This window comes from Mustela erminea, chromosome 1 (assembly GCF_009829155.1).
Source record: "Mustela erminea isolate mMusErm1 chromosome 1, mMusErm1.Pri, whole genome shotgun sequence".
Taxonomy (NCBI): domain Eukaryota; kingdom Metazoa; phylum Chordata; class Mammalia; order Carnivora; family Mustelidae; genus Mustela; species Mustela erminea.
Genome location: NC_045614.1, coordinates 214,670,248 through 214,742,336, shown reverse-complemented (window position 1 = coordinate 214,742,336; position 72,089 = coordinate 214,670,248). Strand labels below are relative to the sequence as shown.

General features: G+C 44.5%; 1 protein-coding gene across 2 annotated transcripts; it reads right to left on the bottom strand.

The window, feature by feature from the left end:
* Positions 1-27,396: 27,396 nt before the first annotated feature.
* On the bottom strand, positions 27,397-62,602 carry B3GALT5 (beta-1,3-galactosyltransferase 5). 2 transcript variants are annotated; one of them, XM_032355286.1, is made up of 5 exons: positions 53,125-53,188; positions 33,530-33,584; positions 33,261-33,420; positions 32,887-33,052; positions 27,397-32,192 (listed from the first exon to the last, which is right to left on the bottom strand). In XM_032355286.1, the coding sequence occupies exon 5, from the start codon at positions 32,190-32,192 to the stop codon at positions 31,257-31,259; it is 936 nt and encodes a 311-aa protein (XP_032211177.1). In that variant the 5' UTR covers positions 32,887-33,052; positions 33,261-33,420; positions 33,530-33,584; positions 53,125-53,188; the 3' UTR covers positions 27,397-31,256. The 2 variants fall into 2 exon arrangements, with proteins under 2 accessions (XP_032211177.1, XP_032211167.1); XM_032355276.1 differs by lacking the exons at positions 33,530-33,584; positions 53,125-53,188 and adding an exon at positions 62,434-62,602.
* Between the last annotated feature and the right edge of the window lie 9,487 nt (positions 62,603-72,089).

The window sequence follows — 72,089 nt, the reverse complement described above, 5'->3', positions numbered from 1 at the left end:
TAAAAAATCTTTATTGAATAAATAATAAAATATCTGAAGACAAAAATAATAAAACAAAAGTCTAGGGGCCCCTGGGTGGTTCAGTCGGTTAAGAGTCTGACTTTGACTTAGGTCATGGTCTCAAGTGTCCTGGGATTGAGTCCTGCATGGGGTTATGTGCTCAGTGGGGAGTCTGCTTGTCCTTCTCTCTTTCTCTCTCTCTGCCCCTTCCCCTCTCTCAAATAAATAAAATCTTTTAAAAAATAAAAATAAATTTCTGAGACGTAAATCAATTATCTATCAGAGATAAACAAGGACCTCACATACTTTCTGTCTCTAGACATTGGCAGCAGCCCTGAAGCAGAGGCTCTCAGGCCTGACTGCATCTGAGAATCACCCAGGGCATTTTAAAACTCCCAATGCCCAGGATGTGGCAGGACCAATTAATTCAGGATCTTTCAGGAGAGATCCAAGCATCAGTATTTCTAAAGTTCCCCAGGGTAATTATAGTGTTCAGGTTAGGCTGAGGACTCCTCTCTGGAAGAAGGTCATCTGGAAGAAAAGGTCATCACCTTTTCTCAGTACCCTTTAGATGTGTGTGTGTGTGTGTGTGTGTGTGTGTAGAGGCTCCTCACTGGTCATTTTCCACAACTCCTGGGGAGAGCAGGAAACATTAACAATTAATATCTGCATAATTAAAAGTGTTCTCATGCCAAAGGTCAAGGCTAAGAGCTTTTTATAAACAAAAATCTATCACAAAAATTTTATATTTAACTATTCCCCCTCACACTCTCACTTAACTTTGAGGTTCCTCTAAAATGCTTTGGGTGTTTAGGAAAGCCTCAAACCAGTATCATCTTTCTGGTTTTATATTGTGCATTGAGAGGCCTAGTTTTCTACATATTTTTATTTTTAGTTGAACTATGAAAATCCAAGAAAAGCCCTGTAAAAGTGCACTGATTAACATGGAGATGATTTTGGGTGGTGTTGGGAATGGGAATGGTGAGAATTTCAGTATATGGGAAGACTCTAAAAACCAATTTACTGGGGCACCTTGGTGTCTCAGCCAAATAAAGGTCCAACTCTTGACTTCTCCTCAGGTCATGATCTCAGGGTCCTGGGATCAAGTCCCACAACAGACTCCCTGATCAGTGGAGTCTGCTTGAGGATTCTCCCTCTCTCTCTCCTTCTGTCCCTCCCCCTGATCTCTCTCTCTCTCTCTCTAAAATAAATAAATAAATCTTTTTTTAAAAAATTATTTACTACAAATTTTGATGGCCAAAATTTGATTTAAACGTACACTTTCCCCCTAAAATTTCCAAATCTTCATTTTAAAAAAAAAGCTCTGTGATAACAAGATTATGAGATTTCATTATATCATGCAATTATGATCATTACAGTTGGAAGTATACAATAACATAATCTATAGTAACCCCTCCTTAACATTAAAATTACTATATTTCACTGAACACATCACTCACTTGATTCCAACAATGTTAAATATAATGTAATACATGGTGCATTCAAGGGAAGTTTAAATTCTCCATATTTGCCATGTTCTGTTTTCTAATGTCTTTTTCTTTAAGTTTTATAAAACAGTGTTTACAAATGGTTTTTAAAAATCATCAAAAGCTTCTGCACAGAAAAGGAAAAAGTCAACAAAACAAAGTGGCAACCCGCAGAATGAGAGAAGATATTTGCAAATGACAGTACAGACAAAAGGTTGATATCCAGGATCTATAAAGAACTCCTCAAACTCAACACACACAAAACAGATAATCATATCAAAAAAATGGGCAGAAGATATGAACAGACACAAATCCAATGAAGACATACAAATGGCTACCAGACACATGAAAAAATGTTCATCATCACTAGCCCTCAGGGAGATTGAAGTTAAAACTACATTGAGATACCACCTTACACCAGTTAGAATGGTCAAAATTAGCAAGACAGGAAACAACATGTGTTGGAGGGAATGTGGAAAAAGGGGAACCCTCTTACATTGTTGGTGGGAATGCAAGTTGGTGCAGCCACTTTGAAGAACAGTGTGGAGATTCCTCAAGAAATTAAAAATAGAACTTCCCTATGACCCTGCCATTGCACTCCTGGGTATTTACCCCAAAGATACAGATGGAGTGAAAAGAAGGGCCATCTGTACCCCAATGTTCATAGCAGCAATGGCCATGGTTGCCAAACTGTGGAAAGAACCAAGATGCCCTTCAATGGATGAGTGGATAAGGAAGATGTGGTCCATATACACTATGGAGTATGATGCCTCCATCAGAAAGGACGAATACCCAACTTTTGTAGCAACATGGACGGGACTGGAAGAGATTATGCTGAGTGAAATAAGTCAAGTAGAGAGAGTCAATTATCATATGGTTTCACTTATTTGTGGAGCATAAGAAATAACACAGAGGACATGGGGAGATGGAGAGGAGAAGGGAGTTGAGGGAAATTGGAAGGGGAGGTGAACCATGAGAGACTATGGACTCTGAAAAACAACCTGAGGGTTTTGAAGGGGCGGGGGTGGGAGGTTGGGGGAACCAGGTGGTGAGTATTAGGGAGGGCACGTATTGCATGGAGCACTGAGTGTGGTACAAAAACAATGAATACTGTTACACTGAAAAGAAATTTAAAAATTTAAAAAATCAAGTAGTACAACATGAAAAAGTGCTCAACATCAGCCACTTTGGAAAACAGTGTGGAGATTCCCCAAGAAATTAAAAATAGAGATTCCCTATGACCCTGCAATTGCACTACTCGGTAATTACCCCAAAGATACAGATGGAGTGAAAAGGAGGGCCATCTGTACCCCAATGTTCATAGCAGCAATGGCCACAGTCACCAAATGGTGGAAAGAACAAAGATGCCCTTCAACAGATGAATGGATAAGGAAGATGTGGTCCATATATACTATAAAGTATTAAGCCTCCATCAGAAAGGATGAATGCCCAACTTTTGTAGCAACATGGATGGGAATGGAAGAGATTATGCTGAGTGAAATAAGTCAAGTAGAGAGAGTCAATTATCATATGGTTTCACTTATTTGTGGAGCATAAGAAATAACACAGAGGACATGGGGAGATGGAGAGGAGAAGGGAGTTGGGGGAAATTGGAGGGGGATATGAACCATGAGAGACTGTGGTCTCTGAAAAACAATCTGAGGGTTTTGAAGGGAGGGGGTGGGAGGTTGGGGGAACAAGGTGGTGGGTATTATGGAGGGCAAGTATTGCATGGAGCACTGGGGGTGGTGCATAAACAATGAATTCTGGAACACTGAAAAGAAATTTAAGAAAATAAATAAAAAAATTTTTTTTTAAAGTGCTCATCATCACTTGGCATCAGGGAAATCCAAACCAAAACCTCAATGAGATACTACCTCACTCCAGTCAGAATGGCTAAAATCAACAAGTCAGGAAATGACAGATGATGGTGAGGATGAGGAGAGAGGGAAACCCTCCTAAACCATTGGTGGGAATGCAAACTGGTGCAGCCACTCTGGAAAACAGTATGGAGGTTCCTCAAAAATAGAGCTACCTTATGACCCAGCAATTGCATTGCTGGGTATTTACCCTAAAGATACACATGTAATGATCAGAAGGGGCACATACACCCCAAAGTTTATAGTGGCAATGTCCACAATAACCCAACTATGGAAAGAGCCCAGATGTCCATAAACAGATGAATGGATAAAGAAGATGTGATATATATATATATAATGGAATATTATGCGGCCATCAAAAATGAGATCTTGCCATTTGCAATGATATGGGTGGAACTAGGGGGTATAATGCTAAGTGAAATAAGTCAATTAGAGAAAGACAATTATTGATCTCACTGATAGGAGGAATTTGAGAAACAAGACAGAGGATCATAGGGGAAGGGAGGGAAAAATGAAATAAGATGAAACCAGAGAGGGAGACAAACCATACAAAACTCTTAATCGCAGGAAACAAACTGAGGGTTTCTGGAGTGGAGGGGAGTGGAAGGGATGGGGTGACTGGGTGAAAGACACTGAGGAGGCTATGTGCTATGGTGAGTGCTGTAAATTGTGCAAGACTGATGAATCACAGACCTGTACCCCTGAGACAAATAATACATTATATGTTAATAAAAAATAAAAATGATCAAGTGGTATAGAAGGTTATATAGTGAAGAAGAAAGTCCTTTCCACCCCTAAACCCCAGTGTTCCTGTGCAAGGGCAACCACTCTTAGCAGCGTTCAGGGCCTGCTTCCAGAGACAGACTAGAAAGGAAATTGTTTTCAACTCTATTTCCAAATCCAATCAAATTATCCACACCCACGTGGGGAAACTGAGTGAGATATCAAAGAAATGATATCACATAGCAAGACAGCAAAAATCATACCTCTCATGCATCCTTTCTCTGAAAGCTACAGAAATGTGTGCTCCATCAACACAAGAGGGCAAACCAAGCAGAAAGAAAACATTGACTCCAGGAAGTAGGATCCAGGATGCCAGCTGTGTAGCAAGACTAGGGAGCAATCAGCCTGACCAGGTCAGAGTTCCAGAAGAGAAGGCTTCAGTACAAATTACAGGAAAATTATCCATTACCTTTGACCATTTGGAAAATAGCATTGACAGACAGTTGAATGAGGAAGGAAGAATTATTGACAGCTATATATTTAAACTAAGCAAATAAAAATACGGATGAATTTTTTTCTTTCCCGTGAGTAGGAGGAATTTCACAGGAAAAAAAAAAAAATGGTGATAGACAAACCAAAGAGACTCTTAACTTTAGAGAAAAACTGAAGGGTTGCCGGAGGGAAGGGAGGTGGGGGGATGGGGTAACTGGGGGATGGGCCTTAAGGAGGGCACATGATGTGAGCACTGGGTGTTCTATGCAACTGATGAAGTCACTAAATTCTACCCCAAAATTAATAATACACTATGTGTTAACTAACTTGAAGTTTTTAAAAAAGCAAAGTAATAATAATAATAGTAGTAATAAGTAGTAGTATTAGTAGTTGTACTAGTAGTAGTAGTGAATAAAGATTTACCAGAAATTGTGATTTAATGAGAGGATGAGGGAGGTGAAGCCATGATAGGACATGCGAGTTGGCTAAATCCTTACCTGTGGCAATAGGAAGATGCCAGAAAATGTCTAGCAACCTAGGACATGCAGTATGAGCGTATCATCTAGAAATGTAGACATAAATGCCCAAGGAAACTGCAGAAGGGATCAGGTCTGGGAAGGGGAGAGCTAAGGCAAAAGTCTGCTGTTTTCATTACATAAAGCCGTAAAGCACCAGTGACCTTTTACTCTGTGAACATGTATCATTTGGATAAACATAATTGATTTTTTAAAGTCTGCCTATAGCAAAATTCATGTAAATTTAAAAGTAGAAATGATACTGCTAGCCTTCCACTGTGACTCAACATTCTAATTTCAGAGCTACTGATTTCTCTGGATTCAGCGCACAGCTTTTTTTTTTCCCCCAAACACACAGCTCTTACTGATACCCTTCGAAGACCTTATTAATCAGGATGGGTTATGATGAATCAACAAAGTAAACTGAAATGTCACCGACTTCATACAGTAAAGCAAGTCATGTTCCTACTGAGTCTCCATCAACTTCTTCAAATGCAAAAGGGAAAAAAAATACACTTGTTCTGCCCAACTCAGAGGCCATTGTGAAATTAAATAAAATTGTGTATGAGAGTGTTTTGTAATAAAAGTACTATTTTTAATTAACTTTTATTTACCAATTAGCTTCTTTCTATATAACTTACTACATTACAGTTTTGCTTTGAAAACAAGACAATAGATTAGATCAAATTGTCCCTGTGGCACCCCGTTGTAATGCTTCCTCTTTCGTGTAATGCTTGCACAGTAATGACACCACAATATCTACATTCTCCTCCTTGGTGCAGTACATGAGGCAAAAAAGAGTCCTCACATAAAGGGACCATGTTCAACTGAAAGTTCTCTTTTTCTCCAAACCTAACTGGTTTTGCTGCTGACTTATAAACGCAGTCTAAAGAAACAACAAAGGATAATTATTCTCAGGTGGTTTTCTTTACTTTTTATCATGGAAAATGCCTAACATATACTGTGTGGGAGGTAGAGTAATGGTCTCCCAAAGATGTCCACATCTTACTCCCTGGTACCCATGACTATGGTAGGTTACATAGTAAAGGGATTTAAGGTGCTGATGGAATTAAGGTTGCTAATCAACTAATCTTGAGAAGGGGAGACTATCCTGGATTAACCCAGTAGGTCCAAAGTCATCACAAGTGTCCTTAAAAGTAGAAAATTTTTCCTGACTGTGAGACCCAGACAGATGGCAGCATGAGAAGGACTCCACCTGCTCCTAATGATCTGAATATGAAGGAAGAGGGTCACAAGCCTAGGGCTATAGGCAGCTTCTAGAAGATGAAAAGGCAAGAAAACAGATTCTCCCCCAGAGCCTCCAGAGAAGAATGCAGCCTACCTTGCCAGTACCATGATCTTAGCCCAGGGAGACTCATGTTGGACTTCTGACATACAGAACCATTAGATAATAAATGCACATTGTTGTAAATCACTACATCTGTGGCTATCACATTGACTGTAACACATGAATTTTGGAAGAAGTGACATCCTACAATATTGGGTTTTTCCAAACATGAATATGCTATGGCTTTCCATTCACTTAATTCTTATTCTGTTCTCCAATTAAGACGTGTAATTTTCTTCACAAAGTCCTTACATATTTTTGATAAATTAGTCTTAAATAGCACAGATTTTGTTGCTGTTGTTAAAGGATGGTCTTAAATCATTATATTTTAAAAACTTTTATTTTGGAATTGGTATACACTCACAGGAAGTTGCAAAAATAACAGAGTTATTATTACCTTTTAAGTGGTCGTTGTTGGTATGTTATTGACTTCTGTGTGCTGATTCTTGTTTTTATTAACATATAGTGTATTATTTGCCCCAGGCGTACAGGTCTGTGGATCATCAGGCTTCCACACTCCACAGTGCTCCCCAGAGCACACACGTGTGTTGATTCTGTATCCAGGAACCCTGATGAGCTATTTGTGGTTTTACTAGGGTTTCTGAAATTAGCTTCAGATATTCAGTGTATCACCAGCAAATAACAAGCATTTACTTTTTCCCATTTCAGTTCCTTATCTCTTTTGCACTTGGGTTTTTTTTTTTATTTTATTTTTTTTATTTATTTTCAGCATAACAGTATTCATTATTTTTGCACCACACCCAGTGCTCCATGCAATCCGTGCCCTCTATAATACCCACCACCTGGTACCCCAACCTCCCACCTCCCACCCCTTCAAACCCCTCAGATTGTTTTTCAGAGTCCATAGTCTCTCATGGTTCACCACCTGTTCCAATTTCCCCCAACTCCCTTCTCCTCTCTAACTCCCCCTGTCCTCCAAGCAACATGGATGGGACTGGAAGAGATTATGCTGAGTGAAATAAGTCAAGTAGAGAGAGTCAATTATCATATGATTTCACTTATCTTTTGCACTTGTTTTATTGTGCTTTCTGGGTCCTTCAGTATAATGCTGAAAGGAAACAGTGAAAGCGAGCCTCCTTGTCCTGTTTCTTACTTTAAAGCAGGGTTTCTCCATCTCAGAACTATTGACACCATCTGGGAGGTTTGGAAGAATCCTTGGCCTCTACTCCCTAAATGATAGATGATGTCACACAGCCTCTGCCCCTGAAGGCTGTGACGATGATAACTACCTCTAGGCATTGCCAGATGTCCCCACAAAAGTGGTATTTCCTTTGGCTCAGAAATATGCCCTAAAAGATAGTGCTTCTAACATTTCATCATTAAGTTTGATTTTTGCTGTAAGCTTTCGGGAGGTTCCAATTAGGGTTTATTGGTTTATTACAACAGAAACTGACTCAGGCTAAATTTATCACAAAAGCAACAACAACAACAAAAAAGAGATATCAGGTTCCTAACATAATGAGAAGGCTGGAAACACAGGCATAGAGAATGGATGTGAACTAAGGGAAGTTATGTGGAAACCCAGGGTGTAGGGAATGTTCCAAGAACAGCCCAGTGAGAGCACTAGCCAGATGCTTCAGCTCCTGCCACCAGAGAGGACACCAAACCAGACTTGCTTCTTTGTGAACCCCATGTCCAACCAGGGTCACTGGCTTGAAAGTACGCACAAATATTGAGTAAAAGATACCAGTATGCACTACAATTGCCTTTATCAGGTTGAGGAAACACCTTTCAAATCTTTTTTTTTTCAATTTATTTATTTTCAGAAAAACAGTATTCATTATTTTTTCACCACACCCAGTGCTCCATGCAATCTGTGCCCTCTATAGTACCCACCACCTGGTACCCCAACCTCCCACACCTCCGCCACTTCAAACCCCTCAGATTGTTTTTCAGAGTCCATAGTCTCTTATGATTCACCTCCCCTTCCAATTTACCACAACTCCCTTCTCCTCTCTAACACCCCTTGTCCTCCATGCTATTTGTTATGCTCCACAAATAAGTGAAACCATATGATAATTGCCTCTCTCTGCTTGACTTATTTCACTCAGCATAATCTCTTCCAGTCCCATCCATGTTGCTACAAAAGTTGGGTATTCGTCCTTTCTGATGGAGGCATAATACTCCATAGTGTATATGGACCACATATTCCTTATCCATTCGTCCGTTGAAGGGCATCTTGGTTCTTTCCATAGTTTGGTGACTGTGGCCATTGCTGCTATAAACATTGGGGTACACACCTTTCAAATCTTAATTTATTTTTTGTTTGTTTGTTTGTTTGTTTGGCATGAGGGTTATAATGATTACTTCGATATGTCAGCCTAACTGGGCCAGAGTCCCCAGTTACCAAATACTAGTTGGGGGCACCTGGGTGGCTCAGTTGGTTAAGCATCTGCCTTGCTCTGGTCATGATCTCGTGGTCCTGGGATTGGGCTGATATGGGCTCCCTGCTCAGCAAGGAGTCTGCTCCTCCCACTCTCTCTGCCCCTTGTCCTGCTCATGTTCTCTCTCTCTTTCTCAAATAAATAAATAAAATCTAAACACACACACTAATCGAGATGTGGCTGTGGAGGTATTTTTCAGATGCAGTTAACACCTACAATCAGTTGACTTTAAGTAAAGTAGATCACTCTCAGTAATGTAGGTTGTTCCCATCCAATCATCTGAAGGCCTCAAGAGCAACACTGAGGCTTCCCAGTGAAGAAGAAATTCTGCCTTGTGACGGTAACACCAGTTCCTGCCTGAGAGTTTCCACCCTGCCAGCCTGATTTGCCAGCCTGCACAATCATGCAAACCAATCACTCGAAATAAATCTGTGCGTGTGTGTGCGTGTTTTCTGTAAGTATACAGATTTGAGTAGAAATATACACTGGTTCTCTTCCTGTTCAGAATGCTGACTAATGCCAAGGTATTTAATTGTGTTAAATACTCTATCTGCATTTAATGAGAGAGTCTTTTTTTTTTTCCTTTGAAGCAGAGGCAGCTAGTTTTCCCCCATTATCTGTTCTTTTCTTCCATAGCAATAACATTACGGGAGACACCTTACCACTCATGATTTTCCCAAAGTCCCTTGCAGCAAAATGTGGCCATGTGACCACGTTCTGGCTAATGAGCTGTGATTTGAAGAAGTGTGTGTGATTTTCAAGTCTTGTCCTTCAAGGTGCAGAGGAGGGAGAATGGGGGACATGCTCTTTGCTTGACCATTCTTCCCTTCTTGCTACTGGAATAGACCAGCTGGAGTAGCCATCTGGATGACAAGATGGAAGCTGTGTGTTGAAAGGGGCAAGGCAACAAGTGACTCTGTGTCACTATTAATCCTGAGCCACCATACCAGCTTTGGACCATCACCCTAGAGTTCCATGTGAGACACAAAATCTATCTTTTTTAAGTTGCTCTTATTTCAGTTCTTTCTGTTCCAAGAGTCAAAGGGACATCCCTTCAATGAAAATAACACCAACATATTTTCTACATTAAACAATACTCTCATATTTTTAATGTACTTCAAATTCATTTCAGTAGTGGGGTTTTTATTATTTTTACATCTATTTCCATAGGTGATTGGTCTATAATGCTCCTTTCTTTTAATGTGCCTGTCAAGCTTTAGTATGAAGGCCATACTAACCTCTTAATGCTCATGGGAAAATGATGTCCCCCTTAATAATACATGCAATAAAAGTTGTTGAATCTTGGAAGATAAACTACTTCCCGTAAGTGCTTGTTAAGGGGGTCCTATGATTGATGAATGACCCAATTTTTGTAATTGAGTCATATGTTTATATATGTACATAATTCTATTTCTTCCTGGGTCAATTTTGGTAATAGTTTTCCTAGAAAATCATCTCAGTTCTTAGATGTTTTCAAATATTTTGGCTCATACTTTCTCTTTCCATATTACATTTTCTACTTAATGTATAGTTGGATTTCTTTTCTTTTTTAATTTCTTTTCAGTGTACCAGAATTCATTGTTTATGTACCACACCTAGTGCTCCATGCAATACGTGCCCTCCATAATACCCACCACCAGGCTCACCCAACTTCCTACCCCCCGCCCCTTCAAAACCCTCAGATTGTTTTTCAGAGTCCATAGTTTCTCATGGTTCATCTCCCCCTCCAATTTCCCTCAACTCCCTTCTCCATATAGTTAGATTTTCTCTTTAAAATTTCTAATATGTGTGCTGCTTCACTCTCCTTTTCTTAATCATTTATACCAAAAATATATACCTCTTTATAAAAGTACTTTCAAAATAGGTGTTTTATTCTCTAAGTGTTTTTTACTTATTTATATAATTTTAATTTTGTTGCTTTCTGCTCTAATCCTCATTATTTTATTATTACTACTTTTTTTGCATTTACTCTATTATTTTTGTGCTGAGTGTTTAGATCATTTTCGGTCCCTCTTTTTAAATACATGCTTCTGGAGTTACAATTTTCCTTCTTAGTCCTGTTTCAGCCTCACCCAGGCCTCTACTAGCCCATAGGGCCCCTTTGGGAGAACTTTCAAATGTTGTTCTCTCTGGGTAGACTCAAGTTTCTAGATGCAGAGTTTGGTTGGTGGTGCTTTCGTTTGGAAGAGGAAAAGCTGCTCTTCATCTGGGCAGATGTCATTTGGCATCATGGGGCATACCTGATGATGATGCTTTAGTGTCCCAAGCCCCTGCCCAAGTCCCCTTGGGCACAGCTGCCCTAGTTACATCCAGAAGTTTTAACAGATTAAGTACTTTTTCATTCAGTTCTGTAAGTTTGTGATATCCATTTTGGCCTCTACAACACACAAATTCTTTAGAGAAATGTTTTTCAGTTTCTAAATACATAATAGGAAGGAAGAGTGGGGTTTTTTGGGGGGGTGAATTTATTTCTTTTTATATTACTCTATGGTCAGAAAATGTGGTCCATATAACAATATTCTTTTGGTATTTGTTAACATTTATTCCATGGCCTAAACAAGGTCAGTATTTATCAATGTTCCTTCTCTATGAGAAAGAAAAAGAGAGAAAGAGACTTATTACTTATTCTTCCCTCTGTCCATGTAGGGCTTCACAAATGTCTATTAGCATGAGTTATTAATTGTATTTACTTTTCTGGGTTTAATTTTCTTTTTGCTGGCGTCCGGTGTGCAGTGATGTTTTCCTCCTTTAGATGTATCATAGTAAAATCCCAATGGGTTTTTTTGTTTGTTTGTTTTTTGTTTTTTGTTTTTACAAAAATGCTTTTATTTCCCCTTACATGTTTAAAAATATCTTTCTTCTGTTTTTACACTTAGTGGATAGTTTGGCCAAGTGAAAAAGGCAAGGTTGGAAACAATAATCCCTGAAAGAAAAAGTCCCTCTGGTACTGATACTGATGCTGAGAGATCCAATACAACTACTGGTTGTATTGGTACTGATGCTGAGAGATCCAATTGTTTTTCCCTCCAAGGCTTTTAGGATCTTCTCTTTGTCACAGGTGTTTCAAATGTCCTATGGTCAGTATGACTCTGTCATCATCCAGTCTGATGAGCACCTTGGTGGCTCCATAAAATTTGGAGATATGTGTCTCTCAATGCTGGGAATTGTTCTTCAATAATCTCTTAACAGGCCTCTCCCCTCCCATTTCCCCCCTTTTACTCTGGTCCTTCTCTCGGGATCTTCTGTTTTAAGGTGTGATCCAACCTCTCATTTTATGGTCTGCTCCTTCATTCTCCACCTTTGTCTTGTTGCCCCATTACTAGATTTCCTCACGCCTATCTTCCACCTCCTCCCAAGCATTCCCCTTCTCTGTTGTCGTATTGTTAAGTTCAGAGAAGTCTTTTTGGTTCCCTAATTGTTGATTTTTTAATAATCTCCTTCTTCTTGTTCTTCTGTCTCTGAGGACAGTCTGGGAAGATTGCCCTTCTCCTGCTCTCTGGGTCCTCCAGAAATTCCTGCTGGAAGTACTTGGACTCTCAAAGGATATAATCTTCTTGTTTCTCAGATAAAGTATAATTGTTTTTAACTTGGCTTGAGCATAAGTTTTCTACTGCTATGTAAACCTAGCACAGACTACTCAGTACCTCATGGCTCTGGCCAGGGCTCTACTAAACCCCTCATCTGGACCAAGGTGCCAGCTGGGATGGACACTTATCTGGCAGCTTGGGGAAATATCCACTTCCAAGGTCATACAAGTTATTGGCAGATGTGATTCCATGTGCTTGGAGGACCAGAGTCCCGCTTCCATGCTGGCTGTCAGCAAAGAATCCCATGTTTCCTGACATACGGCTTCTCCATCGCTAAGCCAGCAACAACACACTGCACCCTTCCTGAACATGGCGTCTCTCCCACTTCTCCATCTGCCACCATCCAGAAAAAACTTATTTTAAAGGGCTATGATTAGAATGGACTCACCCAGATAATGTCCCTTTTCATGAACTCCAAGCCAACTGGTTAGCGACCTTACTTACATCTCCAAAATCCTGTTTGCTGTATAATGTAACATACCATGGCCATGATGCCTCACTATGTTCAGAGACATGGGGATTAGAGTAGGGAACCCTGCAGGACCGCTTCAGGATCCTGGCAATGTCAGAATATTACAAAGTCATGCATCCTCTGGCTCTAAACTATCTGCTCTGTCCTAGTCAACTCATGCTGCCATAATTTAAAAAAAAAAAAAAAAACAGACTGGGCGACTAAAACACAGACATATTTTTCTCACTGTTCTGGAGGCTGGGAGTCCAAGGAAAGCAAGGTGCAGCTGGACAATTCAGTTTCTGTTGAGAACCCTCTTCCTGGTTTTCAGGCAGATGCCTTCTGGGGCTTTTTACCATGCCCTCGTGTGGCAGAAGAAGAGATATCATCTTGTACATGGCACTTCTTGTGGGGCACTAACCCCATTCAAGAGGGCTCCACCTTCATGACCTAATCTCCCAAATCCCACCTCCAAAAACCACCACACTGGAGGTCAGAATTTAACATATGAATTTGGAGTGGACACAGGCATTCAGTCCATGACAAGTCTTATTCTTGGTCCTACCCCTTTAGACTCTGCTTCAGGTGCCAGGCAAGTGCCCAGCTAAACAATGCTCCTCCTCACATCCAGCCTCTCTTGGGTTTTTAATCTGAGCCATCCTGTTCCTCCCATGTAGCTACTCGGGTTAGAATTCACTTTTTTTTCTGGAGAGCTTTCCTGGTCCCCCAAGAGTATACTAAGTGCCCTCTCTGTGCACCCATTTCCCCCATGGAACTGATCAAAGCCTTATCACACTGTTCTGTGAAAACCTGTCTACCAACCATTTTCTCTAATAGAAAGTAAGCTCCATAGGGCAGGAACTCTGGCACACAATAAACATTCAACAAAAATTTGATAAACAAATGTGTAGTAATTGTCACTAAGTAAAGTATTAGAAAACTCCTTTAAAATGCATACCTTTAGCTCTGACTAAATTCCAGACTTTAGGTGGTGGAGTCAGAGAAGTCTGGGTCAGTTTCTAGCTGTATGATTTTGCTATGGATGGAATGTCTATGTCTGTCCCCACCCACCACCCCACCACCTTCTCACCCAGCCTCAAATCCTTATGCTGAAGCCCCAGTCCCCTGACATATGGCCCCTTCAACATAACAGTGATAGTATCAGGAGGTAGGCCCTTTGGGGGGATGGTAATTAAATTTATATGAGGTCATGAAAGAGGAGCCCTCATGAAAGGATCACTGTCCTTATAAGAAGAGACACCAAAGAAATAAGACTTCTCTCTCTACCATATAAAAACATAACCAGAAAGCATGCCTTGCAAGAAACTTATCTGCTGGCACCTGGATCTTGGACTTCCAGCTTGCAGCATGGTGAGAAATGAATTTCTGTTGTTTAAGCCCCCCAGTTTGATATTTTTGTTATGACAGCCCTAGAAGACCAGTACACCTAGAAACAGGTGATTTGACTTAGAGCAGGCGTCAGTGGAGAGGATGGGAAGACGTCTGAGGTCTCAGCCCTGCAGTTCTCCAAACGCTGGGTGGCTAGGTTGAGAAAAAGAAGTTGACCCATGGAAGGAAATAGGAAAGAGGGACCAGGAGGTGACTTGAGAGGGAATGCTGCAGGCTGTAGGGTCCTGGAAGCCAGGGGAGGGAGCCCTAGTGAGAAGGATGGGCCCAGCGCCCGCAGCGGCAGGTGCTAGCCAGGAGAGCAGTGCTGCCTCCACCAGAACTCTTTCAGTGCAGCATAGCGGAGAGGGGAAATGGGAGCTGAGGAAAGGTGGTCAGCAGAAGGTTGCTTTTGGGAGAAATTTTCCTATTAAGGAAAAATAGAGATAGGGAACAGTACTGGAAAAAGAGAGAGGTCTAGAAGTTCGTCCTTGAGTGGGAAGTGATTCCATGTTTATGTGCTACGGGAATATTCTAGGAGGGAGTTGCAACTGGAGTTTCGGATGGGAGGTGGGGTGATGAGTGGGTTCTGTGAGGGAAAGCAGAAAGGATAGACCTCTGAGGGGACCACAATACCCCATGTTGTCACTGGCAAGAGGGCAGGCTGGCTGGAGGACTGGGAAGAGCAAGTCATCTATCCTTTGAAGATATTCCCTTCTCTGCCCACCGCCAGGCATCCCAGGCTCCTTGACCCACAGCCTTGAACCTCCTCCCTGGCCCCCACAAATTCTACTTTGTGTCTGAGAAGGGGTGCGAGGAGCAGGGATGGACAGTAATTTCAGGTGTGCAGTACCACAAGAATTGTGGCAAATCCACATTGAAGTCAAAGAAAAAAGCATCCGTTGCATTTTAATTCCATTAAATGACACTTTGAAAGACCAAGGATCCAACCTATACCTCAGAGATAAGTTACCATGAAGATTCTAAAGATCTTAATTCACCAGGCCTGATTTCTTAAACTTGAATGACAGCTTTCAAAAAATATAAATGTACAGGAGAGGAAGAACATTCAGAAGGATGCCTGCCTCCTCCTGCCCTGGGATTATGGTTCCCTCAGGATACCTCAGCCCTCACCACCCACCCAGACACTGTCCCCCTAAAGACCCTCCAAGAGTCAGAGCCTCTTTTCTTTCCTTCCAAATTCCAGGGAAGCAAGAAATCCCCAAATCTTACAAAGATAAGCATGTCAGCATTGTTCAGCACATTTTTCTAAAATCATAGTCAAATTTTAAAAATATTTTCCCAAACACAAGATATAGGAAACATCAACGCAAAAAAAAATAATAATCACATCTAACTACAACTTAGACCTAACCAAGTTAAATGAATGATGCCATTTTAATAACTTTTTATTAAGATGAATATTAATAAGTTATAAATATCTATGCTCACTCCCAAAAAATGACTTTAAGAATCTAGTACTCCCCCTTAAAATACAGAGAGACATTTTCAAATATCACTCAGTAACATATAAATTAACTTTCATTTCTTGTCTTTGGGAAAAACAAAATTTGACCACAAAATCTCCTTGGTTAACAGTAGAAATTTCTAGTCATTTTGGATTTTCCTTGATGTCTCATATGGCCATGTGTAAAATAAGTAAATTCTCCCCCAACCTGATGGTTTCTATAGCAGAATTTAATGAAGGGCTTCACTATTTCTTTGGTTGATGTCTTTGGGGCCTAAAGCACTGGCCCCTTGAGACAACAGACCTAGCACTGGCCTCCCAGGAGCACGTGTATGACAGGAGCTCTGGACCAGGCTGAGGAGATACCCAACCAGCCATCTCCACTCTACACATATCAGGTACTCATTTCTTAAACCAGAGAATGGAAGTAGTAGAACAGACAATGCAAAACAATGGAATGCCAAAAACCACATTTGGCTCTGTAAGTGACTTGTGTACTTATAGCTAAAGTTGATCGAGTCTGATAAAGAAGGAATTCTTTTAATTAAAATCTGATTTTTTGTTAATAGGTATTCATGATGGCAGATGCTAGGCCACATTCCTCCTTCCTCCTCTTGTGTGCTCACCAGCCCTTCGTGGTTCTTGGCCCCATACAGGGGGTAGTTGGCTTCCCCCTCGGTTTCCAGGCCAATTGGAGAGTGAGGACTATTACTGGTATTACTACGGTATTACCACTTGAAAAGCAGGAAAACCATGAGGAGCTCATGCTTCTGAGTTCCCAAGGGCTACAAGCTACAAATCTTTCCATCTATATTCAAAACTGAGAAGGCAATCACGTTTTATATCCCAGAGACATAACAGAGAGTTTATTTGATACACATCTCAGCTCACGATGAAGTTCTCTAGTGTTCACATACAGATTTTTTAGCCCTGTGGCACCAAAAAGAAATATAAATAAGCGGCAATAACAATCTATAAAAGAGGCTTCAAGAATTGGTGTTGAGGGGCGCCTGGGTGGCTCAGTGGGTTAAAGCCTCTGCCTTCGGCTCAGGTCATGATCCCGGAAGTCCTGGGATCGAGCCCCGCATCGGGCTCTCTGCTCAGCGGGTAGCCTGCTTCCCCCTCTCTCTCTGCCTGCTTCTCTGCCTACTTGTGATCTCTCTCTCTCTCTGTCAAATAAATAAATAAAATCTTTAAAAAAAAAAAAAAAAGAATTGGTGTTGGAAGGGAACTTACGGTTCACCTAATTCCTGTATTCCAGCTCACCATTCTGCCTGAGCATGTCCTTCTGGAAATCACCTTAAAACCCACTAGATAGGGCACTGGGTGGCTCAGTCAGTTGAGGGTCTGCCTTTGGCTCAGTCATGATCCCAGGGTCCTGGGATCGAGCCTCATGTCTAGCTCCCTGCTCAGCAGGGCGTCTGCTTCTCCCCCTCCCTCTGCTGTTTCTCCCATTTATTTTCTCTCTCAAATAAATAAAATAAAATAAAACCACCCAATAATTATTGGTATATCCTCTCTACCATGCATGGTGCCAGAGACTTGACAAAGCAAAGAGTAAGCCTAGGAAAGTTTACAGTCTCCAGGAAATAGCTAAAACATCAGTCCTGTTGTGAGAAGTATAGAAAATTAATTCTTTTAAAAAAATGAGAAAACAAATATTTTCAAAGGGAAGACATGAAGAAAAGATAAACATCTTCTCATCTATTTTTAAACTGAGAAGGCACAGCAGCTGTTATAGTAAAACAGACTTGTTAATTATTTAATCTATCACAGAGCCATAGGATCTTAGTGAGGCAAGCCCACGACCATCACCAAGGCCAGGCTGTCCCTTCAGCCTGTGTCTCAGACCAGAGGACTCTGGATGGCACTGCACCCGGTTCTTGCATGTAAGAAACACATCCATAGTCAATAGGCTGCTCAATCTCTTTCACTGTATTTCACACTTTTTAACTTTCTGCCTGGAATTTGGAGTCCAGGACAACCTCTAAACACTGTGACTGCAGTATCTCACAGCCCATGTTTCCAGCACCCCAGCACCCCACATGGTACATACTGTGTAACAGGTGCGTAACTGATTGTACAATATTGAGAACAAGTGACTTCTCAAGCTCCATAATGGTGTCCCAACACTGAGGAGGACACCAGGGGCACCTGTGGCTGCACATCCCCCATAAGCAAACACCAGATTGCTCTTTTATTGAGCTTCCCTAACTCTTGGGGAGGGCAGATGACCCATGGAAACCAGCTGCTGTGGAGCATGGTGCCTCCACTTAGAGCCCTGGATCACACACACACACACACACACACACACACGGAGAAGCAGCATGTCTGGAGTGTTGACAGATTACTTATTTCACCAGGATTTTAGGTAGTAAGAAAGTGGAACCAGAGGCTTGACTAGTCTGGAGGGTTCATGTTCTGGAACAAGATACTTGTTTGGGGGGAAACCTGAGGGACTGGGACAGGGCAAGTCAGAGGACTCAGCTAAAAAGAGATTCTTGGGAACACCACAAATGACAAAGGCCCAAGTTCCAGACGGTCAAATAGGATGGGAAAGAGCAAATGGAGACATGTGTCAACACTCAGAAAAGAAGTGTGCTGTCGTAGGCAAAGGGACAAGATGGCAGACCCTTTGGGTGGGGCCAGCCCTGGGTTCCTATGGAAGACAGGGAAGACCCTGTCCATCCTTGGCCCTGTGGGAGGACTTGCCAGCCATGCCCTGGTGAAGGGCAAGGCATTGAAGACCATGCTGCCAAGTCTCTGCCATGTCTAAGCCCCACTGAATCACTGAGCTACCACTCAGATTCCTCAGTTCAAATCCAGGGCATTAATTGTGATAACAATGGAAACCCCCACACATTGTTTTGAGGGTTCACTGGAACAGCTTCTGTGGAAAGAGACCACAATGTCTGCCCACAAAGAAGGTACTGAACAAGTGATTTTTCTTTCAGTTGCCAAGAGAATGGATGCCCCAATCACCTTCTTGACATTGTGTACTTACCAAATAACTAAATCTGTTTGCAAAACCCACAGCCAAGAACCCATGGCTTGACTCTCCTTCCTGACATTCTGTAAAAAAAACACTGAGCATATATGACCAAGGGATAAATAAATAAAGAATGAATTACTGACATTAGCTTTCCAATGCTAACGTCTGACCCGGGCAATGCCGCTAACTGAAGGTCTTGGAAAAGCCATCCCATTTTCCTTAAACCTGGTTTTCTCATCAGTAAAAAGGAGGCTATTGTTTAAACCACGGATAATCGCTAAGGCAACTTCCAGCTCCATTTTTTTAACCTATTCAGATTTATATACACTCTGAATTAACTGAGTCTAAAACATTATGCCCTGCAATTTTGAAGAACTCCACAGATACCAGAATTTTTCCAAAAGTGCCAGGGAAGACTCAAGGAGGAAAGAAAAAGTCTTAAAGACCAAACCCAAAGATTTCTTGATTTGTGCACAGATCACTACAAATATACCATCATTGTCTTTGCCAAAACTCACCACCCAAATACTATCATCAAAAACACCCATGTTACTAAATTTACACACATTGTCTCAGCAACAATGTCTTAACATTGTCTTAAAAACAATGCTATGAGCCACTGTTGTCCCATTCTTCAGATGAGAAAACTGATGTGAAGTAAGTATCTTACTTTTGGAAGTGAAGGACAAAGGTAAAATTCAAACTTAGCCACCTAGACCCAGAACGGCCACACTAAGAGATCAAAGAAATTGCTTAGAATTGATTCTCTAATTTCCCTTTCTGTATTTTCATTGTTAGTATATAAGAAAGCAACTGATTTCTGTACATTGATTTTGTATCCTGCCACATTACTGAATTGCTGTATGAGTTCTAGTAGTTTGGGGGTGGAGTCTTTTGGGTTTTCCATATAAAGTATCATATCATCTGTGAAGAGAGTTTGACTTCTTCATTGCCAATTTGAATACATTTTATTTCTCTTTGGTGTCTGATGGCTGTTGCTAGGACTTCTAATACTATGTTGAACAAGAGTGGTGAGAGTGGGCACCCTTGTCCTGTTCCTGATCTCAAAGAGAAGACTGTCAGCTTTTCCCCATTGAGGATGATATTCGCTGTGGGTTTTTCATAGATAGATTTTATGAAGTTGAGGAATGTTCCCTCTATCCCTATACTTTGAAGCATTTTAATCAGGAACGGACTCTGTATCTTGTCAAATGCTTTTTCTGTATCAATCGAGAGGACCATGTGGTTCTTCTCTCTTCTCTTATTGATTTGTTCTATCACATTGATTGATTTGCAAGTGTTGAACCATGCTTGCAACCCAGGGATAAATCCCACCTGGTCATGGTGGATAATCGAGTTAGGATTTTGTTGAGAATCTAAGCATCCATATTCATCAGAGATATTGGTCTGAAATTCTCCTTTTTGGTGAAGTCTTTGCCTGGTTTGGGGATCAGGGTAATGCTGGCTTCATGAGCCATGAGAGACTGTGGACTCTGAGGAACTAACTGAGGGAACTTTTCCTTCTGCTTCAATTTTTTGAAACAGCTCAGGAGAATAGGTATTATTTCTTCTTTGAAAATTTGGTAGAATTCCCCCAGGGAACCCATCAGGTCCTGGGATCTTGTTTTTTGAGGGGCTTTTGATCACTGCTTCAATCTCATTACTAGATATTGGTCTATTCAGGTCGTCAATTTCTTCCTGATTCAGTTTTGGAAGTTTATAGGTTTCCAGGAATGCATCCATTTCATCTAAGTCGCTTAACTTACTGGCATATAACTCTTGATAATAATTTCTGATGATTGTTTCTATTTCCTTAGTGTTAGTCATGATCTCTCCCTTTTCATTCATAATTTTATTAATTTGTATCTTCTTTTTTTTTTCTTTTGGATTAGTTTGGCCAGTGCTCTATTGATCTTATTGATTCTTTCAAAACCACCTTCTAGTTTCATTGATGGGTTCTACTATATCTATAGTTTCTATCTCATTGATCTCTGCTCTAATCTTTATTATTTCCCTTCTTGTGTGTGGGGTTGGCTTAATTTGTTGTTGATTCTCTAGTTCTTTAAGGTGTAAAGACAGCTGGTGTATTATAGCACCAAGAACCGTAAGGTACCTGGTAATAAACCTAACCAAAGAGGCAAAGGATCTGTACTCAAGGAACTATAGAACACTCATGAAAGAAACTGAAGAAGACACAAAAAGATGGAAGACCATTCCAAGCTCATGGATCAGAAGAATAAACATTGTTAAAATGTCTGTACTGTCTAGAGCAATCTATACTTCCAATGTCATTTCAAACAATCTAAAAATTGTATGGAACCAGAAGAGACCCCAAATTGCTAAGGAAATGTAGAAAAAGAAAAACAAAACTGAGGGCTTCACATTGCCTGATTTCAAGATTTACTACAAAGCTGTGATAGCATAGTACTGGCACAAAAACAGGCACATAGACCAGTGGAACAGAGTAGAGAGCCCAGATATGGACCCTCAAATTTATGGTCAAATAATCTTCAACAGGGCGCCTGGGTGGCTCAGTGGGTTAAGCCGCTGCCTTTGGCTCAGGTCATGTTCTCAGGGTCCTGGGATCAAGCCCCGCATCAGGCTCTCTGCTCAGCAGGGAGCCTGCTTCCTTCTCTCTCTCTGCCTGCCTCTCTGCCTGCTTGTCATCTCTCTCTCTCTGTCAAATAAATAAATAAAATCTTTAAAAAATATAATAATAATAATAATAATCTTCAACAAAGCAGGAAAAAATATACAATGGAAAAAAGACCGTCTCTTTAATAAGTGGTGCTGGAGGTGTGCCTGGGTGGCTCAGTGGGTTAAAGCCTTTGCCTTTGGCTCAGGTCATGATCTCAGGGTCCTGGGATCGAGCCCCACATTGAGCCCCACAGGCTCTCTGCTCTGCGAGGAGCCTGCTTCCCCTCCTCTCTATCTGCCTGCCTCTCTGCCTACTTGCGATCTCTGTCAAATAAATAAAGAAAAATATTTAAATAAATAAATGGTGCTGGGAAAATTGGACATCAATGTGTTGAAGAATGAAACTTGACCACTCTCTTACACCACCCACAAAGATAAACTCGAAATGAATAAAAGACCTCAACGTGAGGCAGGAATCCATCAGAATCCTAGAGGAGAATATGGGCAGTAACCTCTTCAACATCAGTCACAGCAACTTCTTTTAAGATATGTCTCCAAAGGCAAAGGAAACAAAGCGAAAATGAACTTTTGGGACTTCATCAAAATCAAAAGCTTCTGCACAGCAAAGGAAACAGTCAACAAAACAAAGAGGGAACCCACAGAATGAGAGAAGATATTTGCCAATGTCATTACAGACAAAAGAATGATATCCAGGATCTATAAAGAACTCCTCAAACTCAACACACACAAAACAGATAATCATATCAAAGAATGGGCAGAAGACATGAACAGACACTTCTTCAATGAAGACATACAAATGGCTAACAGACACATGAAAAAAATCTTCATCACTAGCCATCAGGAGATCCAAATCAAAACCACACTTATATACCACCTTACACCAGTTAGAATGGCCAAAACTAACAAAACAGTAAACAACATGTGTTGGAGAGGATGTGGAGAAAGGAGAACCCTCTTACACTTTTGGAGGGAATGCAAGTTGTTGCAGCGACTTTAGAGAACAGTGTGGAGATTCCTTAAGAAATTAAAAGTAGAGATTCCCTATGACCCTGCAATTGCACTACTGGGTATTTACTCCAAAGATACAGATGGAGTGAAAAGAAGGGCTATCTGTACCCCAATGTTCATAGCAGCAATGGCCACAGTCACCAAACAATGGAAAGAACCAAGATGCATTTCAATGGATGAATGGATAAGGAAGATGTGGTCCATATATACTACGGAGTATTATGCCTCCATCAGAAAGAATGAATACCCGACCTTTGTATCAACATGGACGGGACTGAAAGAGATTATGCTGAGTGAAATAAGTGAAATAAGTCAAGCAGAGACAGTCGATTATCATATGGTTTCACTTATTTGTGGAGCATAAAAAATAACATGGAGGACATGGAGAGATGGAGAGGAGAAGGGAGTTGGGGGAAATTGGAGGGGAGATGAGCCATGAGAGACTGTGGACTCTGAGGAACTAACTGAGGGTTTTGAAGGGGTGGAGGGTGGGAGTTTGGGTTAGCCTTTTGGTGGGTATTATGGAGGGCACATATTGCATGGAGCACTGGGTGTAGTGCATAAACAATGAATTCTGGAACACTGAAATTTAAAAAATAAATATTTTTTTTTCTAAAAGACGTTGCTTGAAAAGTGATTCCTTTTGTTCTAAAACTCAGTTTCAGGACTCTATGCCAGACTTTAAGAATAAGTGCAGCTGTACCAGGATGTCCAGCTGGGGCAGGGGGCCACTGCTCTGGCCTCTGCAATGGCCTGCAGCTCATGAACAGGAAGGCAGGTGTCCAGCAACAATTGCTCAGCTTCCCTGGGTCTCTGAGTTTCCCAATGAGATCTGCTTTTTAAGAAATTACTCCAGATGTAAAGTGGAGGATGGGTTGGCAGGCAGCATGACTGGATCCATGAGACCAACCAGGAGAATGCAACACGCGTTCATTAGAGCCAAGATGGTGGCCCAGACTGGGATTTGAATGGTGGACATGGAAAGAGGCCAGATCCACAGGGAGCAGCAACCACAAGACATGCATGGTGAAATGAGTGAGAGGAAAGTCGCAAGGGTGAGCCCTGACTTGAACTGAATGGACAGATGGGTAGTGGCCCATTTCCTGAGAACAGGAAGTTCTGACTTTGGAGACCAGGTGCAGGGGAGGGAGCCATGGAGTCTGGTTGTAGCTAGGCTGCATTGCATGCATCTTGGGGGTACCCAGGAGATGTTTATCAGACTACTGAATGGCACTCGGGGAGAGGGGGCCTGACAAGTTCTGTTAGAGTTTTCTTTCCTTTTTACACAGAGCACTATGGGGTTGCAATGGTGTGTTTTAAGACAAGTAGGAATTAAGTACCTTTAGAATGAAAAAATAAAAAAGCAACATGTCACAGTAGGTATGGTGTCAGACTGAGGGTCAGGAGGTCCCTCTGAGTGCAGAGCTGAAGCACCAGCTGCAAATCTTGGTTTTCACGCACAAACTGAGGGATGGAAATGAGTTCCAAATTCTCCTCATGTCTAGAAGCCAGAGATTCTACTTGCATTGGAAACTGTTTTCACATCTTTTATTCTAGGTATCATCGCCTGGAGAACAAGGAACATAGGAACAAGGACTGTCACTCCTGGCCATGCAAGCCCTGACAGCAGGAAAGAAAAGCCAGAGAATCTTAGGGCTCCCAGAACGAGAGCTGCAGCATAGGTGATCTTGTCTGAGAAGGTGGTCACCCCAGAGTGCACCAGCAAGTGAGAGCAGCGTTCCGAGTCTGAGTTCTGTGCAAGGACATGCTTTTGAGAGACAGGATGTGTGGACAACATTGAAGGCAGATAAAGGTGTCAAAGAGTTCAATAGTTTGCAGGAAAGAGGAGCTGAAGGATCAGGATAATTCAGTTAGACATGAGGACAAAAGTGCCATCTACGCAAAGCAGAAGCAGTATCAGGATCTCCACCCAAATGACTGATGTGATTCATCTTAGATTCTCTGAGACTGGAGATCAAGGGAACAATATCAGTAATTCAATAAATGGCAGGCACTGCAGCTTGTAAAGTTAGGATGCCCTACAATTTCTGTTGCTGTCATGTGAGAATGATTTATTCGACATCACAACATCTATGTAGCTCCTTAATTCAATCAGCATGTACATGATTAAACTCCAGTCTTCTGCTATCAAACATGGTCCTTGAAATCTGTGCAACAGGTTTGTTGACCAGGGAAACTGCCTCCTGAGCCAGGACCAGCTTTCAGCAACTAAATCCCTTTCAAGGGGTCAAAGCAACCCCATGAGATACAGGAATCCAGTGACACCCTTCCCGAGTAAACTATGGGCCATCCACATTCCTTATATCTGGACTGACCATGGAATAACCCCATGTCCCGAATGCACCCGCACAGCATAACAGAGTGGACATTGTTTTATAGTCATGGTTTTGGAAAATTGACCTCAAATCCAGAGTGTAGTTTTTAGCATCCCGAAGATGCTATGTATGTAGTTATTCACATACAGAAAACAGTAGGACTAAAAAGTCATATTAGTGATCCTGTGTGAGTTTCCTGACAATTTGGTTTACTGTTTTCATTCTTCTGGGACTAAAAATGGGATATAGTTGAGGCACCTGGGTGTCTCAGCTGATTAAGCATCCAACTCTGGGTTTCAGCTCATGTCATGATCTCCGGGTCATGAGGTCGAGCCCTGCATCAGGCTCCACATTCCGGGGGAGTCTGCTGGAGATTCTCTCTCTCTCCCTCTGCCTCTGCCCCTCTCTTATACATTCTTTCTCTCTCCCTCAAACAAATAAGTAAAATCTTTTAAAAAATTAAAATAAATAAAAGTTCGATACAGTTGAAAAGATTTCTATAATCATCAAAAGAAATGGAAGGGAGGTGTCAAGGGGGTGTCAGGTGAGAAAAGGCTGGTGTGTGAAGGCTGAAGGGCAGGCACACAGAGTGCATTACAGAGTCCCACCGGCTTCCCAGTGTCTGAGGCTTTCCACTACCAAGAGAGGGGGGCATGAGGTCAGGAAACACTGCTGTAAAGCCCTTCTAAGCTTTCAGGTCATAGTTTCCAGTAAAAGTGTAATCCTCATTTTATAATGCCTTGGGAGCCATAGTGTTGGATGTATTTTAGAATCCTCCCCCTTTCAGGCTAGGCTTTCCGACTCCCCTCCAAAACCATCTCCCATAAAGACCATTTCAGTTTCATTCAACAAATATTTGTTGAACATCTACTATATGCCAGGAGCTGTGCTAAAGCTTTAAGGTGCACTGCGGGGCGGGGGGGGCGGGGGGGCAGGGTGCCTGGGTGGCTCAGTTAGTTAAGAGTCTGATTCTTCATCTCAGCTCAGGTCTTGATCTCAGGGTCAAGCCCTGAGTTGGGCTCCATGCTAGGTGTGGAGACTATGTACCTCAATGTGCACAGCAGCAATGGCCACAATCACCCAACTGTGGAAAGAGCCAAAATGTCCTTGAATGGATGAATGGGTAAAGAAGATGTGGTCCATATATACAATGGAGTATTACTTCTCCATCAGAAAGGATGAATACCCAACTTTTGCATCGACATGGACGGGACTGGAAGAGATTATGCTGAGTGAAATAAGTCAAGCAGAGAGTCAATTATCATATGGTTTCGCTTACTTGTGGAGCATAAGGAATAACATGGAGGACATTAGGAGATAGAAAGGAAAAGTGAATTGGGAGAAATCGGAGTGGGAGATGAAGCATAAGTGACTGTGGATTCTGAGAAACAAACTGAGGGTTTGGAGGGGAGAGGTGGCAGGTTGGGTGAGCCTGGTGGTGGGTATTAAGGAGGGTATGTATTGCATGGAGCACTGGGTGTAGTGCATAAACAATGAATCTTGGAACACTGAAAAAATAAGATTAAATTAATTTAAGGTACATCAATGAAGGAAACAAAGATCCATGCCTGCACAGAGTTCTCATTAAAGTGGGTTGAAATAAAACAATAAATAAAAGATATTATAATAGCACAAGGTAAGGGGACATGGGAAGGGGCAAGGTAAACCTCACCAAGAAGATGATATCTGACCAAAGGCTTGAAGGAGGCAAAGGAGTAAGCCATGAGACACTCTGAGGGAAGAGTAATCCTGGCAAAGGGAATAACCAGTCCAAAGGCCCTGTGGTGGGTGAAGCATGCCTTGTGGTCAGGCAAGGTGGCATCAGGAACACAGCTGGAGCTGGAACCTGGGTCCCCGGCAGACAAGCTCTGAGGGCGTGGGCACTAATTTTACTCAGATGCCTCCCAAGGCTGGTTGTAAACATCTTCCTGCGTCTGGAGACATTTTTACTGGTTGGATAGAGGCTTTCTGTTCAAGGACAGAGAAGGCTACTAAGGTGTACAAATGTCTTCTAAAAGAAATCATTCCAAGACCTGGGGCTGCCCAAGTCGCTTCAGAGCGACAGGGGGACCTCTTTCCCCTCTAGGGTAACTGAAGCAAAACTCAACAGGCCCTACAACAATGTGGCAATAAAATCCTGCCAGATCCCATGGGGATCCCTCTGTCCTCCCAAACCAAACGTTGGGCCCTGGGGACAAGCAGGGCTTAGGACATGGGAAGAGGGATCACAAAGGACCAACTCTGACCCAAATGGAAAGGACCCAACCAGGGAATTCTGGCGACTCCCACCATCACAGAGCTGGAAGGAGTACCTTGCTGGGTCCATCTCACCAGGATTAAACTTGTCCATCACCCTCCAAAACTTCTACAGGACCCACTGGCCAACCACACCTACACCTGGGAACCAATGAAAGCTTGGATAAATACCTGTTCAAAAGACAGACATTGGGCGCCTTGGTGGGGAGGGACTCAGTCAGTTGAGTGTCCAACTCTTTGTTTTGGCTCAGGTCATGATCTCAGGGTTGTGAGATCAAGCCTTGCACAGGGCTCTGCGTTCTGTGCAAAGTCTGCTTGGGATTCCCTCTCCCTCTCCCTCTGCCCCTCATGCTCATTCTCTCTTTCTCTCATATAGATAAATAAATCTTAAAAAAAAAAAAAAGACAGTCATCACTGCAAACAGGTAAGGAACATGGTGGACCACTGTCCCCAACACCTTCTTGTCTTACATCTGTGTCTCCCATAATTTTGCTGCTTGGAGCAGCCCCACCCCCTGTAAAGCACCTGGTTTGTCCCTGCTGGATAAGGGGTCCAGTTCAGTCTAACATTTCCTGGGATGGCTCTGGGTCTGTTCTCTTATCCTATTATACCTCTTTTGTCCCTGCTAGGTGAAGGAAAAATAAAACTAACTATACCCCTTCTTGTCCTGGTGCTTATGTCTTCCCTGATCGTAATAGGGTATAAAGTAAAATGTGGGGAAAGGGGAAGAAAATTTTTTGCTCCAAATTACTAAAACACTGTCTCAGACCACACTAGAAACTTATCAGACCACTGGGTATGTCATGAACAAGACCCTGGAGAGGCCCATAAAGATGTTCAGTGGGGCAAGCCTGCAGAGTGGTCCCAGGTCCAAGCCCACCCCATTTACAGAGCCAAACCTCACACAAACCCCATCCTCTGCATCCACCCAACGCCCACTGACCTGATTACAACAACATGTTTCTATCGATCAGCCATCACCGGTATACCAAGGTAGATCCCAGGCCGCCCCCACATGACCCTTCTTATGATCCTTTTGGGCCCTCCACCGATAACCTGACTGCCAAAGGAGCCCACAATACTTAGTACCATTCCATGCAGCTGCTCCCCAAAAAGTGTGGTTAACCCCACCCCCAGTCCTGTCCCCCTTTATATGCAGCAATACCCTCCACAGCTCAAACATGGGATATGGTCTAGAACATATGGCCTTGGTGCCCCAGTTACCCAGACTGTCACACAGGGCCACAGGTGTATGGCACTGCTGATGAAGGAGACCCTGATAATGACAAGTGCTCCCTGTGGACATCTCACCACCACTCGCCCCCTCAGTGCCCCCCCCCAGGACTTCTTGGTCTAGCTAAAGGAACAGTCTTCCTAGGAATGGCAGATGGGAAGGGGACAGTAGTTCAATGTCTTAATACCAGCAATACTAGTGGCGACTGGGCTGTGAGACATGTAGCACCTTCCCCTGCCAATAACCCTTCTAACACTCAGCTATCACCACAAAGGTCCAGGGGAACCGTAGGACTGCTGATCGCCAGAGGATTCCCCTGGTTTGGATCCTTGATAGGATCAGGCAGGAGAATAATGTACAATGATGCTGCCACACAAAATGTCACAGCCCCTGTATCCACAGTTGGGGCTGAAACCGGACAGGAATTTGAGCTTATCTAAGATCATGAGACTCTGGCTTCCATGGTTTTAGATCACCAGTTAGCCTTGGACTCTCACTGGCTGGACCAGGGCAAGTATGTACTATTGCAAACCCATCTTATTGTTTCTACATTCATGTTTCTGGAGAAGAGAACAAAGGGATGACATCATCCTCCAAAAGGCCTCCTGGCTCCATCATTTTAAGACCCCCACATTCAAACCATCTGGGACTCCATCAAGGGGTACCTGCCAAGTGTTACCTGGTTCTTGCCTTTCCTCATGACCTTAGTAGCCATTTCACTGCTCTTTCTATTTGGATCATGTTTCTTTAATTTACTTGTCAAATTTGTGTCCTCAGGATGACAACAGCCCCAGATCCAGCTGATGCTCACACAGGGATTCAGCCCATATCCGCTGGGGACCACGTTTCCACAGCAGAGTTAAATCAGAAGGCGAGACATTGCCATGACCTCCAATGAGAGGCAGCATCTACGTCCTTGATCAGCAGGATGTAGACACAGGAGATGAGACCTCCAACCATGCTCCCCATAAGCATCAGGTGGATGAAACCTCTCTGGGGGGAACATAAGGCAGTCAGGGACCATAGGAACAAGACTCTAATGAAAAACATTATGCACGTGGGACACTTCCAGTCGGCTGTTCTTCCTGAACTGATTTTCTCACAGAGCAGAACCAGGGTCCAACCCACAACCAGCAGGACTTCAAACAACAGCCGGGCCCATATCCTGCTGAGGCAGGAACAAATGGAGACACCATCAACCTGAACGACCACAGCTCCAAAAACACCGTGAGCTGCTGGGTTGCCTGCTCACATCCACCAACTGGGACAAGGCACTTTTCCGTCCCTTAGCATAAGAGACAGGAGTGGGAACACTGGTGGGACCTTTGTCCAATAGAATGCTGCCTGTGCCTTAGACTTTTGGATCCTGCCTCACTTCTAGAGTTGTTAGACCCAAGAACCCGACTCGGGTGGCAGACCCACACCTGTGCACATGGTCCCTGTGACTGAATTACAGGCTGATGAGAAGGCCCGATCCTGAGTCCCCCACACCTCCCACAGAGCCCAGTGGCCACAAGGGGTGGACATCTAGGCATAGACCCCGCCCTGCTCCCGGACAAGTTCCTTCACCCTCGACACCCCCTACCACCATTATCTACCGAATCAGGGGACAGCCCTCCTGCAGGACCAGGGCTCCAGCAAAATCTGGGCTTCCAACAGTAAGCTCAGTCCCTGACTGTCCCAGCTGAGAAGGAAGGTTTTCTGAACATGGCCCAGCATGTACGAGCAGCCAAGATAAGGAAACACATCTGCAGAGAAGCAGCAGATGTGAGAAATGCTGTTGAAGTTCATGTGGCCACAGGCATTTTGCAGCAAATACCTCCTCCTGGGCACAGGTAGGAGCTTGGCCCGGCATCTGTGGGTTATCCAGGCATGTGAGGCCTTCACTGTGTGTGCTGGTAAAGTCAAGTCAGGTAAAGTAAAATATAAGTCTGAATCATTCCTAGGACCAGAAGAAAGGCGACTTTGCATCTAATCCCACAGCAACTGGATGGGTGAAGACCCCTGCCAAGCAGGGTCTCGCCTCCACAGCCTGAATGCAGAACAGGTTCCTACAAACTTCTGGGCTGAAGGAAATAGAAGGTCAACCTCCACTCCACAAACTCAGTTCTTCCCTGGCCATCTGAGAAACTCCAAAAAGATGAGCTTGGGCCAGGCATGAGAAGCAGGCTCAGGAAGACAGCACCCCTTGACCAGAGTTCCTTTCAGTGAGCTCACGCAGTGTCCTTGGGGACGCTGGCCAAGAAGTCTGATTAACAGGCCAGGCTTTGCAGTTATTTCAAAACCAAAGCTATAACCACGGTTCCTGCCTCAAGGTGGCCGTTTCTTAGGGGCGATGGTGGGGAATGGGCTTGTTCTGCCGTGAGCTGAATGCTGAGTGCTCACAGGGACTCAGCGTCCCGAATGGGTCCAATGCAGTGAGTGAAGCCTTGCAGATTTCCCCAGGGACGGCCCTGAAAGCTCAAGGCCTGGGAGCTGAAGCGGACGGGACTCTTGAAAGGAACCGAAGGGGCCACCATCAGGCCTGCTTCTGAGCCCTGCTGGCCTCCACTCCCTGCCAAGGGAGGCAGGACCGAAGGGTGGCCTCGAGCCAGGGGCTGTGCCTGGGTTTTTACAGCACTGGATTTCCATCCCTGCCCCAGGATTTGTTGGCTGGGAGACGTGGGACAAGGCCCTGTGTTTCTGTAAGCTACTGTTGCCTGGTGTGTAAGTGGGGGATGCCACCACCCATCGTGACACGGAGACACTGATCCTAGAAATGGGAAAATGGAGGCATGCGTCAGGCACTCAGTGCAGAGGTGCATCAAGAGATGGCATCTGTTATTGCTTGGGCACCAAGTGGTTTTGCTCAGGCTTACAGACTCCGCTAGACAGGCAGCCCTACAGGGAATCACCCTCACCTGACTCCCCCTCCTCCCTCTTCACTCCCCCCTGCCCGCACAGTGATCCTCAGCGATGCCGCCTGAAGATCTTCCGACACTCTCGGTGCGGGCTGCCTCAAGTGTGTCCACGTGGGCCGCTGGGCTCCCCTCAGACAGCTGGACACTCGTCTTCCAGGGAATTTTCCAGAGCCTGCCAATAGCTGAGCATGTTGCGAGGCTTGACGAAATGGCAGGCCACAATCTTCTTAAAACGACACGTGGAAAAGGCCAGTCCGTTTGGGAAAAAGGTCTGCTCCGAGTGGAGTTCCTCCAGCCTGATTTTCAGTTTCGCCAGGCAGAGCCCCACGAAGACATCTTCAAGTTTAATGAACGGGACGCTCTCGGACACTTCATACACCTGACTCGCCACATCGCTGGAAAACACGTAGCCAGTGCCCGAGCAAAAGGGCGGGTACTTCTCCCACGGATACTCGTACTTACTGACAAACCACTTGTTGTGCTTGTCCCTAATCGGAAACTCGTTCAGTTTCAAGAAGCCAGTGAAAAATCGAGTGGTTCTGTTTTTCCTGAGGAGCAGCTCGGTCAGGTAGTAGATGTTGACAAACATGTCCGAGTCCGTTTTCATCACGAAAGCCGCCTGAGGACAGAAGCGGTGGATCCACTCGATACCCATCATGGTCTTCAGGGTCAGGTTGAAGTAGGCGTCCATGAAGTCCTTCTGGATAATGTCGCGATGCCGCTGGCTTTCCTGCGCGATGACTTTCGACAGGTCCTTATTGGCTGTGGCTCCCAGAAGGAAGAAGGTTTTTATGCGTTTTCCGTTCACATTTTTTTCTTTCCCCCACGTGTTCCGGATGACCGTGCGAGCAAACATCTGTTCATGGGAGGAGGTCACCAGTAGGACAAGGAAAGGGGGATCCTGCTTGCAGTTGATATCTGGAAGCTGGAGGAAGTTCCCCCTTTCTTTCTTGAAAACAAACGGCTCCTCTTTAAAAGGAGTCCGACTGTACATGCTAAAATACAAACAGAGGGCTCCCAGGAGCACCAGGGAAATGTACAGCAGGCGCATCTTCATGTAAGCCATCTGAAAGGAACAAGGTGGAATGGTCAGACCTCAGAAGAAGGGGAGCATGTCTAGCTTTGCCCCAGGGAGGCTTATGCGGGGGAAGACACTCATGTCTCACAGCTCATGGGCCAGAGACTCTGGGGTCTCACAGCACACAGAGCTGAGAGCGGGAGTCCAACAGTGAGCATGGACTCCCAACAGTGTGCAATCAGAGCACGGGGCTCCAGGCCAGCCCACCCTTCACCCGTGGGATTATCAGATTCCCCTCGAAAATATGGGACCAGATCTCCCATGAGATCCTTCCAAGTCTGTCCATCCCTGACTTCATAATGAAGTCCAGCTAGAGAGCCTGCAAGACAGAAAACCGCATGTTCTGGATGTAAAGGCATGAACCGTTTGCATTCTTCTCTAAGTGAATCAAGAACCATTGTATCGCATCCAGAAAGAAGTAAGACCAATGTTCTGATCTACACAACTACACACATCCCCCTTATTTGTGGGAATAACTTCCAAGATCCCCAGCAGATGCCAGAAGTCAACCACAGTACTAAACCCTACATGCATCCTTGTAACTTCTAGTTTTGAAATCAGTCACAGTAAGAAATTCACAACAATAACTAACAATAAAATAGGACAACAATAACAACAAACTATAATGCAAGTTATGTGAATATGGTCTCTCTCTCAAAATACCTTATCACGCTGTACTCACCCTTCTTGTGATGACGTGAGATGATGAAATGCCCACGTGATGAGATGATGTGAGGTGTGTGACGCAGGCGTGTGATGTCGCGCTGGGCTACTACCAACCTTCTGACAATAGGTCCAAATGGGGACCATCTGCTTCTGGACCACAGTGGACCACGGGTGACTGAAACCTCAAAACACAGAAGCTCAAATAAGGCGGGAACACTGTACCTTGGAATCCATCCCTACTAGAGGTACTTATTCTATTTTAGGGGTTACTTCTTTAAATCTCGATTCTTTCTTCTTGTAGCCACACACCTCTGTTATTCTCAGCAAATTCTCACCAAATCCAGGAGCACCCATGTCAATGTTGTAACATTAAGAAAACAAATAACTCACTTTCTTCTGGCTCTGATGACACTCTGGTTGGAAAGCTAAACCACAGGGTAGATTCCAAGAGGAAAGTTGTCAAAGAGCCGTGAGTGAATGCCGTTGGGCCCTGTCCAGTTCTGGACTCACTTCGTTTACCCAAAACGATGATTCCCTTCCTCCAGAGTCACTGTAAGGAAAAAAACAAAAAGAATAGCGCCATTCAAATCATCTACAGCTCATGAGAGCTCCTCCCCATCGGCCATGCCAGCATGCTGCATACCCGCCTCTCCACCTACCCAGGTGACCTTGAGGATCATTTGGGCCCCACTCCAGCCCCACTCTTCTCTTCTGCTAAGTGAAGGAGATCAAGACAGATTTCACACACGGTGCACCTATGGACAACAATAACAGCATGCAAATTTCCAAGAAGCCTGTTGAGACTGATGCACTAAGATAGTGCCCAGAGCTCTGGAAGGGGACCCAGGGGACCCATAAGTCAGCTTCAGTCCAATGTCTCATGCTAACAAGTGACCTTCCTACCTAACAGCCCATGGCTAATGTTTACAGAATTTGAGACAGGTAAGAGATCCATCAGTTCTCAACTCAGTGTCCCTGTCTTCAAAATGTCATCCTGGGTGAGCTCAGAGGGACCAGCAAGGCAAAAAAACAAACAAACAAATAAAAAAACCCAAGAGGAAGGAAGAAAGGGCCACTTATTTTCATGGCAAAACAGGACCTTGAAATTTCATTCAGTTAAAATTCTGTTCCAAATACCTTCTCCATAAAAGATAAGGAATAATGATGGAAACTTCCAGAACCAGCTAACTCTCTGGAGGCCAACTAAGTCTGGCTCCTGTCCTTCATGGCCCCAAGAAGGTTTTGTTCAGCTGGAGGCCCCACACAGTTCAGAGAAATCGCGTTGGGAGGCAAATGGATGGCAAGAACGTTTCTGAGCCGTGGCTGGCAGGATGCTGAGAATTCTATTTCCTTTTTTTTTTTTTTTAAGATTTTATTTATTTATTTATTTGACAGAGAGAGTGAGAGAGCACGAGCAGGGGGAGTAGTAGAGGAAGAGGGAGAAGCAGGCTCCTTGAAGAACAAGGAGCCCGATGCAGGACTCAATCCCAGGACCCTGAGACCATGACCTGAGCGAAGGCAGACGCTTAGCTGATGGAACCACCCAGGCATCCGTCATCTTTCTGAGAATAGTTATTTGCAGGGGTAGGATGTGTAGTTTACTCTGGCTGAAGAAGGGGTAAGGGAAACCAAATTGCATTTTCCCCCCACAACACATTTTAAAAAGAAATGCACAAACCAAATCAAGAGAAAGATGGCATCTCTCGATGTTGCTTCCTTTCTCGGGTAAGTTTGCTCTTCTTCGGTGGGTGGCCTCACTGGTGAGCCTTAACACCTCTTTCCCCTAGTGCACCTTTTCTCAGGGTCATTCGCATGGACCTCAATCCCCAGGGAGGGACGCTCAGCTCACTCACTTCATGGGTCTCTCACTAGACACCAAATGACACCCACGAGGTCTGATGGGCCAATGCTTCCTGAGGTCATTTATTTTCATGTGCTGTTGGAACACATTTCCTACCTCCAGTTGTGACCAGGAAGTTACACCTCATATCCCATTTACACCTTCAACTGAGTCTGTACGTTGTGCTATAAGGACCTACTGAAGGGGACTTGGGAAGGACACCTAGCACCAATAAGGGACAGAGCCTGGAAGAGCATGTTTCTAGAAAAGGAAACATGTATCCCCCAGTTCTGTCCCTCACAGTTTGGCTAAAAGGCAGGAGCCCTTAGCATAAAGCAGCTCCATGGACAGAGTCATGAACAGGCAACTATGTCTGCTATGGAAACCCCACCTTCAAAACACACCTGGGCCAGCCTGTGTCACCTGGCTTTCCAGTCAGTCATGGAGCAACAGCTTATGTAGCAAATTCTGGATACCAGGCTTTGCTCTTTTAACCTAGGAGCAATACAGACACAGACACAGAGCCTCGGAACTGGAGTAGATAAGCAGTGTGCATGAATTATAGATCAAGGCAAGCCAGAAGGTGGCAGGTCCCTCCCTCCCTTCTCCTCTGCTTCCCGCCTCTGCAGGTGTCACATCAGCTCCAGGCCGGGGACACTGTGCCCCTTCTGGGTCAGAGCACCCAGAGGGCCAGGGGCATGTCCACCTAACACCCCAGAGGGCTGTGTGTAGGTTAGACCAGGCACATTTAAATTACAGAAGAACAAGTAAGTAACAGCACAAAGCTAACCCTAAAAGCTAGCTCTTTAGGGCAGGGAAAGGCTGTCTGTCGGGAGCCCAGAAGTCATTGTCTTTACTCCATCTAACAGAGGGTCCCTCCCTGCCCAGGCCAGGTGGGTAGGACTCCTGACCTAGGGCTACAGCTCATGATGACAAAGGGATTGGAAGTCCATATTCCCAAGAGCTAGAAAGCCAAAGAGTCAGTCTGCGAATGCAGTTTAGTGGGGCTAGGGGTGCGGAGACAGAGGAGGGTCTCCTGGATCTGAAAAAAAGGATGACGAATGAAACTTCAAAAAATGCTGTCAAAATACTTTAGAAGCAAGCCACAGAAAGGGAGAACATATGTCATACATATATCTGACAAAGGACTAGTATATCAAGAACATATCAAAAAAACTTTTATGTATCAACAAAGAAAGCATAAAAACAAAACAAAACCAAAAAAACCCCACAATCTTAAAAGATGAATTGTGAACAGATATTTCACAGAAGAAGATATCGAAAAGGCCAAAACCCGGGAATCATTAGTCATGAAGGAAACGCAAATAAAACCACAATGAAGGACCAGTGCCACCCATGGAGATGACTAAAAGGAAGTGGGATGTTGGAAAGCCGTATTTATTTGGCAGCATCTACTGCAGGGAACGTGATATGCTCTGACCCCGCCAACCACACCTGAGCTCGTACCCAACAGAAATGAGGCATGGCCAAGAATGTGCACAGCACATTGCTGCACACAGTAACCAAAAACTACCTTCCATCTGGATCCGGTAATTCAAAGGGTAAATTTAACATAAAGGATTGTTCCTCTAGCATGGGATCTGAGTGATGAGTGATTAGCAGGAAGTAAAGAAGTCTCTAAGAACACAGGAAAAGCAGGAGTAAGGAGCAGCACTGCCTCTAGCTTATGAAAGCTCCAGGTAAGTCCACCAACCCCAGCCTGAGACGCAGACCTCCATGACAAGGGCACAGCCTGGCCCACTAACAGCAGAGAAGTCACTGAGGGCCCAGAGCCATTTTCACAGAGTAGTCAAAAAACCATGAATTTGGAGCCGAGAGGCAATACATCAATAAATGGCACAAATGTAAGCAAGAAATATCCATCAGTAGTGAATCAGTCAATAAAATGTTACATAGCCATTAAAAAATACAAACTTTTGATAAATGCACTATGTGCTAATCTGATAGATATGTTGAATGAACGGAGGCAGGCTTGGAAGATATGTTCTCAATGATTCCATTGACAAAAAGTTCAAAACCTGGCAAAATGTATCAATAATAATAGAAGTCAGAGTGGTAATTACCTCCTGTGGAGGTATTATTAACCAGGAACGGGCGTAAGAGTCCTTCTGGAGAGCTGGATATATTTTATTTTTGGTCTGGGAGGTGGTTACATAGATAAAAATTCTTTGAATCATCCAACCAAGATCTGTGTACTTTGCTGTATGTAAGTCATTCCATATTAATATTTTTGAATAATTTTAAATAAAAATAAATCTCTGAATGGTGATACCTTCTATAAAATAGCTTGAATTTATTTGACCCCTATTCTGATTTTTTACACAGTGCATTTCATGGGACTCAGTGCCTCACAGAACAAACTCATTTTGTGTCCGGGTCTTAATTTATAATGATGACTGAATGACAACCCAGACAAGTGAATGTCCCTGAAAGAAAACATTAACATTACTTTAGCTCTCTTAGAAACAAGAGACATGGCTGGCCAAGGTGGACCACGGGAGGCTCACAGGTGCAACAGACAGGTTCGGGTCATGGCCTTTATTGAGTATTTTTGTAGACAAGGAGACACATGGCAAGGTGAACAGATTGGGACTGGTGAGTTTGAGTAATTGCGCAGCTGGCTATAGGGCAGCCCCTAGCTACTACCTGGCCCTGGGTCTCCTGAGTCATAAAGACCAGACAGAGACAGTGTGGCCCTGGGTGGGTTCATTTGCATATTAAAGACCTGGTCCAGGCTGGATGCTTCCTTATCTCTAAGAAAGGGCTCCCCCTGGGAGGGCCACTTCCTCCCCAGCCAGAAATAAGATGCCAAAACATAGTAAGTAGAAAATTAAAAACAGGATTTATATGACCCTGGGAAATAAAGTCTGGGACTTGCTTTCTCTGAAAACTCCGAAGTGCGGATTACCCCAGGTAATCCGTTCGGCTCTGGTACTCCGGGTCCCACACAGCATGTACTGGACAAAGTCACACACCTGAGCTGTGGATGGTCGCACTGAGAACTAGCAGTGGGGTGCCTGGAGAGGAAGCCGACACTGTGGAAATGGGAGGCACTGGGGGAGACAGGCGGCCCCTACATTGCCGGTTACTCCCAGAAGGCTTTTGTGCCCACTGTTGTTCTCTGTGGTCTCGCCGGCTGGCTGGGCCACAGCTGAGCTGGGGCCTGGCAGTTGAGCTGGGGTCAAGCAGCCTGGGGATGTCTGTGAGCTGCAGACTTTAACAGCTTTTTTGGATGAAACATACTTTTTAATTGTATTTTCTAACTGGTGACAGTGGCTTCTAATTTTACAATTTTTTCCTATTTAATAAAATAAACTGTAAGTCTATTTCAACCCCTCTTGCATTTACAAACTGTTTTACCACCTCCCTCTCTCCTACGGTGGCTCACTGGAGGCCCAACAGGGGGCGGTGGAGGCTGCAGGCTTTCTTGCCAGGAGCCCGACCACCGACCACCGTGGGCATGTCGGAGCCAGCAGCCCAGCCCTGCACACGCAGCCCCTGGATGGGGCTCCTCTTTGGTGAGAAGCACCTTCAAGAGTCCCACCCAGTGAGGAACAGTGTCGCTCTGCCTTTCACATCACCTCATGAGCCTCACCAGGGGCTGAGAACAAAAACCCATTCACCGTCCACCTCTCGTGGGGCAGCGGCTGTGGGTGGCATGGCCTCGGGGGCATCCTGCGCCTGTCCTTCCAGGCTGACCAATGAAGACAGGAACACATCCTGCTGGAAACGCTCTCGGCATAGCCTGTGGCCATCATGATGCCGCCAGCACTGTGTGTTCCCCAGGCCCTCCTGTGCCTCAGAAAACCAGTCCTGAGAGGCTCCCGTGTGGCAGGCAGGGTCCCAGGGGCTCCACGATGAAGAAGACAGACCTGCGAGGTTCTGCACCAGCAGAACCGGATCTGCTGCTCAGTGTAGCAGGGTGGAGTGTGAGCCCAACACTCCTGCCCAGGGTCCCATCAGGCTCCAATTCCTTTCCAAAAAAGGCCTTGACCTTCAGAATTCTACCCAATTTTAGCTAGAATCCTGCAAGGCTGGTTTGACCAGCACCCCGCCCCCTGATGTCTCCTCCTAGGAATCACTCATCAGCTGCCCCCGCCCCCCCACCACCCTGCTCTTGACCATCCATCCTGCTCGTCTTGCTCTGTTTGTAACTGAACCCAGCTCTATCCTGGGGTCTCTCCCCCACTACAGTAGTTCCAGAATCCACTCTGGTTTGTTCCTTATCTGCTGTTCTGCTCTGGTTTTCCTCTGACAGGGCAGATGAGAGGACAGAGGTCTGCAGGGGGGATGCTCTGGGGAGGCTGATGGGCAGAGGCAGGGAATCCGAAATGTCTGGTGGGTTCCAGAAACAGGGCGGTGTACAGAGGACGGGCCCTGGGTCTGGCCTTTTCTGAGGATACTAGGGTGTCCACAGTCCTTCCCTGGGCTTTACACACTGACGAGTCTGCGGTCTGATGGGGCTTCTCTCTCCTACTCATAATACAATAGACAAGCCTCCCACTAACTTTGAATATGGCCGCTCCAATCTGAGGAGACACAGCACAGGGTTCTCACCAATGATCACTGGTCTCAGAGTCGACGAATTTAGAGTTTGAGGAAGGCATTTTCAGGATTGACATTTTAGGCAACAAAATACCACAGCTAGGTGGCTTGAACAACAGACATTTCTTGCTCACAGCTCTGGAGGCGGAGGTTAGCGATCAGGCTGCCAGCATGGCTGGCTTCTGGTGAGAGCCCCCCTCTTAGCTCGCAAAAGCTGATTTCTCCCTGTGTCCCCATGGCAGAGGGAGGGAAGGGTGGGGAGAGAGAATGAGAGGGAGGGAGGAAAGGGGAAAGAGAATGTGCACGAGAGCTCTCCTGCATTCTTGGGTCTTTTCTTTACAAACACACTAATCCCCCACACTCACGACCTCATTTAAACTTAATTACATCCCAAAGGTCCCACCTCCAAATGCTACCACATAAATATGAATGGGGGGAGTGCAGTTTAGGCCGTAGCAGGGATAATCTCCAAATATTTACTGAGCACCCACCATGTGAAGGTGGATGCTGGTCACTGGGAGTGGCCTGGGGTCTCCTTGAATTCCTTAGATCGTCCTCAGTTTCATAAACTTACCACCCTGAGGCACATCACTCTCCCAGGCTATCCTCCAGGTTTCCCCTGGGAAGGGCCACTTCCAGAGCCTCTAGACTGATTCCCTCCTGAACACAGAAATGACAACAGTAGTGGCCTGGTGACCTGTGCTCTGACACTGAGAGGGAGCGGCATGAATGTGCTTTGGAAGGGGCCTAGAGGCAACCCTGCTGTCCCCTCGCTCTGCAATCTACCCCTGCTGAAGCTCTATTAAAAAAAAAAAAAAAAAAAAATGCTTTATTTGCAGCTCCCAAACCCTCAGAAACCAAAAACACAACTCAAGGTTTTTAAAACCCAATTTCTTTAAACCTCCAAAGCATTATCTTCTGAATGGCCCAAACAACACTGAACAACTGTATGGAACAGTTTTATCCACAGTGTCAAAAGGAACGACAACAAAGTGGTTCCCACAGATTTAGGAAGGCCAATCTACAGTGTTGTTGTTTTTATTTTTTTATTTTTTTAACTTATTTTTTATTTATTTTCAGCATAACAGTATTCCTTATTTTTGCACCACACCCAGTGCTCCATGCAATCCGTGCCCTCTCTAATACCCACCACCTGGTACCACAACCTCCCACCCCCTCCCCTGCCACTTCAAACCCCTCAGATTGTTTTTCAGAGTCCATAGTCTCTCATGTTGTTGTTTTTAAACAAGCTTTGGATTATTTCTGTAAGCTAAGACCTACGGCCTTTCTTCTAACCAAAATTAAACAAAACAAATTAATAACATAGCAGAAGGGATACAACAGAATGCCATTAATAGGGCTGCTGATTATTTTGTGCAATCAACTACATTAGAAAAATCTGGAAAATCTGAAAAAACTCCTTGTCTGCCTGGGTCTGATGACATATAGGAAGGCTGGCATCCTTCAATAGCCAACAAAACACCTTGAAAACAAATACGAGAGATTTCTCTTAGGGAACATCTCTCCCCAATTATTCCTCATGCTTGTGGCCCAAATAGTAGAGACATAGACTCTAGGTTGCTTGAGTGCCCTTACTAAAGGACTCCGCAGTGACAGGAATTCATCATGCAAACCATGGAATAGGGGAGAGAAGGAAGAAAAATAATTAAAACCGGTGCATGTTTATGCACCACACCCAGGACTCTGCAATATGTGCCCTCCTGAATACCCATCACCAGGCCACGGAAAAAAAAATTAAATTAAATTAAATTTTTTTAAAAAAGATTGTGAACTAGTCAAGGAATCCAAATCCTATTTCTAACATTGTTTCTATGGTGGGGAAAAGAATTTTGAATTTTAAAAATAATAATCTTTAGTAAAAACAACCACCACCAAAAAAAAAAAAAAAAAAAAAACAAACAAACAAACACAATGGTGCATGTGACCATTCTGGAAATGGGGCTTGCCCATATTTCAATTTACATGAAGGTCCTAAACAAGAAGCAATGGAAGCAACAGGCAGTGTTCGGGTCGCACTGTGCTGCCTGCAATGTGTCTTCACGGCTTGAAACTTCATTTCTTGACCAACAGGTTCAATGATCTTCAAGATGATGACTCACAGAGCTACTTATCATTAGCCCATGCCCTGCACTCTGTGTTCCAACTAACCTCCACGCCTCTACCCTCAGGCTACACCTGTTCCCCTCAGCCCTATGAACAGAACTATTCTTTCCCTTCTGTGCTCTGGCCTCCTCCACCAAGGCCCCCCACCATCACACCACTTCTGCTAAGCTACCTCTAGCTCACCTCCAACCCCGCCAATTCCTCAGCAAAGCCATTTCTTCATTTACCACTCATGGCACCCACTGTATGATACTTTCTCACTTTCATTCATAGATCATACATTATTATTTCTCTGTGCAAACCTTGGACTAGCATTCCCACTGCTTGACAACTCTGGCACAGATCAAGGACCATCTTCCGTATTTTTCACCATTACAGCACCCACCAACACACAATATTTGCCGCATACAAGAGCACAAAGGGAAGTTCTGAATGAGTCCTTGAGAAGATACCCATGTCTCCAAAAGCCAAAGCATGCTTCTTTGCAACATGGAGACATTTTCTTACTTGAAAGCAAACACTCACTTTATGTGACATCTCCTTGGGATGAAATTTTTTCACAGAATATTTCAGTGCCTTAGGTATTTTTATTCTGTGTACATTTCATAAGACTTCAATTATTTCCCAGAAGAAATAGAACCTGGCTTACTTCAATGGAAGAAAAAGCAATACTGACAGATTCACCCCCTATCGCTCACACTGAAGAGGCTGGGGGGTCACCAGCAGCAGCCTGTGGACAGTTATTAGGGTGTTCAGAAATAATTTCAGAGCTTTAGCAGAGAAGGGAACAAAAGCTGTGCAGAGAAGAAAAGCAGGAACTAACAGCACATTCGCCACATTAATTTGCCTGTTGGTCCCAGGAGGTAGGCATATAGGTAAGAGGATGGAAGACAAATTTTGTTGAGAAAATAGTACGTATACACAATAATAAACCATGGCCTTCCAGACACAAAAGTCAAGAGCATACATGACTTGTCAATATGGCAGAAGGGACTCTTCCGAAAACAGCTGACCCTCCGCAGAACACCCCCTGGCCCAAACACCTTCCTCTCATGACTGCACTCTTCATGAGCACACATGAAGATCACCCTCAACCTGCTACTTCCTCAGATGATGGGAAAACTCTCTCTCCATGGATTTTGTCACTCACAGCTACCTCTCAACCTTGACAGAAGAGGATCACAAAAATCTACAAATGAGCAAAAAGCTGAATCCAAGCATCTACAGTGGGGTTGGGACCAGCAGGCCCACTCCTGAGAGTTCTAGTAATGCTAATGTCATTATGACCATTTGTCTATTGCAAAGAATGCCCTTGGACCATGGGCCCCTGATTTCACCACAGGAGGTGGAGTAGAGGATTCTGGTTTCACATGGATGCTCTTATAACAGCTGGGCAATTTCTACCTCAAGGTGATGAAAACCTGTCCTTAGACCTGTCCTTTTTTCCTACATAATGACCACACGAGTCCCCCAGCATATCTTACTTGCTGGTTGTCTTTGAGAAGGATTCCATGGATAACACGTGGTGAGGAAATGAACTTTGTTTTTCCAATAGAAGTAAAGCAAAACTTCATGATCTCTGCTCGCTGGCCCAAGATCACTTGGCGCGGCCTGAAGCAGATGCTTCTGCCCAGGCTCTAGACAAAATTTTGAGGCCATGACGCTTGGGAAAGAAACTCACTGATCAGGGAGGGTGAAGGCTCCCTTGTCATGATTCAAACACTGACACCTACACAGTCACCAAGAGACTTCACTCCACCTCCCAGGACTGTTCAACTTAAACTTTCACGTACCACTATGAGCCATGAAGGGTAAAACAGTAGATATTTGAGGAGAATTAGCACACAGAAGGGAGATTGGGCAAATATCTTAGTAGTTTTCTTAAGAAAGCAAATTTCTACATGACACACTAGAAACAAATTTCACAACTGCCATTTGTATATAAATACTCTCTCAAATACTCTTAGCCAGATCATAGTGCAAGCCTTGTCAAGACACCTCCATCGCAGAGAAAGTGAGTGTCATTATACAAAATAACTATTTCAAGAGTTGAATTTGACCTTTCCTCAAACTACTGAACTTGAGAAAACCTTACCATGGTGGTGACAAGTAATGCTGAGTCACACCTACTTTTTAGGATTCCCTTATTACCAAGGGACCAAGGTGGAAGGCAGCTAGTCAAGGCAAGGTCTCATGGCCCTCAAGGGATGCTTGCAGCCAGCTGTCTACATCCGCTTCCCCCTTGAGGTGAATCATGGCCACCACTGCCCTACTCTCAGACTTCAATCACTCCACCTTCTAATAGAAGAGCCCCATAGTCACTTCCCACTGGGAATCTTTGGAACAGAAATGATGGAATATGCACCTGCCCTGCTTATCCCCCAGAGCTCCAGGTACCTCAAGGCCTAACACAGTGATTAAGAAATAGTAGGAGGTGTACAAATATTTGTTGAATAACTGATCTGCGGTGAATATCTGGGCAGCGTCTATGCCCATAAAACAAAAAATCCTCTTTCACTACATCAGTAAGTCCAATGCTCAGCTCATTCCTTCCCTTCAAGGTGTATCACATTCACATCTCCAACCCTGCCCATAGTCTGGGATCAAGGCTTCAGGTCCGGTGGAACTTCCTCATCAGTTCCAATGACAATAAATAATAATAAGCAAAGCAAATGGTGTTGATTTTTCTCTTAAGATGACAGTCAGTGCCTGTGTGGATCTCTGCTCTAAGTATGACTGAGAAACAAAAATTCACTCCAAAAAAATGTTTAAAGGACCTTACCTCAATTGCCTGACATCTCCTGGTCAACCTCTTATTTTCTTTCCCTTCCAAATCAAGCTCCTGGAATAAACAGTTTATACTCGCCACCTGCACTAAATCATCCACCAATTAATTAATTAATCCTCAACCCACGTTAAGCTGCTTCCATTCCCACTGCTTATCGGAAAGTGCTCTGCCAAAGATGACCAACAGCCTGCCTTGGGTCGAGAAGGATTTAACACAGGGATACTCAGAGCCTATTCCTCTTCCCTGATCTATCAAGAGCACTGCCTTTACCAACTTGTTCCTTGCACAGAGTTTGGGTAGGAGATGAGGGGAAAAGTGAGAAATGATGGAAAAGGGAGAGAATGACCAGAGGAACAGAATGAAATCAACATGGAGGATAAGAGTTTCTAGGGTAAAAGAAGGGCTGTTGGGGGCTAGATCAGAGAAATATTTTGAAAATTTAGGAGGGGAACAAGTGAACTCAGGAAGTGACAGATACAAAGAGAGAGTAACAAAAATTGAACATTTTGCTGGACATTAAAAATGGAATCATCTTTGGTGTCCTTTGAAAGATCTCAGTAAAGGTTCAGATTCTCTTTTGGATATCAAACCAATACATACGTATCAGAAAAGACTTTGAAAACATAATGTCAAGACTGAGCCACAGGGCACATTGGCTTTACTGGCTTTATCTTCCATGACCTACTTGTGCCATTAGGTGCTTCTGTCCAAGCTTTTCTTCTTGTGACTCCTGGGCTTCAATGGGGGACCCCCTGGTCCCAGCCTCCCTGATTTTTCTCTCTGGCTCTCCTGTGTTGACTCCTCTTCTTCATTCTGCCCCTAAATTCAGGTGCACCCCGACCCTCTCTTGTATTTGACACAGTGCCCCTTACCCAATCCCATGGCTATACACAAAATAATCCCCAAAGCTATACCCTCCTCCCATACTTTTTGCTGAATTCCAAATCCAACTGCCACTGGACATCCCATAGACATCTCAAACTCCATCTTTTCAAAATGAAGGGCCTTGGAATCCACTCGGTGACACAAGCACCAGACTGATGGCCATTTCCACTGTTTTATCTCACAAACTCTAGACTTAACCACCCGCACTCCAGCTCCATGCAGTCCATCAGAAGAACATTCCCCAAACCAGAAGTCCGACAACATTGCTTAAAGCTTTGCTTAAATCTTTTTAGCACACCCTATACTCCTGCCACAAGATGGCTTGAAGTTCAGTGAATGTGCCATTTTGTCTCATACTGTCTATATAGTAAAGTCCTTTGAACCCCTTCATGTCCAGTTCAAACTCTGTCCCCACAGAGGCATCTCGCCCCGTGAGTGAGCTTGACCATTTCCCTTCTTGACACCACAGTTCCTTGTAGCTACCTTTACCGTAACTCTGCCAATCACAGCTGTATGTTTATTTCTCTCCTACTTTACTGTAAGTGGTTTGGGACAGGAAAATATTTCACTAATATTTATTTGATCTCGATACCTCCTATCACACTTTTCCCCTAATAGATGCTCAGTAAATATTTATTGAGTGTAAATAAATATTTACTGTTATGGGCTGGACTTTGTTTCACCCCCCAAATTCATATGCTGAAGTCCTAACCCCCAGAACCTCAGAATGTGACCTTGTTTAGAAATGGGGTCACTGGAAGTGGTGATGCAACATGGGGGCTTAAGTGGGTAGGAGAAGAATCAATGAAACAAGATGGGATTGGGAGGGAGACAAACCATAAGTGACTTTTAATCTCACAAAACAAACTGAGGGTTGCTGGGGGGAGGGGGTTTGGGAGAAGGGGGTGGGATTATGGACATTGGGGAGGGTATGTGCTTTGGTGAGTGCTGTGAAGTGTGTAAACCTGGTGATTCACAGACCTGTACCCCTGGGGATAGAGTATTACGCCTCCATCAGAAAGGATGAATACCCAACTTTTGTAGCAACATGGACGGGACTGGAAGAGATTATGCTGAGTGAAATAAGTCAAGCAGAGAGAGTCAACTATCATATGGTTTCACTTATTTGTGGAGCATAACAAATAGCATGGAGGACATGGGGACTTAGAGTGGAGAAGGGAGTTGGGGGAAATTGGAAGGGGAGGTGAACCATGAGAGACTATGGACTCTGAAAAACAATCTGAGGGTTTTGAAGGGACGGGGGGTGGGAGGTTGGGGTACCAGGTGGTGGGTATTATAGAGGGCACGGATTGCATGGAGCACGGGGTGTGGTGCAAAAATAATGAATACTGTTATGCTGGAAATAAAAATAAATAAATAAATAAATAAAAAGAAGGGAAAAAAAAAAAAAAAAAGAAATGGGGTCACTGAAAATGCAGTAAAATCAGCCATGCCAGGGTAGGATGAGCCCCTAATCCAGTATGACTGGTGCCCCAATGAAAAGAAGAAATGTGGTCACAGGCATACACACAGAACACCAGGTAAGATGAAGACAGAGATCAGGGTGATGACTCCCCAGCCGAGGAACATCAAGGACTGGCATCAACCCACCAGAAGTTGGGGGAGAGATCTGGGGCAGATTCTTCCTCATTGCCCTCAGAACCAACCTCAGACTTGACCTCAGACTTCTGGCCTCCAGAGTGTGACACCATAAACTTCTCTTGTTTAAGCCCCTCGGTCTGTGGGAACTTGTTAAGGCAGCCCTAGGACACTTTTACTAAGGAATAAATGGGTAAGATGACTCAAAGCAATGATTACCTGAATATCTGCAATGTGCCTTTAGTGTGCTTTGTGAAGCAGCAAACACAATAGCAGTGTTAGACAGAATTCCGCCCACGAGCAAGGAGTTCTGTCAGCGTGTTCTTCCTCCTCTCTCTGTGAAGACTTTGAAAAGGAAAATGGTTTTTTCCACATAATTTTTCCACACTAAATTTTTGTTTCTGTTTGGAGAAAATTCGGCAGGGAGGAATAGTTATCAAAGACAAATGCTTACAGTAAGAGTCGAGAACAGCTCGGGGGCTCTGTCCATTCACCTGTGTCCTTCCCTTCCTTGGATATTTCTGCCCCGTCCTGTCTCCCAGACACTGCCTTCCCTCCTCAGGCCGCCTCTAGGCAACCACAGTGTCTTGGTGCATCTACAGAAACCATGTTCCCAGAGACACAAAAAGTAAACGCTAACATGCAAAAATCATCTCTAGTCAAATGCCAGTCGCTCCCTCATGTCTTTCACTGCTTCTCCTTGAAAACCCAGCACGGATGCCATGAATCAATGGGAGAAGCCAGAAATGTGTGAGAGAAAGATTTCACGGGCCTAAATCACCCATGTTCAAGTCATACCGACTGAGTAACTGCCATGTGTGTATCGGGGAGTGTGTCTAAGACTGTCCCAGGGAATATTAACCAAGAAACAGATACTCAGGAAATTCCCCCTTTGACACCGGATTTCTTGAGGGATCTGCTTCCAGCTCACTAATATTCTCTCTGCTCCAAATCTGGCTGAAAGTACACAGCTTTCACTAAAGATAACTCTGGCAGGAAAACCAGATTTTAATGTGAAATGATTCACAGTGAAAATATGACACTTTTTTAAAGTTCATTAAAATTGTTAAACATTGGTGGGTTTGTTAGAGTGTCGTCCTGTTCCACTTAACAACACCTCCTCATTTTTTCACTGGTATCTGGCTCCTAGTGCTGGTTGTTACACAACAGGCGGGGACTAGTTTCCTATAAAAAACCGAAACTGGAAATAAGCTCCAAGAGTTTTATTGAGAATATATATTCTATTTTAATAATAAAAAGAAACAAAATACATCAGTTGGAAAACACGAACAAAAATTTAGACTAAAATAAGTGACTTACAGCACCATTTTCAAATCCTACTCATTTTCTTTTTAACCAGTATTTCCATTATCACAACTACATGTACTTCTCAATAGCACTCCAACTGCATACAGACTAAAGAGGAAAACAGTAGGCCATCATCCTGACCATAAAACAACAAAGGAATAACACTAAGTTTAATCAAGGTCATCCAAAATCCCAAACACTTGGAGATAAAGAAAATTGACTAAGAGGTCAAAGGAGAAACTAAATGTGTAATAACAAATAACCCATAAAACAAAGCAAATGAGACCACCACATATTATTCCTTCGGAAGTGTTCAAAGTTGCTTCCAGAGGCAAATGCATAGCCTTAAATAGTTTCATTATTAACAAAGAAAGAAAGAAAGAAAGATTTTAAAGAAACTAAGCTCTCAAAGAATTCAGAAAACAAACAAAAATTACAGAAAAGAACAGGGTTAACAAAACCAAAAGCAAGACTGAGTTAATTCAAACATTAAAACAAAATATTACTGTGGTACCTGGGTGGCTCAGTTGGTTAGGTGTACGCCTTTGGCTCAGATCATGATCCTGGAGTCCCAGGATCCAGCCCCACATGAGGCTCCCTGCCCAGCATCTCCCTCTCTTTCATCCTCCCTCTCTTTCTCTCTCATTCTCAAAAAAATAAATAAAACCTTTAAAAAATACAATACTAAGAAATATACATACACCCTCTCTTTAAAATGGACTAAGCCCTAGCCTATCCAATAAACAGGGAAAGGTGAAAGAAAAAAATAAAACGAAAAATGAGAAGATAATCAAGATGTTAAGAGTTCTATGTTTGGAACGCAAGGGAACTGGTCAAATCTTAAGTCAGCCACTTGCTAATTATAAGACTGAGAATATTTACCTTCTTAAGTCTCCATTTTCTCTATAAATGAAAAACACAAAACTTGTAAAATGATAGGATAATGCTAACCAACTCCTAAACTTTTTGTGAAAGTCGGGTAAGTACTTCACAGTTCCCAGGAACTAGTAAGCACTCAGGCAACACTCTAGATCATTCCTAAGACTTACGTGATGCTAGTTTGTTTGATTCACAAATCTCTACAATCCCATCTTAACCATTCCCGGGATATAGTCACTTGACGTGGTCCCACAGGTCCACTGTGCAGGATGATATTTGCAATTTCATCTTCAAAATAATGCAAGTCATAGAAACTGGTGGAAATCCAAATTCCTCCAGATTTGAAGTGGAACTGCCATGGCTGTGGATGAGCCGGTGAGGGGGCAGCTGGTGTGCAGTGATCTGACAAGAGTCAAATGTCCTCCAAAACATATGTCCCTACAGCACAGTTAATGTGCTATAAGAAGCCTCCCTACTAAAGTGTAGAGAACTGACCTGGATAGATTTGACTGCATAAAGGAGACACTGAAATGGCAAGAGTGAGACAATGTCTAGGAACAGAATAATGAAGAGCAAAGAATAGAATTTAGAAAACATGAGTCAGGAGAGGGAAATGGGGATGGAAAGGGATCAGCTGGATACACAGGAGAAACCTCACATTAACGTCCCCACAGTGGCTAACTCGAACACCTCCTGCATGCCAGCAACTGTTCCGAGTGCTTTTCATGTGATTATTCACAAGTTGTCCCCACACATCAACAAGGTGGACACTAATTTGGGGCGGGGTTTGCTTGTTTGTTGTTTGTTTTTTGAGAAGAAACTTGCAGAGTGAAGTCATCAGCCTGGGTCCTGGAGTGAGTTCATGGTCAAAGTCAGCATCTACAGCCAAGCTAAGGTACCCCAGGGCCCACAGTCCTGCACTTGCTGCTCACTCCCCATCTCAGTGTCACAGGAAGTGTCTCTGGAACCAAAGAAGCCTAGAGAAGGAAGGGCCATCATTGTGGTCAATCCGATAGAAGACGTGGGACCAGGAGTGCTCTGACTTCCACAATGTGCTTCAGTGGAATAACCGTGGCTAAAATTAGACAGCAGATGAAAATCCTTCAGGAAGAAAAAGGAAGTGATGTCAGAGTGGGCTTAAACAAAACTGTCCATCCTAGGAACCAACAGCTAAAGAGATAAGGGTTCAAAGTATGGACTATAAGGTCCAAAACATGGGTGGGAACGAAAGGAGCTGGTTGGTCCAGCCAGTCAGACATCAGATGGCTGATAGAGAAACAGGAGGAGGAGAGCATGGCAGAAAAGAAATTGATGCTGCCAACATCTTTCCCAGCAGTAAAGTTTACGACTGGAAGCGAGTCTTATTTGTTAACGAGTAGGAGTTCATCAACAAAACCAAAAACTGATTTAAAAAAAAAAAAAAAAGACAATAAGGAGTACATGGGTGACTCAGTCATTGGGCATCTGCCTTCAGCTCAGGTCATGATCCCAGGGTCCTGGGATTGAGCCCCACATTCAACAGAAAGCCTGCTTCTCCCTCTCCCATTCCCCCTGCTTGTGTTTGTTCTCTCTCTCTCTCTCTCTCTCTCTCTCTGTCAAATAAAAAAATAAAATCTTAAAAAGAAAAACAGGCAGTGGACTTGAATAGGCATTCCCCCACAGAAGGAATTCAGATGGACAAGAGGCTCATGAAAAGATGTTCACCATCACTCACCATTAGGGAAATGCAAATCAAAATCTTGATGAAGCCCCACTTCATACCCACCAGGATAGCTATTATAAAAATAAATTGTAAAGAATTAACAAGTATTGGCAAGCTTTTGGAGAAATTGGAGCCCACCCTTGTGGGATGCTGATAGGAATGTAAAAATGGTATGGCACTCCTCAGTATGGCAATTCCTCTAAGAATGAAACATAGAATTGCTACATGATCCAGTAACTCCACTTCTGAGTATCTACCCAAAAGAAGAAAGCAGGAACTTAAAGAGATATTTGTACACTCATGTTCATAGTGACATCATTTGCAACAGTAAGAAGGTGGAAGGAATCCAAGTGTCCATTAATAGATGTATGGATAACAGAATGTGGTCTATCCATACAGTGCAATGGCATTCAGCCTTAAAAAGGAAGCACATTCAACACCTGCTACAACATGAATAAATCTTGAAGACATAATGCTAAATACAATAAGCCAGTCATAAAAAGACAGATACTCTATGATTCCACTTATATGAGGTCCCAAGAGTAGTCAGATGCATAGAGTCAGACAGTAGAATGGTGGTTGCCAGGAGTAGGGGGACTGTGGGGAGAGGTGACTGATAAGGGGCACAAGGTTTTCTTCAGGCACAATAAAATAGTTCTGCAACTAGACAGTAGGGAATGTAGCACAATATCATGAATGTACTAAAACTAATGTAACCAACTTAATTTATGTATCTCTTACCACAATAGCAAAAAGGGGGGGGTGTTGAATTATAAGCTTTGTGCATAAAATTTATATTGATATTGTACTTTGGTAAAGCACAAAAAAGGAAAAAAAGAATCAAGAGGTGAAAGGAAGCCATGATCAGAGCTAGAGGGGATGTGAGAACCTTCCTATCACTATAGGGCAGGTTTTCCCAAACCGTGCCCACCAGACACCAAGAGGATCTACGCGTGCCTGGCAGTAGGAGAGAGGTAGATTGCAAGTGGGAGAACCCGTGGATTAAACAAAATTAGACAGGCTTCTTCACTGCGGAACTTTTTGGAAACTTTACAAAGTTAACATTCAGAGTAAATTTCAAAAAAAAGAAGATTCATGGGCAGGGTTGCCCAAATTTCTTTGATCCTAGAACAGTCTGTGAGGAACACAGCCCACAGACTAATGAAGAAAGCAAACAGATAAAGAAAAGACTGACCAAGTGGGGTATCGCTGGGTCAACAGCACAGGTGAGGTGGGTCAGCAGGTGAGAGCCACGGCTCTACAAATCTGAGTAACTAGAAACCAACCACATGAAAAATGTCTTTCTGACCTCATAATTTGGCTTCTCTAATCATTTAAACCTCCCCCATGGTGCTTGGCACTATCAATTTCCATTAGTCTGAAAAAGCTCCTCCATGTTTTTCTTGATGGAATAACGTGTGCAAACCACCCTGCTTTGACAGGCCACAGGGTCCTGCAGATGACCCAAGAAAGAGTGTCAATGAGACAAGTGTTAATACTGTGTGTTAGAAGTCAGGAAAAAGTGCCCATCAGTCAATATTGGACGTAAGTGCTACAATGTAAGTCTAAAATGAGAAGCAAAAATCTGGAGGCAATTACTTATTTTGCATGTTGTTTAGTTATTTTTTGTACATATTATTTTTTCCCATGGGAGACTCAGCTGGTAACCTGACTCTTAGAGGTAAAACCAAGTTTCACAAGAGAGAGTCAGGATGGGAAGAATAAACTACAGTCCTAGATGATAAATCTTATTTTCACTTGTGGAGGGCGTCACCTGACTATTACTAAGTAGAAAAGAAGGAAGTTGAGCTTTATGTCCTTGAGAAAACCAAATGAGAGTATCAAAAACAAATCCAAATTCAGTTATTTATGGAAGCTCCAGGAAACTCAGAGTGAGCCAAGTAGCTTTGGTAACAGGCTGTGTCTATGGTATGTTGACCACCATCCTTCCATCCCCCAATCTACCATTTATTTGCCTCATTCAAATAGGTACCTGTTTCCCTCCAAAGCTGTCAAACATCTGGGCATTGTGCTAGGCTTCATACAAAAGTGGGGCACTGAACATCCCCTCTGAACTTACGGCTCGTGGGATGAATAACATTATCAATTATTATTGCTTAAATGTGTAATAGCATATTGAGACATTTGTTTCTCTACTTTGTCCACACTAACATAAAACAGTAAGTTCCAACTAGCCAAAAATAGACAGGCAACACTCAAACGAAAGACATAGCTATTAGTATGGTCCTTAAACATGGTAGCCAGGATAAAACACTGAAAATGCCAGAATTTTACATTAACCTTTAATTGGGGTGGTAAAATTAAGGGAAAGGTGAGGACCTAAAATTCATAAGTTTTATTTTTATTCATCTCCCTTCCCAAGCCAGAGAAAAATGAACAGGGTCGTAAGTAGGAAACCTGAGGGAAATGGACCTCTAGAGTAAAATCAGGTCAAACTTCTACACTTGACTTTACATTTTCCACAGAGTGAAGGAAGGCCTAACATCAAGGAGAATTATTACCACTGCCAAAGCTAACTGCCTCCAACAGAACCAGGACTTACCAGAAAGTCAAAAGAGATGTAGCAGACAGGTTGAGAGTGTCAACTTAGTATTATAAGAGTTCCTGCAGAAAAGAATAAAAGGAATAACAGAGAAGAATTATGAAAGAAATGTCAGCTGAGAACCTTCCAAAATGGAAGATGGGAGCCCTCAAATGAAACTGCAGCCTGAGTATCCATCATGATAAATATAGGTAAATCTACACCTCAAAACATTCCAGCGAAACTGTAAATGTCAAGAGGGAGGAGAAAGTCTCAAAGCCTACCAGAGAAAGGCAAACTACCCACAAAATCCTGACAATTAGATGCACAGAAATTTCCCATGATGATGTAAGTCAGAAGGGAGGAGGGAGGGGAATGGGTGAGCCAGGTGGTGCGTATTAAGGAGGGCACATATTGCATGGAGCACTGGTTTGGGACATAACAATGAATCTTGGAACACAGAAAAAATAAAATTAAACTTAAAAAAAAAAAGAAGATAATGCAGTGTTACCTTCAAAACACCAGAAGGAAATAACCGTCCATCTAGAATTTTATACCCTGTTAAAATAACACGCAAGAGTAAAGCCATGATTAAAACATTTTCAGACACACAAATAGGAACTTTACCACCATGTAGTCTTACTGAAGGAATTATTAATGGATGCACTTAAGCAAGATATACAAACCCAGACCTACATCAAGGAACATAAGACACAACAATAAGCATAGAAATTGACCAATTATGTGGTTAAATTTAATTTATGTCCATAAAAATAACTAGTTTTTCACATTTAAAACACATTAAAACATTCACATTTAAAACTAAACACTAGGCAACAGTTATTAAATAAATGACAGAGGTCATTTGACAATTAAACCGTGCTGAGACCCTTGTCATGATACAGAAATTGAAAAAAATACTGAAAAACTTTATATATGGTTAAAGCACATCACTCAAAATTATGGATAATCCATGAAAGAATGGAAATACAGTCTGCAACTTGAAAACAAAGGGAGAAACTGGGAACACAGCAAAGTTTATTCATTCAACAGGAAACAAATTATAAAGAGAATGAAAGAAAAAACTGGGTAAAGAGAAAACACAGGAGATAATAAAAATAAGTTCAAGTACTTCAGAAATCATAAATATATTAAACTCACTTATTTAAAAACAGAATTTACCAGATTGGAAAAAAAATTCCTTCCATATGCAGGTTCAAATGACACAGCAAAGTAAAGACACAAAGCCCGGTGGGAAAGACACCTTCAAGAACTGAGGTCAGGGAGATCCCCAGTGCAGCCCTAGTGCAGACAGAAGGGAATTCAAGCCAAGAGCATCAATACAACGCAGCAGCTCACTATGTGATTTTGTGATATAGATCCCTGATAAACTTACAAACTTGTTGCAACATAGCTCAAAACATATCACAAAAACTGACAGTATTACAGGGATAAATTGTATTTGTACACATCTCAGAAAATAGCACAAGCAAACCAAAAACTAGTAGTAATAATGATCTGATGAAGAATACTAGTAAATTTTATTCAATAACTAGGGCAACAGAGGATAAATAAATCTAATAGATTCTTTTTAATGTTTAATGTATATAACTTTGATATTTTGTTTATTTGTGGGAGGGCTTCACTTTCTAAACTTCGGAAGTTAAACACAGCCATGTGACTTTTTCTGGCCAGTGAAATGTGAGCCAAAGTGCTGAATGGTGAGAGACTTCAGAGCAGATGCTTGATTTTCTAGCTCTCTGTTCTGCCTGATACAAATATGCCATAAGATCCAAATGGTGTTGTGTTGAGTGCTGATACAACAGTTGATACTGTTGATACTGTTGATATAGTTGATACTGTTGATATATCAGTACATGAAGGAAAGCTTCCCCCAAAAGTTGCTTGGATCAGCAGTAGACCTTGCTTCTGTGAAAACAGACTTAGAGCCTTAAGATCTGAGATGGGGGGTAAGATCTATTACTGTGGCATAATCTAGACTATTTGATCTGATCCAATACTGTCTGCAAATAAGAATGACTTAGTTTCTTTTCCGCTCTTAACACAGACTAGAACCTCAAGTACAACGTTTAGTAAAAGCAGTGATCATGAGATCTTTATCTAGCTCTTGACTTTAACAGGAATTCTTTTAAGTTTCACCGTTAATATGATATTTATGTTAGGTATTTGATAAATACCTTTGACAAATTAAGAAAGTTCCCTCTTCGTCATGAATTAGTGCTGAATTTCATCAATTTTTTATTTTGGGTTGCATTGTTTGAGGTAATCTAGTGTTTTTTTCCCTTCTTTAATTTACTGATGTCATATATTAATAAAAACCTGATGGATCATTTAGGAACTTCCCATTCATATTTAGAAGAGACACGGTTAATAATTTTCTTTTCTTTTACTGTCCTTATCTGAAGTTGGGAATTCTTCTGTTTTCTATAATAGTTTGCACAACAGAAGGGTTGTTTTTGTTGTTGTTCCCTTAATATTTAATGAAATTCACCTCTAAATTTTGGGGGGTTATTGTATTTTAGGATGGAAACAGGTACAATTTTGATTACAAATTCCATGTCTTTCATTGCTATTTTTTATTCAAGTTCTAGTTCTTCTTCAGTGAACTCTGTCACTTGTGATTTTTTACAAAATGATTTCATCTAAGTTCTGAAATGTAATGGCATAAAGTTGTTTTTAACATTCTATTGTGATTTAAAACTGTTTCTTGGGTGCCTGCTGACTCATCTGGTTGAGCATCCACTCCTGATTTAGGCCCGAATCATGATCTCAGGGGCCTGGGGTCAAACCCTAAGTCAGGCTCCACACTCAGCATGGCATCTGCTGGGGATTTTCTCTACTTCTCCCTTCCCCCCTCCCTCCCTCACTCATGAGCATGTGCTCTCTCTCTCTCCCCTTAAAAAAATGAAAATAAATAAATAAAATTGTTGTTTTTCCATGGTTGTGGACCTTATTTATTTTTTATATGGTTTATTTATGCTCTTTTCTCTTTTTGGTTAAATCTTGCTGGGCTTTACATCACTGGTTTTTCTAACAAAGAGTTTTTGAGTCCGCAAACTGTTTTATTCTCTATTTCATTCATTGTGACTTGTATCTTCATTTTTGTTTTTTCTTGCCTTTTATTTATTTTTTTTAAAGATTTTATTTATTTATTTATTTAACAGACAGAGATCACAAGTAGGTAGAGAAGCAGGCGGCCGGGGGTGAGGGGCAGGATCCCCGCTGGGCAGAGAGCCCAATGTGGGGCTCAATCCCAGGTCCCTGGGATCATGACCTGAGCCAAAGGCAGAGGCTTAACCCACAGAGCCACACAGGCGCCCCTTTTCTTGCCTTTTAAATGTTAAATTTGCCTCGGTGTAGCTTCTAGAATTAAATGTTTAATATATTTTAAATCCTAACTCATCTGTATATTTGAAATACTTCATAATTTGAAAAAAAAATTAGTGATTCTAAGCTACATTATGAATTTGGAGGCAATCTGAAACCCCAGTGTATGCTGAAAACGACTTTTTTTTTTAAGATTTTATTCATCCATTCGACAGACAGAGAGATCACAAGTAGGCAGAGAGGCAGGCAGAGAGAGAGAGACCGGGAAGCAGGCTCCCTGCTGAGCAGAAAGCATGATGCAGGGCTGCATCCCAGGACCCCGGGATCATGACCCAAGCCGAAGGCAGAGGCTCAACACACTGAGCCACCCAGGCGCCCGAAAACAACTTTTTATACAATTACAGGATGCACAAAGAAAGACTAAAGCCACCAATTGTAATTAACCACGATTCTAACTCCTTCTCCTCCTCCTTCATATCCTCAGACAACAGAAAAATAGATAAAACATAATATCCAGAACACAACATCAAGCTCCATGCAAGAAATAATAACAATAATAATTCTCACATAAGGAGAGAAGCAGCCAAGGACAATTCATTCAAATTACGTCTGAAGGTATAGCTGCATCTGCCCTTCTTAAATATACTTGACAGGGAGAAACAGCAAATGCGTGTAACAGCACAGAAAAGAAGGGACAGCAAAGGGAAGGAAATGTGTGAAAGACAAATGAAGAAGCCAGCCTGGAAGAAAACAGACTCCCAGCAGTGGGTTACAAGTTCTCACGTGGGTGCTGTGATCCTCCGGGAACACGAGGGAACTATCCCTGGATGGGATGAAATTTCTCCAGCCCGTCTCCATCTCTAGATGAACACGTTTAGCCTGGAGGTTGATTTAGAATATTTCATTAGCAACTGGAATGATTAGTACAATAAACGGTGATTTTAAAAGCTGTTGTTGTAATATGGTGCACTTTAAGCTTTAGACATGTTGACCACAGGGGACGCCTGCAGCTGAGTCATTCGACATCTGCCTTCGGCTCAGGTCGTGATCCCAGGGTCCTGGGATCAAGCCCCGCATCAGGCTCCTTGCTCAGTGGGAAGCCTGCTTTTCCTCCCACTCCCCCTGCTTGTGTTCCCTCTCTTGCTGTCTCTTTCTCTGTCCAATAAATAAATAAAATCTTAAGAAAATGAATAAATAAAAATTTAAAAATGAAATGAAAGATTTTACAATAAACGATCTGCTGCTATAAGACATGAAGAACATGAAATCAGCAAAACAAGAACAAAAGCATGAGATGACAACGTGAAAGAGAGAGATGAGAAGGGGAACCTGCAGAGCTCAGGAAACATGTGGAGAGCCAAAGCAAACAAGTCAAACCAATGAGAGACAAAGAAGCAGCAACAGAGAACACAGCTGTAAGCCCAAACAGGATGCTCAGGAACGGCTTCAGATAACTACAGAAGGCCAGAGGTTCAATAAAAGAGTCGGAGACCAAAATTTAGACAAAAATTAAATACCGTTCCCCTGACATTGGTCATTTTATTCCAGCAAAATGCTGTTGCACGAAACAGTATGGGCACATTTTTCTGGCAATGACCTTTAAAAGCGAGGTTCGTGTGTTTTTTTAATTCAATAATAGAAAACTAATTTTGTTGTGTTATGTTTATGCCTCATTCTTGACCCAAGACAGTTTTATTCAGCATGGTAAAATGCCTGGCACAAAATGAGCCAATAATAATAATAATAATAATAATATAATGGCTACTTGTGTGGCTCTTATTTACACAGTAATGCTGTTCTAAAACTTTATTTACAGAGGTCTATCTAATCCTCCTACCCCCTCCCAGTATGAAATAAGCACTATTGTCTTGGATGTCAACAGGGGAAACTAAGGCACAGAGAAATTAAGGAGCATGCCCAAGGTCACACAAGCATCTGGCAGAGCTGGGACTGTGAACCCAGGCCTCATGGTCCAGAGCCCAAGCCCCTCATCTCCACAGGACTTACAGGATTTGCTGAATGAGGAAATGGAAGACCAGCTACTTTACAAACTCAACTTGGTCCCAAACAACTTCTGGTAAAAATTCTGGTTGATCTGTTTTCAAATGAGTCTCATTACCTGACACCCAAATCTCATAATTCTGGGTTTCATCTGCAGGCCATATTGTTTGACAAGATCTCTCTAAGTCATCCTGGCCACCCATTCACCTGTCTTCTTCAGACACAGGCTCAGACAGCTCTCACTGCCTTGCAGGCAAAGAAAAGTCATCAAAACCCACAGGAGACCATCCACAAAGCTTGAAGGAACCCCCTCCTCAGGTCAGGGGCAAAGGAAAAGAGCCTGGAATTAGGAGGGCTGGGAGGAGCCCTCACCCATTCATGGGGCTTCCCTGGGGACAGAGAGAGGAAGCAGAAGCATGCCACTGGTCAGGAGAAAACCACAGGAGGTCTCAAGCCTGGGGTCTACCAAGGGCTCCAATGGCAGAAACAAGGTTTCTGGGAGCTCCTGACTATCGACAGTTATGTTCAGGTGGATAGGGATGTGGTAGTTCAAGGTCTCCCAGGTTCACCTGAGTCAGCATCCCGGTCATCTGGGGAGAGAGGATGACAAGGCCCAAGCAGCATTTCACCGCCACTGGAACCAGGATTCAGGATGAGGACCTAGTCCTGGCAGAACACCAGGTAGAAATTTGATCCAACGCCCGTTCAAATGAACAAGCATCCTGATGAAGCAAAGGGAACCCCTGGGACACCTGATCCTGACTCAGAGTCAAGGCCAGCTCCGTGCTCAGGAAGGCAGTGTCAGAGCCCCTGAAACCCCTTCAGGAACTGGCCCAAGTCTGCAGCCACTACTGCCAGCCTGGCAGGGCTGAGGAAGGGGGGTTGCCCACTGGCATCCTCTGACGAAACGATGAAGACCAACATCTGTTCAAGGAAGCTCGATCAGGTACGTAGACTCTCATAAAATCAGACATCAACCATGGTCCTTGTCTCTTCAAAGCACCCACTTAGAAATCCTACAAGAGAAATGGTGCCCATGTTCTGGAACAACCTTTGTAGAGACAACACTGTCTTTGCCACTGTTTGGAGACGACAACTCAGTGAAATGTCTTTATGCTTTGAATCACTTATGCAGGAACTTAATGCCAATGGACCACAAAAATTTACTTATTTTTTAATTTACCTAACAAAAGAACTATAAAATATGAATTGACTTGAAAAGGGAAACATGAAAGACAGAAAACAGGTTTTAATACACATGCAGCCATTCCTTACAAGAAGAGATAGGTACCTGTATTTTTACCATGCTGCACATTACATCCCCAGGACTTATGTGTCTTATAACCAGAATTTGTACTGTTGGATGTCCTGTACCCATTTTCCCCACCCACCTTCACCCCGCCTCCGGCAACCACTGATACATTCTCTCCCTCTATGAATTCAGTTTGGGTTGTTTTTTTTGTTTTGTTTTGTTTTGTTTTTTAGATTCCACATATAAGTGAGAACATGTGTCTTCCTCTGTCTGATTCATTCCACTAAAAGGAAGATATTAAATGCTCTCTTTGAAACAATTTGCATATTACATGCACCTGTTAAAGAAGAAACACCATAAAAGATGTGCCCATACAAGACTACGCAACCTAACTAAAGTATTTTAATACATGTGAGGATGGGCAGAATCAGAACGCATTTACCCACAAATGGGACTCTAGGAATTTCCATCGATAAAATACTCTACAGCCATCCCCAGCCCCAGCACTCCCGGGAAAATGACACCTCCCCTGATGCCTCTCTTTATTAAATCTGCCTCCTGCATCTCATGAAGTAAGGGCAGAAACAGCAAGTGAGGGAGATGGCAGTGCAGGGGGGGCAGTTGATGTTAATATTTATAACAGGTAAATACCTAACAGGGACTTCTGTAAGTTTGTCATGCTAACATAAAGGAAGGGTGAAAAATGACTTCACAACATCCAATTACTGCAGACTCAGAAAGGGGTTTCTATTGGAAGCTGTATTAATCCCAAGTCAAACACCTAAACAGGGGGTAAAAAAAAAAGTGAAACAAATAGGATAGAATGAAGTCAGGTATAATATTTACCACACACATTTACCCTACATGAGACACACACACGTGTACACGCATGCACATAACTGACACAGATATGATGACAAACACTGATTATAAAATCTTCAGGCATCTCACTTTACTTGGTAATGACCTAAAGAGACATCCTTCTAGTCCTCTCCTCAAAGCCGAAACCGCTACTGTGGCTTCTTCATAAGAAGCCACCCTTGGCAACCTGCCCCACCTCCCCCCAACGCCCTCCATAACGCCCCACTGCAGAAAGCCATCCACGCAGACTGCTAGGGGTTGGGGTTTGTTTCTCAGGTGGGTTTATTCATCTTAACTCTAAGGTGCTTCTAGCCTGAGCTAATTCTCCGATGGCACATTTGCACCATGCCCACCGCAGAAACACCACCTCCTCAAGTGTGTGGTGTGAATACAGATGATACTTTGTAAATGAATATGCTGTTATCAATAGCAAAGATAAAAATAAAGACTCCGTTAGAAACGGGGCAAAGGACCAGAATAGACATTTTTCCAAAAAATCCACATGGCTAACAAGTACCTGCAAAGGTGCTCAACATCACTGATCATCAGGGAAATGCAAGTCAAAACCACGATAACCTCACGTCTGTTCGGATGTCTATTATCAAAAAGACAAGAGATAACAAGTCTGCCGGGGAAAGGGGGGGCGGGCGGGGGGGCACCATCAGTGGGAACACACACCGCACAGCTACAGGGAAAGCCAGAGGGGGAAAGTAAGGCTAGAACACATGACCCAACAATCTCACTTCTTAGTACATAGCCCAAAGGAAACAAAAACATGATCTCAGAGACATCTGTACTCCCGTGTTCACCGCAGCAATATTCACAATATTCAAGATAGAGAAACAACCAAGTATCTGTGGACAGATAAACCCATTAAAAAAAAAAACCATAAAACCTAGTATCTGTGGACAGATAAACCCATTAAAAACAAACAAACAAACAAAAAACAGACAAACCCGGAAAATAACTAAAGAACTGAATGGTATTCAATCTTAAGAAGTAAGGAAATCCTGCCGAGCAACAACGTGAATCATCTTGGAGGGCATCGTGCTAAGTGCGAGGAAAAGGAAAACAGGCAAAGACAACACCGCACGATATCACTTACACGCAAAATTTAAAAAAAAAAAAAAAAGTGGAACTCAACAGAGAATGGTCAAGAGGTTGCCAGGGGCTAGGGTGCAGGAAACGGAGAGGTCCTGAGGATATATGTGTGACGCCGTAAGTAAAATGGACAGCTCTGTGTTATGTAGTTTAAAAGTGCTGAGAGTCGGACTTAAATGTACACACACACACACACACACACACACACGGTAAATTAAAAAAAATAAATAAAGGCACTTTTAGACCAAGTTTCATGAGATCTGGTCTGTAACCATCTTTTTTTCCTTAATTTAAAAAAGAAAAAAGAAACAGGACAAGCCAGGCGTCCCCGCGCTCCTCCTAAACGCAGGGCAGTCCGAAGAGCCCCCGCGCCCCCACCAACCCCGCACCTTCAAGTCCCAGCACCCGCTGCCCCGCAGGATCCGCGCCCCGGGCGCCTCCTGCGTCCGCTCCTCCCTCAACCCCCGGGGCCCTCACCTGGACCTCCACGTCCCCCGCGTCTGGGCCTCTCTGACCCCTGCGCGCCCCCCTGCCCGCACATTTCTCGGACCCCCGCGTTCCCGCACAACCTCCGCCCCCCTACCTCCCGGACCCCCGCGTCCCAAGGGCCCGCACCTCCTGGAACCCCCTCTCCGCATCTGCCGCGCCCCCAGCACCCCGCTCCTCCAGCACCCCCGCACTTCTCGTGGCCCCTGCGCCCGCACCCCCGCGCCCCCCGCGCTCCCCGCGCCCCCCGCGCCCTCCGTGCCCGCACCTCCCGGCCTCACCCTGCGCCTCGCACGCCCCCGCGGCCCGGTGGGGCTGCAGCCACCGCACGCTCAGAGCCGCAACGCGGCGGACAGAGCCACAGGCGCGCGGCCGGTCGTCGCAGACGCTGGGTCCAGGCCGAGGGCGGCTGTCCCCTCCGCAAGGCATTTAGGAGGTGGGAGGAGCCGCGCGGCGATGCGCACGGGAAATCTGATAGGTGAGGCGGCGGGCGGGCGCGGACGCTGGGCGCTGCGGCGGGGGTGGAGCCGGGATGGGGGGCGCCCCGGATCCCCCCTCCCCCAGCAGCCCGGCGCGGGTCTCGGGGAGTGGCAGGACCACCCGGGAGAGCCGCCAGGAGTGGCGACAGGAGCTGTCCACCGCGTTCCGCCTCCGTAGCCGCGAGGGGAAGAGCATCCTTCAAGGAGCACCAGACCTTCCCCGAGGGTGACATCTGCTCATACATGCTTAGGCCCCTTCTTTGAGTTTCCCCTCCTCCCGGCCTCCCAGGGGACGGTCCCAAAGTTAACTTCAAGAACGCTTTGTACGGGGAAGGCAATGCGGCCCTGCGCTCCTCAAACCCCAGATGCCTTCAGAAAGAATATCTCCCCCTTTCAGAAAAGAGAGGCTAGTGGCGTCTCCAGTGGTTTCATTAGCAGCAACGGAGTCAAGGTCAGCTAAAGGTATGGGGAGTTCGGGGTGGGGGGAGTTGGGGGGGCTGTTTAATGCTCTGGGCCGCCCAATGACGTAGGTTCTAGTCCCATTCCCATTTCCTGGATGAGGCTGCTGAGGGCCCAGAGAAGGGAACGACTGGAGAAGGGTGAGCAGATGAGTAGAGACATCAGTGTGGTGGTGCCATGGGGGGGGGGGGGGGGGGCCTTTCCCTGGCAGGAAACATATGCAGGCATTTATGTACAAAACTACACATGTATCTTTTTTAAGAGTTGGAGACAGATCATTGATCATCAAATTCAGTGTTTGTCAGCCCCGGCTGCACAGTGACATTCCCAGGGCCCCGGGGCTCTGCCCAGACGAAAATAATCCGATTTCTTTTCCTTAAACTCATATCTGCCATAGTTTCAGCGCAATGCCAGGCCCAGTCCCCACCACTCCCCCCAACCCTGTTAGCCTGATCTTTCTTGCACACACAAAGGTGAAGTAAGCTGATGCCGGGGGAAAAGAGTAAAGGAGAATCCAAAATACTGAGTGAGATGGAGTGCCAAAGCCTAAAAGGTGCAGTATCCTTTCAGAGTTTCTGAGAGAAGAGGAGTCCCCCCCACCCCCCAGGAAGGAGCCAGGAGCCTGCGGAGCTGTGGGTTGGAGGGAGGGCCCCCTCTGAAGAGGCTGATGAGTAAGAACATAGTAGCAGTGTAGAACAATCACCAGCAGGCTTGATTAAACTCCCCCGCGCTTCTGCGTGGCTCCCGGCTGTTATACAGCAGTTTCCTGGGGTAACGAGATGGGCCTGGTGCATTCACAGCCCAGGGCTCTTAGCCAGCCCAACCTGGCAGGACGCCGCCTAGAGAGCCATCAGGGGCAGCGGGCGGTGCCCGGAAGGTGAATAAGGTAAACCCTGGACTCACACACCCCCTTGCCCTTTCCCTAAGTCCTCTCCCCACCTCCCCCACCTCCCGCACCGCCTCCAGTGTGGCAGCTGTCAGTAAGAGCCACACCTCTGCCAGCCACAGACAACCTGAGCGCAGCAGAGTCATCACACCGGCTTCCGGCACCCTGAGGGATGTGACACGGGGAGGATCCAGAACAAGGGGCTGGGGGAGAATGGGGACACCGATCCAGCTAAGACCAGACAGATGAAAGAGCACACCGCCTTCCAGGCCCAGGGAGGGCCCTGAGACAGGAATTCACCTGCCCGTGGCTCAGTATTACCGTGTGGAAATGGGCTAATAGAACAGGGCAGACCAGGTAGGTCAGTGCACACAAATAGCCTCGGACACACCTGTTCAGAAAATAAAGCCCCGTCTCGCGGGCCAGAGCTCATAGTTAAGGCTCTGACACTGGCCTTTGCTAAACATCAAGACCTTAGCAAAGACCTTGCTCTGTACCTTTCTGTGAGCCATGCAGATTTTGCTGGGGGAAAGATTCTGCTGTTCCTCACCCGTACCCCATACCTTTTCCAGAGCAAGACACCTGTGACGGCCAGTCCAACGTTGGGACTCCAGGTTGCTGTGACCCCAAACAGGGATTCACACCTCAGCATAGATATTAGGGGTCAGCCAATTCTTTGTTGTAGGGACGGTTCTGTGTGTTGCAGGATACAGAACAGGATCCCTGGCCTCTACCCACAGACGCTAGGAGCACACACGTGCGCACACAAGGAGTTGTCTTCAACTGTTCTGAACGGAGCAAAATTCCTGTGAGAAGGGCTGCTCTCACAGGAAGAAATGGAAGCCAGTGCTCCACAAATAGCCCCAGAACACGTATTTCTTAGGGACGCCCCATTCAAAAGGGCCAGTTAGCCGACTGGAACAGTATGCTCCATAATGGGGCCCTTGGTCAAAGTCCACTTCCTCCCATCACTCCAGCCTTCCTGTGCTTCTTGAACAGGCTGAGCTCCTCCCCAGGGTGGGATCTGTACGCCTCCTCTTCCCTCCGTCCGAATGCTCCTTCCCAGATACTCACGGCATGGGGTTCTCCTTGGCTTCCTTCTCTCTGCCCCGCTGTGGGTCCCAGGCAGGCGCTCCCGCAGGGCACACACCCTCCTGCCCTCATCCCTCCGCATCTCGTTCCCCCACCTGGTCCTGCTTCGCTGCCTGACTCTGCAGTCGGCCCCCCTTCCCGGAGGGGGACTTCAAAGCAGACCACTGCCTCCCAGCAGAGGGCCCAGCACAGACAGGGTGCTTGAACAGTTCTTGTTGGATAAATAAGGCCGGGGCGGGGGGTGGGGGGCGGCGGTGTGGAAATGAGCAGAAACGCTCGCAGTGGCTGTAGAGAGTGGGGAAGGCAGAGAGGTCTTATGCCCTTGGGTTGGGTCTCGGGGGTTGGGAGAGGCAGAGAATGAGAAGGATTCTTCCACAAATCATTAGGCCAGTGATGACGGGGCCGGGGCGGGGGTGTGTTGGAGAATGCCCACTTCTCACCCATCTCAGAGAGGTTAGAGCCTCTGTCAGCGAGAAACCCTGCATTTTTGACCTGGGTGGAACCAACATCTCAGCTGAGACAGTCCCAAGGGCTCTCACCAAATTAACAGACCCGTCGGAGGTTCATCGAGGCCTGGCAAATGGTATTCCCAGGGAAGCCACTGTACTAATTAGAATTACGTTTTTCAGGTCCAAAGCAGCTTAATGAACTGTTAACCAAAGCTGTCACAGAGCAAGGGGAAGGGCTGTCGGAACTGAGATCCAGGGCCGGGGAGGAAGTGGCTGCTGCTTGGGGTCTGGGGTCCTTGCTGGCTGTGTGCCTGCCCATCAGGGGACACCCTACCTGCATAGCCCACCAAAGTCGGCCCCACCTGGGCTGGTGGCATCCACCACCTGGAGGGGGGACTGCAGGATACTGGAGATCCCCTCGCCTTGGAGGGGGCCCTCCGGATACTGGCCAGAGCCAGGCTGGCCCACAGGGTCACAACGTCATAAGCCTGCCCCAGCCACAACTCCAGGTCGGGGCACATGGGGCTCCACATTCACACCTTCCCGGTCACTGAAGGCATCCACATCCAGAGTGGGGCTAGAAAGGGCAGTCTGCGCTGGGTTAAAAAGAAAAGTATCAGATTAGGGAGGAAGGCTGAGTTCTGATGATCCTGGCCACATCTGAAGAAATAGAGCCCTCTATCCATCAGGTGAGGGCCAGAATTTAACGAACAGTACATAAACTTGCTACAGGAAGCTTTGTGTTTCTTATTTTGTTTTAGATATTTTATCTTATTTGGGGATTATTACAAAATAACGCAATTTTTTGACACATGAAAAAACAAAGGACTTTTAGAGAATAACCACTGATTTTCAGCTGTCAGTAGGCTATTGATAGTCAATTCTCAGCACCGTGCACCATTATCCACTCGGGTCTGTGTTCCTCCTGATGTGTCCAAGATTTAGGGATCATGTACACAGAAGCAGTTCCTGGAGTCTAACAACAGATGTTCACCTTGAATCTTAAGGACCCAAATTCTAAGACAGGGAGGTGATGGAGACGTAGGAACATAAGGACGCTGGTCACCTAGTTGTGCCAACCTCATTTCAGTAAGTTGGCACCACCATTGGTGGCTGTGATGACAGTTGTCGTAAGGGTTACATAAGGGAGCTGTCAAGGCTGGGCACACCCCTGTGGCACCCCATGCTCCTGTTTTTTAGAATACTTAATTCTGAGGTATTTTTGTTTGTTCGTTTTTTGGTTTTAATTCCACGTTTTGTCGCCGGAGTGCAAAGCCACACCCTTACCTCAGCCTTGCCCTCAGAGCACCTGCCAGCTTCTCAGGAAGCCCAGGCTTTAGAGCTACACATCACCCTTGGCAGAGAAGTTGTGTGTGTGGTGCTAAATGATTTTTTAACAGACTGAAAATCAACTTCACACTCCAAGTTTTTTCTACAATTGAGGAGATTTTCATGAACCCTTAGCTTACGCATCAAACAGCTCCTGGAGAAAGCCCTTCAAAGAGAGGGTTGAGTGCTAGGGACCATTTTTGCTCGACAGGACATTCATTTCAAATGTATACATTCTGGAGCACCGGCTTAACACACCGATGATCTCTTGAGGAGGACACACACACACACACACACACACACACACACACAGTTATTCTCTTTCTCCTTCAGAGACAGCCAGTGTCAGAAGAATACCAACTTTTTAGTAAGTGACCATGGTAGGAGTTGGATCTGGACAGGAACATTAATGTTGGGTATCCCCAAAAAATGGGTCCCCCAATAATGGGTCCATGATTAAAGAAGCGAGACTGATACAAAGCAAAAGTCAAGCAAAGCTTTATTTCACGCCAAGCATCAAGAATCAGACCGACCGTCAAACAGACTGGTTGGAGCCACCCTTTACAGAGAGGATGACCCCTCCCTGCTTTCCAGACTAACTTTTATAGAGCAAAGGCCATGTGGTTGGGCCTGGCCACACACAGGTGGCCAATGAAATTGTAACACACAGAGAAAGCTGCACAGTCATTCTAGGTGACCAATTGAATTACAATTTACCCTAGTAGACATTTGAACCAGCCTATCACCTAGTTCAGAATTGGTGCCCAAAAGGAGCCCAAAGGGCGGGGCCCATACTCCTTGGTAGCTCGGAGACAGTATGTGCCCCTACTGATTGGATACCTCCACCTGGCCTGACCCACCCTTGTATTTGGACTTTGTTACCTGGGACTGGTTTCCGGGACCTGTTCTTAAGTAAATCCCCTGGAGGAAGGGGAGCGGGTCAATTTAAGTTTTAAAACAAAATGGCAGTTCAACGGGGCGGAGGTGGTGGCGTGGGGGGGTTGGGAGGGAAGGGTGCTGCTCTGGCTGAATACGCCCTTACAGTTAACAGAGAAGTTTAACGAAATGTGGTGGGAGTACACAGAGCCAGTTGATTCTAACTAGTCATTGGACTTGATCCGTTGTGTTCTATCTTTTTTTAGCATTGGAAGCTCCTTTTTCAAATGCACTGTGTGGGGGCCTCCAACATCCAAAAGTGAGGTAGGTTAAAGCCATTCTGTTGGGGGATAGAGGCAGTCACCAGACCCCGCAACACTTCCCCTTCCTTCCATTGCCTCCGGGATATCGTGCTCTGCCCAGGACTCTGCCCCACAATCCTTCCACACGTCTGCGTGGGAGGATGGGGGACTCCTTCCGGTTTTCAGCACTAGGATTAATGGGACCGCAGTAGCAAGCAGAGGAAGCCAAGGGAAGCCAAGTACTGGCAGGTTCTGATGATTTACTCGGGGGTCCTTCTGCTGCTTCTTAGGCTCCTTCCTACCTTTTAGGTAACTCCTTCCCTTCGCCCACCTGTGGCCATGCCAGGGTGGGGCAAGGAAACAGAACATTCATCTCAGTGTGTTTCTTGTTGGCCTTCTTCCATAGGGTAGAATCACACTAGAACCAAAACTGACTTTCCCCAGACACGCCAGCTTCCAAAGCACTTTTTATTCAAGCAGTCTCATTCGAGCTTCTAATAACGCCACTCGGCAAGCCCAACGGGGGCTGCCGCATGGGCTTTCAAGCCCCTTACCAGCCCTGTCCCCTCTGCCCCACATCCACAATGAGGATTGTGGAGGCCAAGAAAAACAAGGCTGTACCCACCTTGAGTCTAGCCCAATTTCCAGAGACAAATAATTCAGTTCCTTAAGCCCTAATGTCACCCTCCCCTCCATAAACAAAACTGAAGGAGGCTGAGGTAGAAGGAAAAGGAAATAAAGTTAAATTTCTTCTAAACCCAAATCTCACTAACAAGGATGCTTGATAGCAAGAATGTGACATTCCACCAGGAGACTCCCAATTGTCTTCATGCTAGTGCCTCATTAAAGGGAAAAACGGCCTTGGCTTGATAGTAACCAGGACTTCAATATCCTGACAGTCTTCTTTACCCTGATAGCCCTTCTGAATGCCCCCTTTGTCCTCACCCACCACTGAGTCCACCCCTACTCTGCTTTTAAAAACTCTGTGGTCTGACTCAGGGTCCAAGTCCCTACTCCGCTGTGTCGGGTATACTTGGGCCCAAGCTTAAGCTTGTCAAATAAACTTTCATGCGATTGCATCGGTGCTTCGCTCCTTGGTGGTCTCTCAGACGCAAAAACTCAGGCAGAACATTTGGAGGTCTCACCGAGATCTGGGAGACTCCCAGGACCCCAACCCGGAGGGTCTTGCACCGGCTGGTGAGTGCACTCGTTGTCATCTATTTGTGCACAGATTTTGGGAGCTCTACTCTGCATTTTCTTTTTTTTTAACCTGTAGAAATTCTGATCTGGAGGCTCGACTGCTGGTGCAGTTGCGCCCGCATCTGGAGTCGACTTTGGCTCAAGCGGACGTGTGGCAGGCCGTCGACCGGGGGGTCTTGGGAGACATCCCTCTGCCCCTGTCTGGAGGCTTGGCTGTTACTATAGTCGGGCCCAGAGGACAAGGTGCTCATCTGGAGGCTTGGCTGCTGTCACGGTCAAGCCCGTTTCTGGAGGCTCGGCTGCTGTTGTAGCCGGGCCCAGAGGACAAGGTCCTCATCTGGAGGCTCGACTGCTGCTGGAGGCTCAGCTGTTGGTACAGTCGGGCCCGTCTGGAGGCTTGGCTGCTGTTGCGGTCGGGCCCATGTCTGAAGGCAATGTGTTCTTGTTAATTGTTGTAAGTGTATTTGTCTTGTTGTGGACTGAGGACATCATGGGACAGACACAGGAGACCCTGTCTCTGATGATTGACCACTTCTTGGACGTCAGGGAAAGAGCTCATAACCTGAGCACAGACATACGAAAGGGGAAGTTTCAGACTTTCTGCATATCTGAATAACCATCCTTTAATGTTGGATGGCCCCGGGCGGGCCGCTGGGTCTGCGGTTGTCTTTGTCTTGTCTATTTGTTGTCTGTTGTGTTGTTTATTGTGTTTGAAGAAATGGGGCAAGCAGAGAGTAAGGGGACTCTGACTTTCACCTCTCCGTTCCTCCTAATAGGTATGGGGCTTCTCCTTTACTCACTTCCGGTGTTAATGGCTATAACTGGAGCCAACTGGGGTTGGTCTGACTCGAGACAAAGACCATAGGGAATATTCCCAAGCAGCTGCCGAAACTCCCTTTGTTTCAGGGAAGTTTCCCTGTCTTCTCTGGCATGACTTGGACTACTTAACTCCTCCCCACTTGTTGGTGGGAAAACATGGCTTCTGCTCCTCTGTTGGGGCTGATGAGCTCTAAAACCGGGAATCCTTTCTCTGCCTCCTGGCAGCACTTTGTTTCTTTTGTCTCCCACTTCTTGTGTTTCTGTACCAACGTGCATGCAGCCTGCATGACCGGCCTCTAGACCATCCTGAGTGCTTCCTGCTCTTCTCAAGAAGAGCACCCCGGACCTAACACCCCCACTCCAGATCTTCCCACCTGTGTCACAGGTAAACATTCAAGATGAAGAAGGCCCAGGTGAAACATAAATCAGCATTTAAACTAAGTTAAGTTTGGGCACCTGGGTGGCTCAGTGGGTTAAGCCGCTGCCTTCGGCTCAGGTCATGATCTCAGGGTCCTGGGATCGAGTCCCGTATCGGGCTCTCTGCTCAGCAGGGAGCCTGCTTCCTCCTCTCCTCTCTCTGCCTACTTGTGATCTCTCTCTGTCAAATAAATAAATAAAAATCTTTAAAAATAAAATAAAATAAAATAAGTTAAGTTTGTTGGCTTAATTAAGATAAGCATGTCTTTTAAGTTAACAGCAGTAAATGTGAAGCTTTTATTCTATCAAATTTTACTGAAAGTCAAATAAATTCATATTGTTTGTTAAAATCTGTTAAAATTTGTTAGCAGAGAAATTACTAAACTGATGGTTAATTGTCTGTCTCAAAGTTTTAATAGGTAAAAATTTACAGAAGTAAAAGCTGCATTCTGACTAAACCAGATTTAGTAACATGGTACTAAATGAACTAAAAGATTATAGTGTTGTGTCTCTTAATGTTTTGTCTTATTTTAGACATTCCTGGTTCTCTAATGTTTGCTCTTCCAGACTAGGGAAACTTTTTTTCTTAAGTTATCTGTAACTTACAGAAATGTAAAAGTACTCATTTGAAAACAAATCAAGGCATTCAACTTTTCTCTCTATCTGAACCCTCTGAAACCAAAAGGTCTCAGTAAGTATTCTTTCTTCCATGGCAATCAGTCATCTGCATAAGTTCAATAAGAATCTGTTCTCCTTATAACAGGACACCATTGGAAACACTGGTTATCTTACCAAGGCTTTGACTGGGATGTCATATTTGAAAAGACTCAGATATAACCAGACAGCCTAAAGGAACTAAGGTTGACTTTATGAAACCTGGAGCCATAAAGCCCTTTGGAACTGTTGACCTGATACCTTGCTTACAGAGTTCCCAGCAGCCTTACCAGGTGAGTAAAGAATGTCACTTCCTGGCAGGGGCAGGACCTCAGGAAGAAGAATTCCCCCAAATCGACAGGTATTGCAGGCATGCCTGATGGGAAGTACATGGCTTGGCTTCTGGCCCAGAGAGGCTACTAAAAGTTCAACCTAGAGATTCCTTATAAGAAGTTCCAGCAAAGTAGATTCTAAAAGATCTGTATGATCACACTCACTGTTCTTGCTGAGCTTATGTAAATAATTAGGCCAAGCTTGTTAAAACTGGACTTGCTTTTCAAATGAATTAGTCCTGATTTGGCTATCTCTGGAAATGAGGGTTATTTTAGAGAGAAAAATTGTTTTAATAACACACCGTTGGGTGTTAAATTCTAAAGTTGATTGTTTTTAAACACTGGTTTACCTAAACTAGACAACTTGAGGTAAACTTCAGAGAAGCTGCACAATAGCTCATTTAGATGATCTTGCTTTTGCCAATCAGTCAGCCCCAGATATAAGGAGCATTTCAGGAATTACAAGCAGCCTCACTGAGTGCCCCAGCACTGGCCATTCTAGATGTTACCAAGCCATTCCTCTTGTATGTGGATGAAGAGGCAGGGGTAGCTAAAGGAGTTTTGACTCAGACTCTGGGGCCTTGGCAGAGGCCAGTAGCCTATCTTAGCAGGAAACTAGATCCAGTAGTGGTTGGTTTCCCCT

Bases quoted from the DNA above. Each gene is read 5' to 3' on its own strand.
- B3GALT5 (XM_032355276.1), bottom strand. From the start codon at position 32,192: ATGGCTTACATGAAGATGCGCCTGCTGTACATTTCCCTGGTGCTCCTG.